The 72,089-nt window shown below is 36.6% G+C and overlaps 1 protein-coding gene across 1 annotated transcript; it reads right to left on the reverse strand.

The window, feature by feature from the left end:
- Positions 1 to 5,246: 5,246 nt before the first annotated feature.
- LOC145685348 (zinc finger protein 862-like) lies at positions 5,247 to 5,849 on the reverse strand. Its single transcript, XM_081757733.1, has one exon. It carries the CDS (start codon positions 5,847 to 5,849, stop codon positions 5,247 to 5,249), a length of 603 nt encoding a protein of 200 aa, XP_081613859.1.
- Between the last annotated feature and the right edge of the window lie 66,240 nt (positions 5,850 to 72,089).

The following is a 72,089-nucleotide window of genomic DNA, read 5'->3' on the forward strand; positions in this document are numbered from 1 at the left end:
TCTCTGTATTGGAAAGAGAATCAGGGGAGGAAGGGGGAATTTATACTTTATAAATGGATAACATTTGAAAGAAATATATGCAAAACATACCGCGCTTCCGACGCAGCACTGAAGCATTTATTTTAGCGGTCATACCCCCTCCCCTCTCAAGTTGTAAAGTGAGAAGGGACAGAAACATCCCAGACACTCAGGGTTCAGTTGACAATAATAAAACTATGGGTAAGTAAACATCTTGTACAGAGTCACGTTTTGGTTATTTTTGAACATTTCTGTGAATTCAACAATACAACAGCGGAAATACTAACTGGTTTTATTACTCCAACCATCGCTTCAACTAAGGGATAATTCCCAACGGTCAGTAGGCCATCTAAATTTTCGTTCTTTTTCTGTTCTCCAGAGGAAAGAATGAGATTTTGCCAAGATGCTTTACTTTTTAAAAAATTTTATTACTTCTAGTGAAATGAAATCTTTAGTTTTACGTTTCACGGTTATGCCGTTTAGGCTAAAGGAGATGGTGATGATGAGAAATGAATGAAATGGTGTAATCAAGAAAGTGGAAGGAAACGGGAGAACCCCGAGAAAACCCACGAGCATGGTGTTTGTCCACCACAAAGTCCACACGGCGCGATCTGGGATCGAACCAGGGACCTCAAGCACCGGAGGTGAACGCCCTACCACTGAGCCACCGCGCCCAAACAGTACTTCTTGTGTACCCCTATAAATGTAATAAAGAACTAATGGCCATTTTTTAAAATAAAAATATTCAATTAGAACTGGACAATTTACATAAAATTTGGAATCGACAAATGAAAACTGCACGTTTCTAGCACTTGTGGGTTCGAGATCTCATTGTTGAAAGGATTGGAGACAAACAAATAAACTTTTCTGTGAGGAGAAACATTTACGCGTAAATCTAGTATTTTAATATATAGATAATAATTGGAATAGTTTTATTTTCGAGGGCTATTGTTTAATATTCGCAATATTGAAATTTTTGAACTTACATTTTTCGCGTGTTTGAAAAAAAAAAGATATCATTACTAGTAAAATTAACCTAATACAAACATATTTATTTTTTTCAATTTTTCCGGTAAATCGAAAAAAAACGTTTTTTTTAAAAAAAAAAGAACAGGTTCAAAATTTCCGGAAATTTGACAACACTAGTTCAGACACGCTTGTACTTTGCCCAGCATTAAACTCTGATCTTAGTTCCGACGCAGTTCGACGCCTGTTCTGTTTTACCAGCTTGCCCAGCCTACGACATTCGACACCTGGAATGAGGTGGGGGCACCCAACCCCTCGACATTTGGACGTCTTTTTCCCTTGGTTTCGCCATTTGCTGAAGACAATCCCCACAGCACTCCTCGAACACCTGACAAGTCCTGCAGTTTCCGAAATTCTCGTGCCGAGAGTTTCTGAGTGAGCACTTTCTTCAAAATAATATTAAAAATTATAGAAAAATTTTCGAGACATTCGAGTCGAGTCGAGATTTTTACCAGCTGTCTCGACTCGACTCAAGTCTCGACTCGAAAATTCGAGTCGAGAAATACGTTTGTCTCGACTCGTCTCGAATTTTACAAAGTGTGTCTCGACTCGAATTCGAGTCGAGTCGAGTCGAGATTCGAGACATGTCTCGACTCGTGCGCATCCCTAGTCCAGAGGCCATGTAGAAGACATTACGTATGGTTTCAGACCGTCCTGCGTCCAGACATAGGAGGGGATGACGTCATAAGTCAAAAATTTCTTTTCTCATTTTCTAAGCCTATGTTCAATATTTTTTGGCGGGCTTATTTTTCCACGTAGAAGATTGAAATTTTGCACAAACATTCAGTCCACCGAGTAGTCCACCGAAATTTTGCACAAACATTCAGTATACCAGATTTTTTGTTCCGATGTCAGTGCTAAAACAGGGGGGGAACCAGAGGGGCAAAGGGGTAAAAAAGGGATTTTTTTACCCCCAAAATCCCGTTTTTCGTCATTTTCCCGCCTTACATACATGATAGGACCACGTGAGTCATACCGTCTGAAAGGCAGTTCCATTCTGAAGAGAACGACGGTCGAATTATTATTCTAGGGTAATTAGGGCCGTCTCAGTAAATTTTTATCCAAATATACTTCTGTATAGGGTAAAAGTGGGGCATGGTAGGGAAATTTTTTCTGGCGGGCCTATTTTTTCACGTAGAAGATTGAAATTTTGCACAAACATTCATTCCACCGAGTAGTATTTACCAGAAGTTTTTTTCCGATTTCTGCGTAAAAACAGGGGGAGTCCAGAGGGGCAAAAGTTGAAAAAAAGGAAATTTTGCCCGAAAAAATCCCTTTTTTCAGGAATTTCCCGCCTTAGATACATGAAGGAGACATGTGAATGGTACCGCCTGAAAGACAGTTCTATTCTGAAGAGAATGATTGGCGGATTATAGTCCTAGGGTAATTAGAGATGTCTCAGGAAATTTTTTCCCTGAGATCATATTGTTTTATGGTAATTTGGGGCATTGTGGGAATTTTTGATAAAAATTCTCCCGCCCTTACTATTCAAGATAGAAACTTAAAATTTGGCACACACATTCAGTATACCAAGTACTATTTATCAGATTTTTTAGATGACTACGATCACACAGGGGGGTCCAGGGGGGGGGGCAAAGTTCGAGAAAAAAATTTTTCCCTCCGAAATTTTCACTTTGACATTTTTTTCCCGCTTCTGGTATATGGTATGAGCATGCAAGTGGTACTATTTGAAAGCCAGCTCTATTCGGAAGAGAATGAGGTATGAACCATGATCCTAGGATAAATAGTGACGATACAGTAGCTGCTTTACTGAAAGTCTTAAAAATAGCCCAAAAAGCCAGGATCTTTTAAGGGTTAAGGTTTAAAGTCCAACGCAGCAGATGCGTCCTTTGGCGTTTAAAGGTTAACTTACGATAATTGTATTCCCAAACAAGAATTCAGAGTAGAAATAATCGAAAACTACACAGAAAATAATTAAAGGTCAGTAATGTGAAACATACTGTATAATGCATTATGTACTGTAGATCAGATGACCAGCTTGCTATTTAAAAATACCCCCATACTCCCATCTATTTTACATTTATAGATCCGTATTTCCAATGTGTGAATTAAAGAACATTTTACAAGGGGAATAAAGTGAACATTTGAAAATTATCAAGGGGAAATTCAAAATTTATATGAGACATTCAGCTTAACAGAGAGGAATTTCTCCATCATTCCCCTAGTAATTTGCACACTGCGTATTTCAGAATCTTTTCACTACATAATGAATGCATTTTTTTTCTAAGACAAATTTGGAGAAAAAATAACTCTAAGAGTTTGTATAAATTGAATTACATTGAAAACTGAATAAACAATTGAGCTCCTACGTGGCTAAGCGGTTAGCGTACGCGCCATTGGCGTGGGAGACCCGGGTTCGATTCCCGGCGGTAGCTCATGTGGTTCGGATTCCACGTTAATCAGTAGGTCCACGTCTCATATAGCCTCGCTGCTGAAAGGGACGCTAAACTAAAATCAACTCAACAACTGAATAAACAATTATATGTAAATGTTTGAAGTAAGATATAAAGCATTCATATGAAGGAATTAATACAGAAATAAAATAGATGAATAAGCTATACTATAGTTACAATTTGGACAATCTGTACTCCTCTGTAATTCTGTACTGTGTGTGTAAAAGTTTAAAATTTTAGTTAAATGTAAAAGCCAATAACAAATAATGAATGTATAGCTGATTCATCAATTTATTTTTCTTGTGAATAAAACAATAGGGAGGGAGACGACAGTGGCTCAGTGTTAGAGCGTTCACGCTGGTTCGATCCCAGCTCACGCCCAGGGGCGTTATTTGGGGAGGGAAGGGAGGGGCAATTGCCCTCCCCCTGAGTTTGAGATTTATATAGATTTTATCAATGGACTAGTAATAATCAGTGAAAAACGCGAAATTTTACATATAACAAGAGGTCTTGCCCCCCCCAAGCAAAATCTGAAATGATGGTACTGCTCACGCCAAGTGAAGTTTGTGGTGGACAAACACCATGTGCGTGGTTTCCTCGGGTTCTCCCGTTTCCTTCCACTTTCTTCATTCCACTAGCTCATTCATTTATTCTAATCATCACCGTCCTCTTTAGCCTATTCGGCATAACCGTGGCCCGTAAAACTCAAAGATTCTTTAAAAAAAAAAGAAAAGAAAATGCGTCTACTTACTTGACTTAAAAAAGCAGCAATCGCCTATTCTTCATTGCGTTGAATTTCTGCAGAACTTTCATGATGTCTATGTTTGCAGTTCTTTTCTTTTCAAACGCAAGAAACACCAGGTTGGCCAATCGTTTCTGACTCATGGAAAGTCTTTCAGGGGCTATTTATGTGGGTCAACACAGAAAACGAAGATTCACATAACGCGGTACTGCATGCAAATGTTCGGATAGAAGCAAATAGAGCATAAGTATCTTCATAAGCCATTTTAACCTTATAGATTTCACTGAAGGCGTCAGAAGAATTACATTTGCTAACATAAGACCATGCAACAGCAAGTTCTTCTTTAGACGGTATGGTAATTCCTAATGAAGATAAGTAGTCTGTTTTCGGAAGCTCGAGATTTTCTGCTGAAGCAACTGCGTCCAACAAAGCATTGTTACTGTGGAATCGTCTGTTAATTTCTATAAGAACTAAATCAGTCGACTCGTAGAACACCTGTCGCAAACACTCAACTTCTGTATTCCCTACACCAGTTGTTTCTGCTACAACAAAATCCTATAGTGACGTACTTATTTTTCTTTTCCTTGAAGGGCGTTGACAATCTTGGTATTCAATGTGGGTATCTTCTATCATGCGATTTGCTTCACCTACAATATCTCGAAACGTTTCATCATTTCGAATATTGTTCAATGTTTCCATAGCAGCATCAACCAGATTTCGTGCGGTACTTAAACTTGCTTCATGCGACTGGAGAATTTTATCAACAGGATGAAGAATTTCAAGTATTTTTTCATCAATAATAAACAAAATCGGAACTGCAATTTCCCAACAGTCAGAATAAGTCCAGTACTTTCTACTAATTCATCCCCATTAAAATTCCCGTTTTTAACCAACTTTAGCACCTCCAATATTTCCATATAATTCTCGCGAATTATTTGTATTACCCGTAAATGTCCTGACCAACGGTGTTCTAAAAGACGAGCAAGATTCCGACCTTCATACAAAGCAGCAATTTTACTTCTTTTAAGGAAAGTATAAAGCATGACTCACTGATCAAAATGTTGTTTGACAAGAGGAATATCGTTCACACATTTAATTACTACTAAATGCAATCTGTGATTGAAACAATGTATGTAAGGAACATCACGTCCTAGTCGTTGCTGTACTATTGTTTGCACTCCATCCTTCTTCCCGCTCATCACAGAAGCCCCATCGTAACACTGGCTCAACAGTCTTGTGCAATCTAAACCATAGTCCCGAAGAACATGAAGTGTGAGATCGGCTAAGGAATCGGCACCAAGAGATGGCAGAGTTTCTATGCTTAAAATAGACTCACGAACTTTTCCGTCCTTCACATATCGAATACCGATAGCCACATTTTCTCGATTGTTTTTGTCACGTGTTCCATCCTCCAATAGAGTGAACCATGGCACATCTGCACTGTTAATGTCCTCAACAATATTTTCTCGAACAGTATCTGTCATCACTTGAATTATATCATTCTGGATTTCCGGAGATAAATAGGAAGCATTTTGAGGAATTTGTTTGTAACAATCGGCCAGTTTCTCGTCCTTTCTTAGTGTATATTCAAACATATTTCGGAAGAGGCTCTGTTCCTCGTGTTCTTCAACATTATAAGTCCCTCTCATTGGTAATTCATTTACAGCTAGGAACTGAATAATTTCCGCGATGCTCTTTACATAATACTGATTTTTTTTTAAGTACACTTTGATTTACTAAAAGTGACACTGGTTTCCCTATAGCTGTGCGCTTTTGTTTCTCTGCCCACATATTCATCGCAACGATATGTGTGGTTGTTGCGGCATGTTTTATTAAAACTGCTTTTGATTTGTCAAGAGCGGCCTTCCAGTTACTAAAACCTTTAGATGTAAAGGCTACTTCTTTACATCCATAAGGTTTAAACTGTCTGCATGCGTAACAAAACGCAGCATCCCGGAATTGCGAATATTCCAACCACGTAAATCTCTGAAACCATTCCGTTTGAAAGCATCGTCCGTCTTTATTCCGAGGATAAGATTCCAGTTTTATTCGTTTAATATTTTCCCCCGGTTTTGAAATATCTTGTGGTATAGTACTGATATTCTTGTTTTTGTCATTCGCTGATGATGGAACGGAAACAACGGGGTCACTAGTGACTTCGTACGTATTATAAATTTATCCATTTTTACACTGAAATCTTAATTTTTAAAAAAAAAAACTCACTGTGCTTGCAGAAAGAACGCAAAACACATCACGATGCACACACAATCAGTTAAAACAGACGCGTAATTACTATAAAAGTCATTAGTCATTAATGCACTGAAAACTCAAACAGCTTCCACCAAGACACAAACTTATGCGTATCTCCGAGCAGCACTAAAGCATAAACACCCACCACTGCGGAACATTGACTTCTGTAACGCACGGACACGAACTACGCGTATGAACAAATGTTTTCTATTGATGTCGAAGAAAATCTGATGGCTACCGACTGGCACCAAGAGAGGCAGTAGAAGGGGCAATAAAACAGCCACTCCGCCTACTATACTGACCCTACATACGAAAGTACTTGTGGATCGTAGAAGAAGATTTACTGTACTGCCATGAAAAATCTATATTTTCAAACCTCTGTTGTACGCCGACGAAAATTGACGAGATGGGGAAAAAGACAAAACATTTCCTCTCATTCTCTTTTCGTTTGGTGCTTCTCCCCCCAACTCATTTTACAACAGCAACTCTCCATCCCTAACCTTCCTCCTTGAATTCGAAGATGACTTATTTATGGCACAAGCCACCAGGCCTGACAACGGCGTTCTTTGTATACCAACTGCAATCGGGTTGAAACAGGATAAGAAGACAAAACCATCTGGTTTATTCTGGTTTATTTTTATAAAAATACTGAAGGAGTGTAGTTGGCAAAATAAATGAAATGTTGCTTCCGACAAAGTATTTCTCATAACTTTAGTTTCTGGCCAAAGTCTGAATACGATAAAACAAAAACAATGTTTCCATGCATTGCTCGTTTCTTTATATAGAAGCATTTAAAACACTGGTGGAAGTTTCAGGGGGAGCTGAAGGTAGCCACAGGGGGGGCTCAGCCCCCCTAGCCCCCTCCTAGCTACGGGCCTGTTCATGTCATTACAGGACTTTTCTTATATTTGTAATTAATCTAGAAAATTGTGTGTAGATGTCTATTGTAACATACACTACACACAAACCTAAGTCATATGTTTGCACTGAGTGATGTATTTTTGTCATCTTTTTTCACATATCATATTAAAAAGCTTTCTTAGCTTATATTCAAACATCAACTGATTTTCAAACTAAGATAAGAAACAAAAAAGTTGATATTACGAAACTTCTGTAATAGGGTGGTTGTGCCAGTCTTCGACCACCCCCTAGCTGCCGACCACTTTTCACTTTAAAACCATGTATTAGGCTTATTTTCCAATAAAAAACATGCTTTTCCGTTATAATTGAATTGCTGCTTATTCTGAACCAATCACAAAGATACTGTCAAAATATAGTGCACATGCATTCGGTAATAGCCAATCAAATGTATGCCTACGGAAGACGCAGTGAGTTTTCGACAACTTTAATCTGTTGCAAATGGGAACGACAGCGCCCTGTTTTTCGTGCTTTTCCAAAGTTTTATCTCACCAGGTAAGAAATGCACATATTATTCTGTTACATGGAACTGTAGAGCACATTTTAGTAATTAAATTTTAGTAATAACTGTAAGGTATGAAGAATAAATCAATAAAATGTAGTGGTCGGACAATGACTTATGAAATATTCTTTGTTAACTGAAAAATTGTAGAAATATCAATAACGACTAACTTTCGATTCATCTGCATGAAAAGAGTACCTAGTTACCAATTCTGAAGTTATAATGGAATACGAAAACATTTACTAGTGTTCGACCACTACTTTTCGTAATACATTTGTACTGGTCGAAGATTAGCTGTTTCTTTCTGTGTCCGACCATGCTTTGCGTTTGTATTTTCTCGCAGAATTTCTTGATGCAAACACTAATTCAGTTATCAATTTACATTTGTATAATCATCTGCTGAGTCATACCGTTAATACATGAATATTCACCGAATGGCCGTGGCTCAGTGGTAATGGTGAAGAGGCAATCCACTGAGGGTTCGAATCCCTCTCAAGAGCAAGGGTATTTTTAATTGTCCTCGATATTTCTGTGTTCGTGTCCCTGTCAGGATTGGATTACCTCCAATCGGCTCGAGGAGCATTCAGGCTTAATGTCTTGGCTGAGACGAACTTTAAAAAATATAGTAAAGCGTTGGCTTAGCATTCGGAAGGTCCTCGGTTCGATCCTAGCGGTCGACCATCTTGACTGAGATCTTTCGAGTTTTTCCTCAGTCACACCAGGCAAATGCTGGGATGGTATCTTCAAAATAGGCCCTGGCCGTCTAACTTCCAACATCCTCTCCCCCACCCTATCCCGGTCGGGTGGGTGCCAGCTTATTCAAACGAGGATCTATAAAAAGCTCTAGAGGCTTGTCGCAAAAAAAAAGAAAAAAGCGCTCCATACGAAAGGCATCAGTAATCTATGGCGTTCCTCGGGTAACGCTGATGGATAAATTTCATGGTCACAGTCCCAAAAAGCGAAAAATAGATCCAGAACCCTACCTAACACAGAAAGAAGAGGGGTTAGAAAAGTGGCTCCTTAATGTGAGCAAAAGGGCTTTCTACAGAAGTAATACGCTCTTCTGAACAGTGTTAAAAAAATTGTCGATTCAGAAAAACGCAAAACGCCGCTCAAAGACAATCGAGCTGGTGAAACCTGGTACTATACTTACTTGGGGAGACACCCACAAATTGTGTCCTGAAACTTTGAACAAGGCGCGGTACGCTCTAACCGAGGAAAACTTTCGCTTGTGGTTTTAGGACCTTGAGAAATACTTGAAGCAAACGGGACAATCTGATACTCTAAATGATTCCGAGCGAATATTTAATGTTGATGAATCCAGCTTTCAACTGTGTTACAAATCAGGAAAGGCGTTGGGGTCCAAAGCGTGGAAAATATGTACGAGGTGAAGGACAACGAAAAAGAAACATTAACACTGCTTTGGACTTTTTCCGAAACAGAAGAAATTGTATCCCCGATGGTCGTATATCTGTATGTAAGACATCTTCCAAAGGACGTCATCAGTGCAGTTTCTTCTGAGATTTTCATAGGCAGGTCAGGTCAGATAGCGGCTGGTTGTGAAGTGAAACACTACGAATGGATAGCAAACGGCTTCCTAAAATGGGTGAATGATCCCTCTATTAAGAAACCAGTCCTTCTGCTAATCGACGGTCACAAGACTCACTTGGCAATGGAAGTCAGCGAATTTTGTTCCAGCCATGCTATAGTACTCTTCTGCCTTCCACCAAACAGCACACATATTCTTCAACCCTGCGACGTATCAGTGTTCAAATCGTTTTCGAGCGTTCTAAATGGAAACTGAGTAAAATGTTACACGTATCATTTCTGCACCACTAATTTAAAGAGTGATATACAAGGTAGCAACACAATTAGTAATTAAAAACGAATTTAGTAGAGGGGTTTATACCCCTTCAACCCAGAAAAGACGAAGCATGTTCAGGGCCGGATTTTCCAATAGGCCCGGTAGGTCCGGGCCTATGGGCGCAAGCTCCCAGGGGGCGCACGGCCGAGAGAAAAAAAATTTAAAAAATATCTAGAAATAAAAATAAATAGCCATAACTAAATATATTTTTTGAATTGATTTTTAAAAATCAGGCTAATAAAGCATTCTCATTTTGAAGTTCATTGAAACATATAATTTTTGGTAAAGTTAAACTATTTTTCAACATTAGGCATCAACTTCCTTACAACATTGATCTCAAACACGGGGAACTGGCTGTTTTTTTTTACTTATTTACTTATTTTTTACTACAGAGTTTTTTTTTATTTATTTGCCCAAATGGCTAAATTGAACAAAACCAAAGTTATTCACCAATCTTTTGTTAATACATTAACGGTATTTTGTTAAGCCCAGAACCAAGTAAATTCCTCAAAAAAAAAAAAAAAAAACTTGCAATGATAAAATTGCATCGTGGAGTGGTGTTTAAGCAATTAACATATAGGCCTGATATAATTTTTAATAAAGGCTTTTAGGAAAGTAACTTTAACCAGACTAGGGAGCGGAAAAAATTATTGGGCCTAGAGGCGCCAAAATACTAAATCCGGCCCTGAGCATGTTTGATGCTGCATTCCACTGAACCTTAAATGAATTTGGTGGTCCCTTTCTTGACAAAACTATCACAAAATTACTTAATCTCAGCGACTATTGTGCGAAACTGCGAAGTGATACCTGAAAAACTAATGATGTAACATCTGCAGATACTATTAGTTTGGTAAAGTTATGCTTAAGCCTTCATACTGTAATTAAAAGCACATTAACCGAGTAGTGGTCGATGACTAAACAGTAGGCGGTCGAACATTAACGAAAAATGGTCGGACACTAAAAGAAATCAGTTACTGGTGTTTCTCCGACTAATATTACATAAATGGTATAAGTTATCTCAGTTTTGGATAAAGTATAAATAAAGTATAGTTTTAGGAACACATGTGAGCTACTTGCATCCTCCTAAGTTGTTCCATTGAGTGAAAAACGATTAAGGACCATAAGAAAATGAGTTAGGTGGTTGAGGCCTGGCACATTTACCCTATTTGTAATAATTATAAAGATGTTGTATTCGAATATAGCATATATGCAAGATACTTTAGTTTCATTTTTCTAATTTAAGTACTTACAACTAACTTTTCGAGCCCTCTATATCTATAGCACTAAAAGGAACTGACTCAGCGGAGTGAGGTTCTGTGATACAACACTGTTGTATAACAACTTTCCCGTACAGAAAAAAAATGCCTCATTTCACAATACTGTTAAGAATACATATTTCAGCCAAACTTCAAGTCCGTATAGCACCCAAAGGAAATGACTCAGGAGAGTAATATTTCAGTGGCACAGTACTCTAATGGTAAGGCAACTTTTCCGCCCTATTAGAAAAATTAATACAGAAAAAAATAATTTTGTCCCTTTTACCAATGCGGTTAAAAATATTGGATTTCAGCCAAATTTCAAGCCCCATGTGGCACCCAAAGGAATTAATTAACGAGACTAATATTTTTGCGACACAGTACTCTAATGGTAAGGCAACTTTTCCGCCCTATTAGAAAAATTAATTCAAAAAAAAATTTTGACCACTATTTCACTCCACCCTATTGTGCATTGGTGCTTCAGCTCATACCGGGTGTGAATATTGATCTACAAGAACCTTACTGCATGGTGGTAATATCACGAGAACCATCTTGTATAGTCCAGAATGTTGGTAGCACACCTGCTTTTCTCAGCCCTGCAAGGTTACTTCGCAGTGGGAACCGGATTTATCAGAGGACTCAGCAAATGCCCATCAGTGAGGAGATACCAAATTTACCAGCAGTTCTATTATTTGGTCGGTCTGGTACAGCAACGCGAACGAGTGATTTCCTAGTGTGTGTTTAGTGCTTATTATTTTATTTTCTTAGAGTGCTTATTTATCTGTGAAGCTCTTGTCTGCAATGTGCTTATGATCGTGTGCATGTCCAAAGTGAGATTAAATCATGCCTTATCTATGTTTATATGCCAGGGTAAGTACCCATCTTCTGCCAAAAGCCTACCCTCGCAGTAGGCGTGTTTCTCCGCTTTGTACGGATGCTATAATTGATTCGCTGACAGGTTCAGTGTTTTGTGTATTAGGTATTGTCTGTATCCTATTTAGGTCCTTTATACAAGATACAAATGTATCTCTAGTGCAGATAATTATGGCCAATTAGCATTAAGCAGCAGCAAGCTTTAACGCTTCATGAATACATAGTACGTATGATAGTACAGTGGAATTTCTAGTTTCCTCCGATGTCTCTATTTTCAAGCAATAAGTATGTCTCAGTGATTTAAAGTTTGTGTCTCCCTCTAGCACAGGTTGGTGCCTCACTTGTCCTCTCGTATTGTTGTTAGCTGGTTCCGTGGTTAACTTAAGTTATTGTGAGAGCTCATATTAGTCTCTCTCAAGTTCTTCTTTCTTAATTTCTCAGCAGGGTATCCCAGCCACATTCTTGAATTGATAAAGAATTACCATTTATAATATAGATTACATGGGTTCTTATCTCATTTTAATTTGATAAGTTATTTCATTTGTCGTCCCTTTACTGCGTCTCCGAGTTCTAAATACTGATTTATATATGCACATTAATGTGAAGAGTTGTCAACGCATGATGTCTTTTTCAAGTCTACCAAGTTTAATTCACTCACCTTTATTAAGTAAAACATATATTACGAGTCAAAGGAGTAAATCGCTATATTTAAGTCTTGTTCACCCGACTAGTCGTGGTTCATAACGAAAGAGTACTCAAGCTAGCTTTCATAAATATACACAAGGAAAATGGTAATTTAATTAACATAATCAGTGTGTGTTATTGTCTCATTTGTGTTTCCCATATGTATTTATGTCATCGAGTCAGTATATCTTGTGTTCTTATTAATCACTATAATTGTTTCCGTTCATAAGCATATGAGATCAATAACAATATCATTTTTCTTTTAGTTTATGCAAGTGAATGGTGTAATAGTGCTCATACGCACACCTTTGTTTACAAGATGTTTCATGTGTTAAGCAATATAGTTAAATAAAACTTTAACTCCCAGTAATCCCATTCTTTACTATTTAGAAAAGCCAAACCCAGCAAAAGTGTTCTTGATTATTGGAGTTTCAGGTTATTTGCAAGTATGAATCTTACAACACAAGAAAAGGGCTGTTTTCTGGGTATTCGTAGAGTATTCAGGTAACAGTCTCGCTTATGTCAGATCCGTTTGTCGTTGTTTTTCATTTAAGTTTGTTTTCGATTCAATCAGTTTGCCTGATTTTCTTTCATGTTGATTTTTTTTTATTTATTCCTGTGTTCTCATTAGTTCACAGGTGGCGACCCCTTTTATTCAATCATTAACTCGGTGCTCGGGCACTGAGCGTTGAACTTAGCCGTTTCTTTCCAGGGATTAGGGTCCTCTGGGGCGGTACACCTTATATGAAATGAAAAGAGTTCTGATAAACATAGGTCGAAAAACGTCTCCTTTCAGAGTTATGAACCGCCGAAAATTCGAAAACTCATGTTTCGAAACGCCCTGCCTTAGAAACTATAGGACCTATCCCAAGCGGTTTAAGGAATTACACAGGAACTAGTATGCGATCAATCTAAATATCCATGTTTCAACATCCTCCGTTATTGGCGAAACGAACGCGCCATTAGTACTTAAAAGAGCATCCCTATACCTCAATTTCCTTTTTTACTGTTCGTTCCACCGATAACGGACCACGATAGAACACGGATATTTAGATAGAGCGTATACTAGTTCCTTTAGGTGGTAGGGTGGTAGGTAACTCCACCGACAAACTTTGGGAGGTGATTCCTTATATATATTTCGCATGACATTAAGTAAATTTTAGTGTAAGTTATGTTTCTTCATTACTGTAGTAATAAGAACTAGGATAAATAATTTAGCTAATTATGAATCATAGACGTAAGCAATTTATATAAATACATTGAAAGTACGTATATACATAATAATGTCCCCGATTTTTCAAACACCCGGAGTTAATTATTTCGTCTTTTTTCATGAGGTTCGTTCGTCAGTAGGGCCCCTCAAAGATTCCGAATTTGAATTTGAATTTTGAATTTTAGGCAACTTGAGTTAAAAGGGGGAAAGGAAAGGCGTGAAGTAGTGGAAATAAGTTGGATAGAACGTATTCATAAGGTGAAATTTCAATATTTGTAGACACGGCGCACAACAACTCTGCACTTGAGATAGGTAATGCTGTTCGCGATTTGGCTCCCATCTGACCGTGTTTTAGGAGGCAGAAAAGTGAAGTTATCAGCGTTGCCAACTGAAATAAATATTCGCCATGAATCTAGAAATGTGAGGTATTATTCATAACTTGTACGTTGTATGTTTTCATCTATGTATATCTAGATCATTACTATTAATAATAGACGTTGCATTCCACAAATAAAATGAAATGTCAAATATTTTTTTCATCTATGTGTATGCGTACATAAAGGAAACACTCACCTACATTTCTTCTATTCCGTATAAGTCACCGTCAGTATTCTCTTCTGAATCACTGTTGCTATCACTATGGACACCACCGAGACTGATAACGACCCTCTCAGTAATTTCATTCATTATTCCTTCTGCTTCCCAATACTGAGTTTCAATTTGCGTCACGTGATTACAAACTGACATCCATGCGTTCCTCCCGATTTGCCCGAATAGTCAGCCGGCCACTTTATCGGTACTTGTCAACCGATGGGATTTGCATGGCAACAGGCATCCACCGTAGAGTCATAGTAGATAGGCCCCTGTAACACGCCTTGCCGGATGCCAGGCTGAATTTTGGGAGGAAAGTACCCAAAATGGCGTAAACAAAATGACGGACTCCAAATTCTTATCCTACACAAAAACTTCTTTTTTTGCGGTGGATCTTCAATATTTTGACACCAAACCTAGGGTTTTCGGGGGCGAGCTATTCGCTCATACCGGTTTGGGTGCAAAATCTCGCGGACCAAAACCTCGCTCCTAAAACCTCGCCGCCCAAAACGTCGCGGGCCAAAATCTCGCGGGGCCAAAACCCCACCTGGCCAAAACCTTGCCACCCAAAACCTCGCGAGCCAAAATCTCACCGGGCCAAAACCTCGTCTTTCAAAACCTCGCGCCCCAAAATATCGCCATACCCAAAATCTTGCCTGACCAAAACCTCGTTGTAATGACCTCGCGACACATAATCTCGCCTGGTCTAAATTAAGCGAGACGTAGTGTCGCCGCCTGGGAAGAAATGTCAGGATAAAACCTCTTCACGACGATTTCTTCAATGTAGAATGTTCTATATATTACTATATGTATATATTTAGTAATAACACATAATTACATTAAAATAATGACAAGAAAAATTCCAATGCATGGTTTGGTAATCTATATATAGAAAAATTAAATGACTATGTTTGTTACATTATACCTCTTGAGCCATCCTACCGATCTCAATCAAATTTTCAACATAGATGAGGTTCAAGCCTGGCATGTCTTTTATAATTTCACTTTGTCGGCACAACAAAAGGGAGGAGGAAAGGGATATATATATATATATATATATATATATATATATATATATATATATATATATATAGAGAGAGAGAGAGAGAGAGAGAGAGAGAGAGAAGAGAGAGAGAGAGAGAGAGACGTAGCTAGAGATTTCGGCGCCCGGGGCAAAGTAGAATTCTGCGCCCCTACTCTCACCACACTAAAATCTTCCTTCCTTTTTTTTTTAATTTTTTTATACTACTTTGATATTGTTATACTTCACTAAATTTTTTTTAAGCTGCAATTGATATTTTGGCCGACGAAGTTTTGGCGGCGAGGTTTTGGCCTCGCGATGTTTTGGGTGACAAGGTTTTGGCCCGGCGAGATTTTGGGCGCCGATGTTTTGGGTGACGAGGTTTTGGCCCGGCGATGTTTTGGGTGACGAGCTTTTGGCCCGGCGAGATTTTGTCCCGCGAGGTTTTGGGCGGCGAGATTTTGTCCCGCGAGGTTTTCGGCGGCGAGGTTTTGGCCACGCGAGATTTTGGGCGGCGAGGTTTTGGCCGGCAGGATTTTGGGCGGCAATGTTTCGGCCGCGAGATTTTGTCTGTATCCCGCTCATATCACTGTTTCCTCTCTGTAGGTTTTCAAAATGGCGGAAAACAAGATGGTGGACGCTATACATGTAAAAAAAATCATTTCTCTTTAATTATTTTTAATATTGTCATGTGAAATATCACCTTTTATCCGCAGGAAGCTTGTTTCTACAAACTATTTAATTCTGAATATCTTTAAAATGGCGGAAAACAGGATGGTTGAATAGTAATGTGTATGCATAAAGACCCGTCTTAAGTTTTATAGTCTGACATGTTTTCAAAACTTCCGATTTTCTATATTGTACATTTCTCTTCATTTTTATTTTATCGTGTGATTCCAAAGAATTGAATTAGACGGAGGCATCCACTGAGGTCCCTGTAACATACCTTGCCGGATGCCAGGCTGAATTTTGACGGGAACACAAATCAAAACGGCTGACAAGACATTCGTAATCTGCAGGGAAATGCCCTACTTACCAGTGTATTTTTCAATATTTTGTATTGGAGTCAATTCTTAAGTTTAACTAATTTGTTACACTCTAAGAGTTTTCAAAAATGTTGAGGAATAGAATGGCGGGCATAAAATTCTACTGTTCGCTTTCCGATCAACTTTCTATAGTATTAAACGAGGTTTCGTGGTGATTCAAGAATCGAATTTAATTCCAAGTGTTTCAAAGTGGGGTGAGATATCTTCCATCCTTAAATCTTTCTCTCTCTCTTTCACGCAAAAACACTCATTATATTAAACCTTATATATATATATATATATATATATATATATATATATATATATATATATATATATATATATATATATATATATATATATATATATATATATATATATATATAGTGAAAACTTAAACCTTCGTCATCGATGACCATTTTCGGATGAACACTTGAAACGTCTTGCTTCTTCAATGAAAGAAAAAATCGTAAAATTATGGATTAAGAGGAGACACAGCGTTTTTACACACAAGGTTTTAAATCAATTTATGCACTTTTGTTTGAATTTGTCATAGCAGTAACATTCTCGGATGACTCTTATACAGTTTGGTAATATCAGAACAATATTGACTAAAGTACAGAAACAAGAACAATTTTTGTAGAAATTATATGTCCACTTACCGCTTCATGTGATCGCAACAGACAAGTTTTTTAGATGCAATACGATGTGAAGCAAATTTCCTTGTTATTATTAATCCTTGCCCGTTGGATTAAGACAACCAATACCATTGCACCCGCATGTAGGCAAGCATAGTTGTGGTGGAGTTGAACGCCTGGATTTGCAAGACGGCAGATGACACTTTTTCTTACATCCGCACGAAACCAGAACTACGCATACCTGTGGGACTGCTGATTTAGTTGTCCAAACAACCTTGAGATTAGAATAATCTTTTCTCCATCCTCCAGTTTCCTCGAGATTCTCAATATCCATGATGGCAGTATTTGCCTGCAACCTGATATTTTAGCCTGATAGTTTGACCGAATAAAATGAAGTTTAAGAGCATCTTTTGTAGGTGGAAGATGTTCCAACTGTTTCTTGCCTTCTAGAAAGCGTTCGTATCGAACACGGTCGATACCTCCAAATGGATCGGATGCAGAGTAAAGTCTACAGACGAATTCCTCCACGCCTTCTATTGATCCATAACGTCCGACACCTTCTAGGAGATGTGGGTACTGAATGAATATTTTCCAGGAGCTCTTTTTTCCATGGCCGGTAAAGGATGACGTCGTATCGCAGCCCGTTACTGAATGAAAACCCACCAGATTTTTCCTCACAGTCTTGTTCAGATTCGCAGAAATAGCATTGATATTGAAGAATTTCCGATTTCTGGATGTTCCTCCCGCCAACCAAACCTTCTTGGAGAATTCACCGAAGAAATGAATTAACTTAACTAATACATCAGTGTCCCTGCTCATCACTATCACCTGTTCAATTTCACTATCTCGAATAGCTTCTTGTGCATGCAGTATCATTAGTGTGTCTGCTTCCTTGTAATTATACACTAGATGCCTTAGTTCCCCTTTCAAATTTGAGATAACTTTATCAGGAGAAGCACAAGTTATCAATTCGCAGCTTTCTGGCAAGTGTTGACATGCTAGTTGAAGTAATTGGTTTGCAAGAAAGGATGCAAGGTCAGTCTTGCTGCTGTTGAGACCAACATACTCATCCCATGAAACTGGAAGTGGAGTGTTCCCATCGCCAATGATTTTTCTTATAGGTCTTTTTCTTTTATCATCTCTTTTCCTTCTAGTGTGATTCTTAATCGAGCATGGTCGGTAACTGTCAAACGTTATTACAATTCTTTTAGCCTCTGGAAATACGTACGAGAAAACTATAGCTGAATTTTTTTCCATAATCGTTGAATGTCTTGCAGTCTGAAGGTTTGCCAACACAATGCATCAAAGCATGACCATCTATGATTAAACAAGTAGAAATATCAAAAACTGGTGTTGTGGCTGAAATGTTTATTGTTATTATGTCTATCAAAGTCGACTTGGTGGCGAAGTTCATCGATCCATCGTTCTTTGCCAAGCAAAGTGGAACGGGTGATAGTTCATGTGAAAGGATATCCTCCAGTTGCACTTCCCGTCCTGCTTGTTGTGCACAGAATAAACGTTGTATCAGCTGTCTGTCAAACTTTATTGATTTCATTTTGTGGAGTGGTAACAACTACTTTGTACAGTGATGCAAATGTCAGAGAGTTCTGTCTCTTTATAGTCGTAAAGAATGGCACTGTTTGTTTTATTAGCCTCTCTATCAAGAATGTTTTCACCAGATTTTCCCCTCGCTGTTTTGCAGACAAGAGATGTTCCTGAACTTCAGGTGATGCTATGTCATTTGTCGATAAACTAACCAGCATTTGTGAGTCAATAACATTTCCTTCATCTGCACGCTCCGGAGGATGCGGAACTATCTTACACATAGAGAACATGTTAAATCTGTTAAACTGTTCAGCTAGACTTTGAACATCTTCCTCATCGCGGTGTAATCTTGAGACTTGAGAGTCTTTGCGCGTTGTGATAGAATCATCAACTTCATACCAAACATTTCCCTTGTTTCGTCCGAAATGCGAGATCTTTCAGTCCAGGTTATGCAAAACCTATCTCTTGCCGTGTCAGTTCGTGTGATACCAATGACACCGTTTGCTAATTTACATAATTTGTTAATCCTCTCGGTAGTTTGGTCAAACGGTACTTGATTGAAAGCATTTTTTGTCCGTTTGGCGACAAAATTGCCTTTGATGAATTCATGGTATACTTCCGGAAATGTTTGATCTAGTGTTTTCAACTGAGCCAAGTAAATTGGAGCCATCTGGTATAATGAGTATGGTCATATACACTTAGCCATGGCACAATTTCTTCTAGTGTCTCAACTTGTAGCTTCCAGTTACCCTCTCAATGAGCCCTAATGAAGTCAAGAAGAATCTCTACTAGTTGCATGTAGGTGTTCCAGAATTCGAAATTTGGATCCGACTTAGATATATCTTCAAATTCCTTCAGATAGCGAGGAATTTCCAACTCATTTAGCCTATGATTAAGATCTATAACCTTTTCGCGAATAATGTCACTCTCCATCTTAGTTTTCATGTGGAACAATTTCTGAACTGAAGTAGCTAGGTCTTTTGTGCTTTCATCATCTTCAACCAGGTTGTGCAAAAGTAACCACTCAACGAAGTAACCCCATTTGCCTCGAAAAAGAGCTTCGTATGTCAGCAGATGTGACCTCACAGCTCTGTAGTATTCTCTCCCTTCCATTACAGAAGGCATTGAATTCTGAGCCAGTAGGCTTCGAGCCAAATGTCATCCAATCCCGATATTCCACAGTGTTGGCCAATTGCTCGCAGAAAGTTGAACATTATATGCAGAGGCCCCATGAGCATTAACATATCTTTAAACTTGTCAGGCATCTTCCAAATAAGTTCCATGGCTCTGCTGTACAAGGGCAAGTCAGCTACTATAGCTGTGTACTTTTGACCAAGTTTCTGTGAAATAGCCTGAAAGCGATTATGAACTGTAAATACTGTGTCATTATCATCAGATGGAGCTTGAAGGATGGGCATCATACCAACAGACGTTATCTCGGAATCGCTTGAATCGCACGTTTCGTTAAACCCAGCCAACAGAAGTACATACTGGATATCAAGTTTATATAATCTTGAAATAAGCCAAGTTAAATCTATTGACCGTACCTAACTTCTACAAGTATGATCACCAAAGAAACTTTCAACGTCAGGCATAGCTGTGAGAAGAGGCTTTGGTCTACTTTTAATATCACTTGTCGTTTTATCAAGTTCGTGATTTTTTCGAAGTAGCCGGACCGAAGGTGTTTTGTCTGTGGTAATGTTTTTATCATATGTTGACTTTCTTAAAGTTATACCACGTTGCCAGAGGACTATTTGCGTGCAGTGAAACGTATTCTTACCATCAATCGTTTCCTCCAGTACATCTATGTTGTCGAAAGATCCAACAATAAGTCATCCTGGTGCATATTGCTTGATACCTTGTGGAATGTAGATGTTGCATTCCTTTCAAACTTTTCCAAAATTTCATTTGCAATGGAGCTATCAATTCGACGAATAGTATCAATGCCTACAACATGTCCTGCCGAGTGAAATAAGTCAACCAGCTTTTCGGACCGCGTTGCTTGGTGCAGAGTTAAGCCTAGTCTTATATGTTTCGGTGTTAGTTTCCTGCCGTTGGATGCAACAAAAACTATGTCCTGGCAGATGGATAAAACTTTTCTTTGCATGTTATCATTGCCTTCTTCATGTTCTTCCAACTCTAAAACACTTGTCCCACCGAAAACAACACTCAAAAACAAATGAAGACTCTTTGGAATAACTTTTGCTGCAGAATATATGTTTATTCGATTCCATCCTGCGTCATGGCCTGGCATTTTGTTCAACTCTGCTCGAATACCCAAAGCAACTTGCACTAACTCTTGTAACTCTGAAGGTTGGCTCATTGGAACGAAACACGCAGACTCTTCATAATTCTCATCTGACTGGGCAATAGCAACAGATTTTAATTTACTTTGGTAAAGAAGTGCATGTGAGTTTGGGTCAAGAGGTCTGACTATGCTTCCAGCCGAACGAATTCTTTTCTGTACATCTTCATAGAAAGTGTATCTGCGAGAACAATATTTAGGAGGTATTACAATCCTGGATGCCTGGCATAATGATGCACAGGTCTCTCATACGTCATTCAGACTATAAACCTTCCCTTCCGACAAACCCTTTATAAGAAAAGCACATATTTCGTCAAGATGTTTGTCCGTACAAACGTTTTCCTCCTGATTTGAGCTGGAAACTTGTCTTTGAAATTGTACCCAGCAAGAGATATGGTATTTTCCTTCTTTGGCGATTAAGTCAGATCCAAGAGATCTAACGCGAACTCTCATAACAGTGTCAGATTGTGATAGAGCAATGACATATTCTGACATTTCCAGTGTTGAAACATTCTAGAGTTTAGTACTACTTTTCTTCCGTTTCTCACTTCCTTTCTTGTCATACACTTCATTTTCGTCCTTTCTTAACTGACAAAACATACAGTTTCCAGTCTATGGCTGTAGTTGGTATACTACGAGTGACTCTTATTCCCGAAGACTCACTCCCGTAGGCCAATTGTCCTTCTCCACTACATGTTCGTCCCTTTCGCAACCGAGATATATGACTTTCGCTTGTGAACTGTGAGTAGCAATTTTTATGCCACTTCCAGTCAGTTTGTTCCCATTCTTCATCTGTGAATCCTACTATCTCACTGAGCACTTCGGGGTAAGATGTATCTCTTAATGCAGTTCGCTCACGAGCAACAAAACAAACTCTTTTCTTCCCCTGATCTGATGGGGCTCTCAGTCCGGCAGTACTCTTCTTACAAAAGAGGCATATATGCCCTGACGAGTTTGTCGTAAGCACAACTACAGGAGCTAATTCCATTTTCACTACCTAGAATATAATCTCAATGTGTACAATATACTATAATATGCAGTACAAATTACATGAAGAAGTTACCCAAATATATTCCAACAGTTACAAACGATATTCAGGAGTGCTCTTTCTTTTAACAAAACCATGTTTTTTGCTTTAACAAATAAAGCATATATGAATGAATTGTAAATGATCATATTTAGTCGAGAAAAATCGGATCCCTTTGATGATATATAAGCAAAATATATCAATTTATAGGCTATATTTTTTAGGTGAATATAGTGAAATCGGTTGAGCAAATAAAATAATAACTCTTGATCGTCGAAAAGTGGCATTTTAACAAGAATTGTATTTCTAAATTAATTAAGTTATATTAATTATATTAATTAATATATTTAATAATTACTTAGGTACTATTAATTACGAGAGGACACAAACTACAACTATGTTCAGGGTCGGATTAACGCCAGAGAACTTATAGAGTCCGTCTTCTTCTAGTATAGAGGTCCCATCCGAACTATGGGTATTACATTATTATTATTATTATTATTATTATTATTATTATTATTATTATTATTATTATTATTATTATTATTATTATTATTATTATTATTATTATTATTCAACCATTTTGTTTTCCGCCATTTTAAAGATATTCAGAATTAAATAGTTTGTAGAAACACGCTTCCTGCGTATAAAAGATGATATTTCACAGGACAATATTAAAAATACATTAAAGAGAAATGATTTTTTTTACGAGTATCGCGTCCACCATCTTGTTTTCCGCCATTTTGAAAACCTACAGAGAGGAAACAGTGGTATGAGCGAATAGCTCGCCCCCGAAAACCCTAGGTTTGGTGTCAAAATATTGAAGATCCACCGCAAAATAAGGAAGTTTTGTGTAGGATAAGAATTTGGAGTTCGCCATTTTGTTTCCGCCATTTTGGGTACTTTCCTCCCAAAATTCAGCCTGGCATCCGGCAAGGCGTGTTAAAGAGGCCTATGTACTTTGACTCTACGGTGCATGCCTGTTGCTAACACGCAAATGCCATCGGTTCATTTTCTATTGACATTTCCAGGGCTTGGCCGGCTAACTAGAACCTAATTTGAACATTAATTTTGAAAGCTGTGTTTCGTGACGCAACCCATCCTTTCACCAAAGACCAAATTTTTTCAATTGGATTCAGTTCCGGATGGTAGGGAGGTAGACGAAGCACAGAGTATCCATGGCGTTTGAAAATTTCGTCTATTGCAAACTTTTAAAATCTAGATTTATGTGATTGGATTAAACTATACAGTTCCGATTTCAACATATTACAATCAAAAGAAATGTTCTTCTCTGTCAGCCACTGCATCATTTGTTCCTTAGTCGAACCAGAGGTAGGTACTTTTTTCAAAATCAAGTTGTGATAGGATGCATTATCACAAACCACGACAGAATTGTGAGGGAGATTTGGTACTAATTTATCTGTAACCCACTTTTCATAATTCTCTTGGTTCATTTGGTTGTGGTAGTCACCTGTAGACTGACTTGCTTTCTACATTAATAATGCATTGGGTACAAACCCATTTCCCTCTCCTGCATGAATCATAATTAACCTCTGACTCCGAGAGACTGGTGGTAATAGACCGTGAGAGCTGTCGTCGGTCCAAGATTTGTTTGAAACGTGAGATGATAATATGTATGATTCGTCTACATAAACTATTTTTCGCGCTTGGTTTCGATATTCCTTTATACGTCTCAAGTAGGAAATTCTTTTTTCTCGAATTTCTTGAGATTCGAGAAGTACGGTTCTGTTAGTTTTAGTCTTTCTCCACCGAAACCCAAGATCTTTTAGAATTTTTCTAAGGCTTGTGCACCCACCCTGAAAACCTATTGATTCTAAAAGCTTTTCCCTCAGTGTCGAAACAGTACGAACTCTGTGTTCCGTTTTATAAAAGTCGTAAATTGTTCTCCGAATAGCATCATTGTCAAACTCATCTACCCCAACCACAGGTTTCTGACAACGCCGGATTTTATTCGGAATTTCAAAACAATTTTTCTTAGCTTCAACTGTCTGCCCTTCTTTTTTAATATTTTTGATTGTCCGTAACGATACCCCTACAGCCTTCGCTGTTCTTTTTAAATCGTGATGCTATGCAAAGGGTAAAAACATTGAGTAATAAACATTAAAAAAAATAAACGATTTAGGATCTACTACTGATAAGTTTGGATAATCGCGGTTGGCAACAGATCTTGCGCGTGCATAGTATCAACCATTTCTTCTCATTTTCATCTTACTCGCTCGGATTGGTTTCAAAGTGCAAAGTTAACTTGCGCCGTGTCTAATGCAGTACGCAGTTACAGGCTTGCAAATAAACTGACTTGAAATCGATGCGCTCCGAAGATAGAGGTGAGTCATGTCTCGTTAAAAAGTATTTGTGATGGTCTTTCTGTGGGCTGACACAACAAAATTTATCGAAGAGGTTTTTAGTAATAAAAATATGTTGGACTCTTCTTTGGCTTTACGTAGCACATAATTGCCTCATTATGCAATTGATGCGCTTTGAAGATAGAGGTGAATCATGTCTCATTAAAAAGGGTTTGTTATGGTCTTCGTGTGGGACTGACTCACAACAAAATTTATCAAAAAGATTTCTAGTAATAAAATAACGTTGAATTCTCCATTTAATTTACGTTGCACATAATTGCCTATTTTTGGAATCGATGCGCTTCGCAGATAGAGGTGAGTTATGTCTCGTTAAAAAGTGTTTGAGATAGCTTTTATTTGGGCTGACTCACAACAAAATTTATCGAAGAGATTTCTAATTAAAAAAATGTTGGACTCTTCGTTGGCTTTATGTAGCACATAATTGCCTCATTTTTGAATCGATGCGCTTCGAAGATAGAGGTGAGCCATGTCTCGTTAAAAAGTGTTTGTGATGGTCTTCCTGAGGGCTGACTCACAACAAAATTTATCGAAGAGATTTCTAATAATAACTTTGAATTCTCCATTTGATTTACGTAGCACATAATTGTCTCATTTTGGAATCAATGCGCTTCGAAGATAAAGGTGCATTACGACTCGCCGGAAAGGTTTTGCTATGCACTTTTTTTTGTCTTGACTTACAATGAAATCTACCAAAGTTATTTGTAGTAAGAAAGACTTGTTTAATATGCATAATTTAGCATTGATAACAGCATAATATTTAATTTTAGTATTTGTTTGCTTTGATATTGGAAGTGAGTTATGGCTCACTAGAAGGGGCTTGGGATGACCTTGCTCATTTGGTCTTTATTTTCTTTTTGTTGCATTTTACATTTTTGGTTATGGGTTATAAAAATTAAAACAAAAAATGGTTTTGGTTTTAACTTTTAAGACATGTAGAGGTTTCACTTCTGACGCCTGACTTCCTGCGTTCAAATCATGAGTGTCGATATAGGGTTTGTTGTAAATAAACACGGTAAATAGAGGGGTCCCCTGTTTCTTCCCTATTCGCATTCCTTTCGTTCTTACACCATTAACTCCGTAATTAATAGAGCCTATTTAATTTATGCGACGTTAAACAAATGATTGGATGCGAATTACAACTATTAAGCAATGAGCTTTCGTTCGTCAATAACCGTAAGGCGTCTTCGGGAATTTTGAAATTATGAATTTCAATCATTTCATTTGTAACGGAGCTTACACTTTTACTACTGCAAAGTGATATATTATGCAAATAAAATTGGTACTGTCCGTGTTGTTATAGACCAAACAATACATACCCATGCCGCCATTTATACTATAAAGATATATGTGTAAATATCAAATCGTTGTGGAGAAAAAACGTTATTTTTTGCGTAACGGAGGTTACATTTTTTGGGAACAGGTTTAACTCTTCGCACTTTCCCAATCATAACTCTGGTTCCTTGTAGCACTGAAACTATTGCTGTTCGATTTTTCTGTTTATTAAAAGATAAAACTATGAACTGAAAGAACAGTTGTCAGGAGAGAAAATAACGTTTGATTTATTTCTGATACGATTGTTGTGTAACGGAGGTTACACATGGTTGGTAACGGAGGTTATAAGTAATTTGAGATCAATGGCTAAACTACTCCTGACATATTATATCGTAATATCAATCGGTTTATAGTACTACAATAATTATATGTTTACAAATTACATCTAGTGAATTATGCATCGTTTGTGCCGGATTCTGTGTTTTACAATTTTGTTCGTGCTATTAAACAGAATAAGTATAAAAGATAAACCAAGTAAATTGGATTGTCAGTCAAATGAAATCACCACCATTTACAATATCACTTAAGCTGATAGCAAATTTAAGCTTAATTGATTTCTCAGTGCTTCCATTTCAAGTTTTCGTATGTACCACCAACAGATATAAATTCTACAATATTATTTAACTTTAATGAAAAATCATCAATAATCAGATATCGATAGATCTCACTAAGCTGAATGAAATGATAGGTGAGTGAATCCTCATGCGTAATTTTCGAGAAAATAACGATTTTTTTGTAAAACTCGAAATTGGCAATGCTGCAAGTGGTGTAGTGTGGTGAAAGTGAGCCCTCTCAAGATCAGGCTATTTCGTGTGGAATTAAAGACATATAAAGTTATAAAATGTGATTAAACACAACTGTAAGTACTAGAGATTAGATCGAGTTTATTCGTTTGTGGTGTCGTGATGCCCACGTAAGTGGAAATGTTAAAATAACTAAAGCAGCAAGATTCCTGAGTGTAAACAAAACGAAGACAGAATTGCAACCTCTGCAAGGGAAATTTTGTGACAAAAATTACCTTATTAAAACTTCATAGGGAATTTCTATAAAGTCACTTTATGATTCAATAAGAAATAAGATTCAGTTCAGTATTGTATGTTTTAGACAGTAAAGAACGAAAAGTAGCCCTAATACGAATAATTATATGGAGGGCTTGCTCATATACTGCTATGAACTTTTAGTCAGAAACAATGGGGCTTTGTAATATGTGCTCAAAAGCCGTAGCTAGGCAGGACAGTAAAAAAATTCAGTGTAAGGAATGTAGCAATTTATTCCATGGTACGTGTGTCGAATTAAAAAAGGAAAACATCAAATTCCTAAGCTCTGCTGAACAAGTGTGGCGTTGCGATAGTTGTGAGAAATCGCGTAGAAGAAGTATGAGTGGTGATACCACCATAGAAGTTACAAGTAAGTGTCCTACCCTTAGTGAAGTGTATCAATTATTGTTATCAACTAGGGAAGAGATTAACAATTTGAAAAAAAATCGAACAAGCAAACAGAAGATGATTTGGGAAAATCTCTGAATCTTGCACACGAGAAACTTGATAAAAACTCGAAACTATTTTTAAAAAATCAGGATGAAATACTGAAAAAGTGTTCTGAAAGCATTGACGATTTAAAAAATGAGAACATAAGGTTACAGAAAGAAATTGATAAGCTAAATTTGATAAGGTAGATCAGTATGGTAAAAGGAATACCGTAGAGTTGAATGGCAATCCTGAATACCTAATGAAAATGTTTCGGTTGTCAAAAATGTTGGTCGTGCGTTGGATATATCAATTAATGATGATATGATAGATGTATGTCATAAGTTAAAGAGGTCTCCAAATCAGGTGAATCCTGGTATAATTGTTAAATTTGTAAAAAGGTTTGATAAAGACAGGTTCTTTCAGAGAAGAAAAGTAAAACGAAATTTAAATTGTGGTGACAGGTTATACTAATGGGGGACCTATTTACATAAATCAGTCTATCTGCAAATAGATGGATTATTTTTAGAGAAGCTAGGAAAGTTAAAAGGGACAAAAATTTTGCTTTCGTGTGGGTAGATTGGTCAGGAAATATTAAGCTTAAGAAAAATGCTGAAGGTACAATTGTATATTCACTTAGAACACTGGAAGACGTTAGGAAACTAAACTAAACAATATGAGTGTTAAGAGTAAATGTATTTCATGTTACTACCAAAATACAAGAGGATTGAATACTAAATTAAGTGAATTGTACACAAGTGTTTTAGCTGCTAATTTTCATATAATTATTACTGAGACTTGGATAAAGCCAAGTGTATATGATAATGAAATTTTAGATAATAGGTATAGTATATTTAGACAAGATAGAAATAAGAAAAAGGAGATGGTGTTTCGATAGGCGTTTTAAACCATTTTCATACAAATAGGATTTATATCAACCTAGAAAATATAGAAATAGTCTGCCTTAAAATTATAATAGAAAGTCGCATGTATCTAATAATTGTTTATTTTCCGCCTAACTCTAAGCAAAAACATATTATAATTTATTGTCAAGGGTTGAGGAAATTATTAAATCACATCATTATAATACTATTCTTATTGGTGATTTTAATTTATCTTTGATAATAGGTTCAAATTATGACTTGTTACAGGGTGGTACGATGTATTCTTCTCTTGCTAATTTCATGTCATTGAACAACGTTGAATCTATAAACAATATTAAGAATCGATATGGTAAAACATTAGATTTAGTAATAACAAAACCTCAGTGAAAATATGAACGTGAATAAAATTTCAGATCCTTTTGTAATTGAAGATTTATATCACCTGGCTCTGTTAATTCAAGAATCAATAATTGTTAGACAATTTCGTGCTAGGTGTAACTCGTTTACAGTGTATAACTATTCTAAAGTAGATTTTTTGAGTTTTTAACGTGATCTGCGGGAATTTAGTTGGGATGACATACATAATTTTAAAGATCCAAATGAAGCATTGGATTATTTTTATAGAATGCTTAACGGCATTATTGAGAAAAATGTTCCTAAAAGATAGTTGCATAAGAAAAGATCATTTCCCACTTGGTTCTCCGCTCATATAATTAAAACTTAGAAACAGAAGGAATATTATACAAAGAGGAAAATGTATTCTGAGTAGGATAAAATTATGTTTATAGAATTGCGTTAGAAGTTAAAGAAAATGATTTTTAAAAAGGCATATAATTTATATATATACAGAATCTCGAAAATAATCTTAATAATAATCTTAATTATTTTTGGAATTACATTAAAAGTAAAAATCACGATATATATATATATATATATATATATATATATATATATATATATATATATATATATATATATATATATATATATATATAAAGGATATCGTGATTTAATATTGAAAGCCCTGTGCTATATATATAATTCTATCTTAAGAACTCAAATATTTCCTGACAAATGGAAATTGAGTAAAATTTGTCCTATTCATAAGTCAGGAAATCCTGATGTGATAGAGAATTACAGACCAATATCATTAATTTCAGTACCTTCTAAAATATTTGAACAGATTTTGTACAAAAGAGTATACAAGCATGTAAAATCATATATTTCTGAACTCCAGCATGGCTTTTGTCCTAAAGGATCGACAATATCAAACTTAGGAACGTTTACGCAGTTTGTATCTAATGCAATTAATAGTGGGAATTCGGTTGATGTAATTTATACAGATTTTGCTATAGCTTTTGACAAACTTGATTACTCTGTCTTGATCAAAAAATTAGCTATGTATGGTTTCTCTGATAGTTTGTTGAAATTAATCATATCCTATGTATCAGGTCGAAAGCAGAATGTTTCCTATTGTCAGACAGATTCAATATGGTATGAAGTTTTATCAGGTGTTCTACAAGGTTCCAACTTAGGACCATTGTTTTTCATGTTATTTATAAATGATTTACCGCAAAGAATTAAGTCATCTCATTGCTTGCTGTTTGCAGATGACCTTAAAATATATAGAGTAGTCAATAAAGTGAATGATGTCTTAGATTTACAGGCTGACTTAAGTTTAATGTTAAGGGATAAGTTTTGCCGATAGATGTTACTACATTCTTGGTATCTCTCCCATGTTTTTTTTTTTTTTTTTTTTTTTTTACCTTTCACGAAAATTTACAATTTATTTTACAAATTTCAACTTAGAGAGTTCAAATTTTTAGAGAAGGAACTTCATAACCTATCAAAGGGAACAATCCGTGCCGATTTTTATTCAGAATTTTCTTTATTGTTGAAACAGTTCCATTGTTAAAGATTTAGATAACTATTTCAACAATCAAGCAATTTCAACAATGAACAAAATTCTAAATAAAAATCGGCACGGATTATTGCCTTCGATAGATTATGAAATTCCTTTTCTAAAAATTGGAAGTCTCTAGGTTGAAATTTGTAAGAGGAATCGTTAATTTCGTGAAAGGTAAAAAATATATGGGAGAGATACGAAGACTGTAGTGCCATCTATCGGCTTTTTGGGCTATTTTTTAGACTTTCAGTCAAGCAGTTACTGCATCGTCACTATTTATCCTAGGATCATGGTTCATACCTCATTCCCTTCAGAATAAACCTGGCTTTCAAGTGGTATCACTTACATGCTCATACCATATACCAAAAGGCGGGAAAAATGATGTCAAAGTGAAAATTTCGGAGGGAAAAATTTTTTCTCGAACTCTGGCCCCCCCTGGACCCCCGTGTGTGAACGTAGCCATCTAAAAAAAATCTGATAAATAGTACATGGTATACTGAATGTGTGTGCCAAATTTCAAGTTTCTATCTTGAATAGTAAGGGCGGGAGAAATGTTATCAAGAATTCCCTCAATGCCCCAAATTACCATAAAACACTATGATCTCAGGGAAAAAATTTCCTGAGACATCCCTAATCACTCTAGGGTCATGTGTCGCCCATATTCTCTTCTGAATAGAACTGCCATTCAGGCGGTACCATTCACATGTCTCCATCATGTATCTAAGGCGGGAAATTCCCGAAAAAAGGGATTTTTTATTTAAATTTCTCTTTCTTCAACTTTTAGCCCCTCTAGACCCCCCTGTTTTAACGCAGAAATCTGAAAAAATCTGTTAAATACTACTCGGTGGACTGAATGTTGGGCACAATTTCAATCTTCTAGGTGCAAAAATAAGCGCGCCAAAAAATAAAATTCAGAAAATGCCCCATGTTACCCTATACAGAAGTATATTTTGAAAAAAATTCACTGAGACATCCCTAATTACCCTAGAATAATGATTCGACCGTCATTCTCTTCAGAATGGAACTGCCTTTCAGACGGTATGACTCACGTGTCTCCATCTTGTATGTGAGGCGGAAAAATCGTGAAAAACGGGATTTTTTGTCTAAAAACCCCTTTTTTAAATTTTCTTCCCTCTGGACCCCCTGTTTTAATGCAGAGATCTGAAAAAATCTGATAAATACTACTAGGTGGGCTGAATGTTTGTGCACAATTTCATTCTTCTAGGTGCAAAAGTAAGCCCGCCAAAAAAAAAAAAAATATACCGACCATGTCCCATTTTTCCCTATATAGAAGTATATTTTTCAAAAAATCCCTGAGACGTCCCTAATTACCCTAGGGTAATGATTCGACCGTCATTCTCTTCAGAATGGAACTGCCTTTCAGACGGCATGACTCACGTGTCCCTATCATGTATGTGATGCGGGAAAATCCGGAAAAACGGGATTTTGGGGGTAAAAATATCCCTTTTTTCAACCCTTTGCTCCTCTGGTTCCCCCCCCTGTTTCAACTCACAAATCTGAAAAAAATCTGGTAAATACTACTCGGTGGACTGAATGTTTGTGCAAAATTTCAATCTTCTACGTGGAAAAATAAGCCCGCCAAAAAATATTGAACATAGGCTTAGTAAATGAAAAAATAAATTTTAGACTTATGACGTCATCACCTCCTATGTCTGGACGCAGGAAGGTCTAAAACCATACGTAATGTCTTCTACAATGCCTCTGGACTTGAAAAACAAAAATAAACCGGACGGAAAAGCTCAAATAGAAGAGAAATAACGCAATGCACCATGAAAAATGCGTATGGTACAAATTGTACCATAGGATCCCCAAATTGTACCATAGGATCCCCATAGGATCAACCTTAAAGAACTGTTACATGTGTAGCATAGAAAACATAGAAAACAGACTGTTTCTCAATGTAAGGAAATGTCATGTTATTTCATTTTCTAGAAAGTTAGTTACATATAAGTACGAATACAAAATGAATGACGAAATACTACGACGAGAGGAGAAAGTAAAAGATTTAGGTGTGACAGTAAGTTGCCGTCTTACGTATGAATATCATATTGAATCTGTTATTAACGATGCATTCAGAACATTGGGATTTGTAAGCAGAAATACGGTTGATTTCAGTAATATAAATGCAGTATGTACTCTGTATAATAGCCTTGTAAGAAGTAAGTTAGAATATGGATGTATAGTGTGAGCACCTTGTTATCAATATTATATAAAAAGGATTGAACGGGTAGAAAATAATTTATAAGATCTCTCTTTTATAAAAAAAAATATAGAAGATCATCATATCGAGAGAGAATATCTTATAAAATCCTATTAACTGAATTTAATTATAATAGCTTGTGTGATAGGAGAGAATTAATTGATCACATGTTCTTATACAAAATATTTATGGTTTGGTTGATGGCCAGGAACTCTTTACATTCATTAAATTTAATATTAGGAAGCATAGTCTACCCGTACGTTTACCTTTCCATTGTTCTAAGTCTAACACTCTTGTATCCTCGTCGCCAAAAGTGCCTTTACATCGCCGTGACGGGTATGTGACCACACAGTACTCTAAGGAAGGGATGGTTGCATAATAAATTGTGATTAATTTTGAAGAGTTTTTATTTTGACTAGGGAAATAACGTAGCTATAGGGAGTAAGGACATAGATTTAAAGTATCAGTCCACTGTCATCTCTGAAAAGATTTGTATTCTCAGATTTTCAAATTATTGTCTTCTATGTTAAGTTAAAAACTGCTAACAACTGCTACTAGCGCTTTTCACTCTTCAGGAATTTACTACGAAATGTTCGGGCTTGAATTATTTCATTATGGAGGGAGCTCAGATTATAACACCAATTTCTAAAATAACGTACAATCGGTGGCGCAACCAGCTATGAACTCGGGGGCCCATGACCTCTCCGAAGCAAACCTGGTCTATCTGGTAATTATTTTAAAATGGAAACTGATTACGCTGAACATGAATATGTTTGATTGTCGTAAAGCAAGGGCCGTAATAAATGTAGATAAGGTTCTTATTATTATATAAAACACATAAGTATTTATTCCGTGTATAGAATAATATAATACAGTAACTAAGCAACATCATAATCACTAACGCCCGCAGGATTTTTTCTAACGGGGGGGGGGAGACCGATATAGAAATTTTCGTTTTATTCCCTATATATATATTAAGTTAACAGTCATAACATTAATAGCGTACATCGTCTTTCGCCGCTGTAGCCTATTAGTCAGAACATTGATATCCAGATATGATGTCGAAAGAAAAAATAAATTGATATGAACAGTGATGTGATTAATTTTACTGCGACCTGGATCCATCTATCTTCGATTTATTCATACTCCTCCAGGACCCCTGCCCCAGGTATTTCAGCTGCTGCGTTATATATACGGTTCCATGTCAAAAGGGCCCGACAAAAGGGAAAAGACCGAAAGGCCAGAGTCAATATGGCCCGCGACAAAAGGACCCGAGTCAAAACGACCCTGCTTCAAACGGACCCGGGTTGAAAGGGGCCCCGCTACAAAGGGGCCCGAGTCAAAATGGCCCGTGTGAAAAGGACTTGGGTCGAAACGTCTCCGCAACAAAAGGGCCCGAGTCAAAAGAGACCACGCTACAAAAGAGCCAGACCACAATGGCTCCGCAACAAAAGTGCTCGAGTCAAAAGGTTTCCGCAACGAAAGGGCAGGAGTCAAAAGGGCCCGAATCAAAACGACCCTCATCAAAAGGGCCATGACAAAAGGGCCCGAGTAAAAAGGGACTTGCCTCAAACGAGCCCGGCTGAAAAAGAGCCCTGCTACAAAAGAACCCGAGTCAAACGACCCGGGCTAAAAGGCCTCCGCAACAAAAGGGCCCGAGTCAAAAGGGTCGGAATCAAAACGACCCTCATAAAAAGAGCCCGGGTCAAAAGAGACCCACGACAAAATAACCTGAGTCAAAAGGGCTCCGGGTCAAAAAGGGGCATCACTGCAAAATGGCCCGAGTCAAACGGCCCGGCGTCAAAAGGTCTCCGCAAAAATGGGCACGAGTCAAAACACCTTTCATCAAAAGGACCCGAGTCAAAAGGATCCCACGACAAAAGGACTCGAGTCCCAAGGGACCTGCGTCAAACGGGACCGGTTCAAAAGGTCTCCGCAACAAAAGGGCTCGAGTCAAAATGGGCCGAAACGAAACGCCCCTCATGAAAATGGCCAGGATCAAAAGAGTCCCGCTACAAAAGAGCCCGAGTCAAAACTTTCCCACGTCAAACGGGCCCAGATCAAAAGGTCTCCACAACAAAAGGGCAGAAGTCAAAAGTGGCCCCTCTACAAATGGCACGAGTCAAAACGGACCCGCAAAAAAAGGGCTTGGGTCAAACTTCTCCGCAAGAAAAGGGCAGGAGTCAAAACGGCAAGAATCAAAAGGGCCGCGTCAAAAGGGTCCCACGACAAAAGCGCCCGAGTCAAAAGAGACCTGCCTGAAACGAACCCGGGTCAAAAGATGCCCCGCTACAAGAGGACCCGAGTCAAAATGGCCCTCATCAAAATTGCCCGGGTCAAAACCTCTCCGCAACAAAAGGGTTTGAGTCAAAAAGACCCGAAAAAGACAAAGGGGCTCGAGTCGCAAGGGCTCTGCGTCGACCGGGCCCGAGTGAAAAGGAGCTCCGCTACAAAAGGATCGGAGTCAAATGGCCCCCTGTCAAAAGAGCCTGGATCAAAAAGTCTACGCAACAAAAGGACCCGAGTCAAAAGGGGCCGAATTAAAACGCTCCTTATGAAAAGGGCCTGGGTCAAAAGAGTACCACGACAAAAGAGTCCGAGTCAAAAGGGCCTTGCGTCAAACGGACCCGAGTCAAAAGGGGACCCGCTACAAAATGCTCGAGTCAAAACAGCCCCGCGTCGAAAGGGCCTAGGTGAAAAGGCCTCCGCGACAAAATGGCCCTGCGTTAAAAGGGCTCGGGTCAAAAGGGATCCGCGAGAAAAGGAGCCGAGTCATAAGGACGCTGCGTCAAAAGGGCCCGGGTCCAAAGGGTTCTGCAACAAAAGGGCCAGAGTCAACAAGAAACTTCGTCAAACGGGCCCTGATCAAAAGGGACACCACTACAATAGGGCACGGGTCAAAACGGCCAGGCGTCAACTGGGTGCGCGTCAAAAGGGCCCTGCGTCAAAAAGGCACAAGTCAGAAAGACCCCGCGTCCAAAGGGTCCAGTAAATACGGTTCCACGGGTAAAAAGCTTGAGATCAAAGCAAGAGTGGAGATCAGGCATGCACAAGAGGATTGTGTCCCCTTAGTAAGTTGAAGTTTTTGTGCAAATGAAGGAAATATATCTGTGGTTATTAATAACAAATAGGAAATTTGAATGATAACATTACTTTTGTTTGCTTGTTGATCGTTTTGGAACAATCGCTATCGCTTAAGTCGTTCTCCATGAAAGTTTGCTTGCACTCCCGTCATAGGCGGACTGGGAGTATTAGGGCCTAGGCCGCGGTTACTATGGAGGGAGCTCAGATTATAACACCAATTTCTAAAATAACGTACAATCGGTGGCGCAACCAGCTATGAACTCGGGGGCCCATGACCTCTCCGAAGCAAACCCGGTCTATCTTATACAGCAGCGCTGCAGACAAATTTTGGTGAAATTTCAAAATAGATCAAAGCATAAATGAATATTGAATTAAGTCAAAGCACTGTACGAAAGGAGAAATACCCAGTGAGAACCCCTACATTAATTTCTTAGAGTAATAAACGTTAGTAAAGAGAGCGTCATTTTATGCAAAAATAAAGATGTTCAAAATATTTATTATAGCGCAAATTTTAAAACTTGTAACCGTTAATAATAGGGAATTTGTGAATTGGAATTTTCATTTTAAGGTTTTTTTTTAGCATGTTAATAATAAGGATAACTAAATTGCTTGTAATGAGGAGAATTCAAAATTTCAATTTTGTCTACATCAAATGGTGCAGCACGTCGTTTGCAGATTACTGTACTGGATATTCTTGGCCCCTCCCGAAATAAAATCCTGGTTGCGCCACTGCGTACAATGAACATCTGCGATGAGCCATCGCGTTATGCAGTTGTAAATTTGTTGTTACTTGATAGTTTTTGCAAGCTATAATTTATCATTGGTCGTTGAAAATTTAATGTGACAGCAAGCACAGGATTTCCAGAAACATAAACTTTCAAGAGAATATTTTATAATTATTATTGTATTGCTACACGGGGTGTCTAAAAAGTCCCCTGACATGGATAACTCTGTTATTATCAGAGTTACAACAAAATGTAAGAGGAGAAACCGCCTACAAATATAATGTTTTTAATTCGTTTATGTTGTGGGTCCGGGTAAATGGTAACGTTGCATTTTCATGTAACATTGGGCGCATATAGAGTGTACAGCCCAAACGGCTTGTCCGATTTGAAAAATTCTTTCGCTTTAGATTGAAAACATCATATTTGGAGACCGTTTCCCCGCCTATATTTTGTTGTAACTCTGATAATAAGAGAGTTACCGTATGTCATGGGACTTTGGAGACACTCTGTATAGTAGCTGAAATACTAAAAAAAATAGCGAATAACTTTTACTATGGAATGAACAGGACAGCTTACTAAACAACTAATAATTTTTGACTGTGGAATGAACACGACAGTTTTACTAAAAATGATAAACACTGCTGAATCACTAAACAACTAATAATTTTAAAAAGTTAAGATTCTTTGCAGTTCAGCTTATGAATCACGGAATTCCTGAATAACTTCGTTCACAGACACTAAATTTAACATGTCTCTTTCCATATTCATTAGCAAAAATGTGTCCAAATGTCTTCTCACAAACTAGCTCTGAGATTTGTTTACTCTAACTTTAACTTTGAGAAGCACCTTCCACATGTCACTTGTGTGCATGGTAGAGACAACGCATGTTTGTATACAATGTATAAATTATTAAAGCAACTAGACTGATAGAAATTGGTACAAAATTTTCCCTGCACATGAGAAACAATTTTTATACAAGGTGTTTGCAGCATCATTATCACTCTTACCGTGAATCCCGTCCAAAGATGTTCCATCTCCCATAGCATGCTCAGATGCATAATCATCATCATCTTCTACGGATTCAGGGGCATAATTCTCTTCAGGATCATCAAAAACCAGAACGTTTTGTGACAGTGAAATACACGACAGAGAACTGCTGGAGCTCTTTGTATATTTTCTCCTGTTTTATATTTAGTTCTTTTTTCGGAAGAACTCTGAAAGCTCTTGCAGATACACCATTCTTCTTGATTTCTGAAAAGTGCTTAGGTTCCAGTATTTGGAGTTCTTTCGGCTGCTAAAATCTATCACTGACACATGTAACAGCTGTATTCAGAATTTTCGTTGAAGTTTTTTTATTCTGAATAAATCATTTTAACTTATATTTAAGTTCTTTTCCAGTTCATCTGCTCTCCTGGCATTTTCCTCTTTTTTAAGATCTTCTGTGCAGAAAGTCTTTTTCCATTGCTATCTCTACACCAGATTCCGCAAGCTGTTGATTTATTTTCACACAAAATATTTTTGTATTTTCGTAAAACATTAAGCAGACATCTTTTGCTTCTATTTTCTTCTGAAGCTGCTGCTGCAAATTGTCTAGAAGTCTCCAGGTTGTAAGATAGTCCAATCCGTGAGACTGCAGGTATTTTGAAACAGGCTCCGTTTCCGTAAGTAAGTCCTGAAACACAGAAGTCCTCATTACAGTGTTAAATTCTCTCAATTTATTCAGCAAAATTTAGCTTAAAATTTTCATTTCGCATTAAAACCCCTGTTCTCTACATCATCACTAAGGAACAATAAAAATTAAAGAAATCTTGATGATAGACAGTCGTTCTCGTCTTGGCTTCATGTTTCGTAGCGAAACTCATTAGTGTCCATTACTGCATTCAGTGCCTTGAGTAGTAGTCCCCCCGTTATATTGAGCCGAGTCAGCAAAAATTTTTGTGACGTCATAGGTCAAAGGTCAATGACCTTGGCCCGGGGTCAATGACCTAGGGGTACCTAGGACCACCCCCTCTAAATTTTGGCAGGGGTACCTTGGCCCACCCCCTAAATTTTGGCAGGGGTACATAGGACCACCCCGCTTAAATTTTGGAAATTGTCAAATCTAAAAATTTGGTATGGTAGCCTAGGACCATAGTATGTACCTCTATTAGTATTGGGTGTCTATGTCGTTCCCTTTCATGGGTAAAAAATTGCCAAAAATTCAAATTTCGGGGGTTTTTGACCTAATTTATCCCCTTGGATGAGGTATTATTACCCTATATAGTTATATGGGCGTATACAGGGGTCCATTACCTTTCATAAGACATGGGTATATTAATGCACCCCTTGAAAAATTTGGGAGGGGTACCTTGGCCCACCCCTTCATTTTTAGAAATTGCCCAATTTAAACATTGGGTATTATAGTATAGGACCCTAATATGTATTATGATAAATTTGGGTGGTCCACCTCGTTCCCTTTTAGGGGTACAAAATTGCCAAAATATAAACGTAAGCAATACGTTGTACCACGTGTTTGGTTTTCGACCTAATTTATCTCCTTGGATGATGTCCTATTACCTTATATGATTATATGGTCATGTATAGGGGTCCATTCCTTTCATAAGACATAGGTACATTAATGCACCCCTTGAAAATTTTGGCAGGGGTACATAGGACCACCCCCCCCTTAAATTTTGGAAATTGCCAAATCTAAAAATTTGGTATGGTAACCTAGGACCTTAGTATGTACCTCTATCAGTATTGGGTGTCTATGTCGTTCCCTTTCATGGGTAAAAAATTGCCAAAAATTCAAATTTCGGGGTTTTTTGACCTAATTTATCCCCTTGGATGAGGTGTTATTACCTTATATAGTTATATGGGCGTATACAGGGGTCCATTACCTTTCATAAGATATGGGTATATTTGTGCACTCCTTTAAAAATTTGGGAGGGGTACCTTAGCCCACCCCTTAAATTTTGGAAATTGACCAATTTAAACATTGGGTATTATAGCACAGGACCCTAATATGTATCGTGATAAATTTGGGCGGTCCACCTCATTCCCTTCTAGGGGTACAAAATTGCCAAAATATAAACGTAAGCAATACGTTATACCACGTGTTTGGTTTTTGGTCGATTTTATCCCCTTTGATGAGGTGTTATTATCCTATATAGTTATATGGTCATGTATAGGGGTCCATTACCTTTCATAAGATATGGGTATATTTGTGCACTCCTTTAAAAATTTGGGAGGGGTACTTTGGCCCACCCCTTAAATTTTGGAAATTGACCAATTTAAACATTGGGTATTATAGCACAGGACCCTAATATGTATCTTGATAAATTTGGGCGGTCCACCTCATTCCCTTCTAGGGGTACAAAATTGCCAAAATATAAACGTAAGCAATACGTTATACCACGTGTTTGGTTTTTGGTCGATTTTATTCCCTTTGATGATGTGTTATTATCCTATATAGTTATATGGTCATGTATAGGGGTCCATTACCTTTCATAAGATATGGGTACATTTGTGCACTCTTTTAAAAATTTGGGAGGGGTATCTTGGCTCATCCACTCGGTTTTAGAAATTGTTTTAATATAAGCATTTGGTATCATAGTACAGGACTTCAATATGTACCACTATAAATTTGGATGGTCCACCTCGTTCCCTTTTAGGGGTACAAATTGCCAAAATATAAACATAAGCAATATGTTGTACCATGCGTTTGGTTTTTGGCCCAATTTCTTCCCTTTGATGGGGTTCTATTACCTTATATGGTTATATGGTCATGTATATGGGTTCATTTCCTATCATAAGACATGGGTACATTGACGCACCCCTTGAAAAATTTGGGAGGGGTATCTTGGCTCATCCACTCGGTTTTAGAAATTGTTTTAATATAAGCATTTGGTATCATAGTACAGGACTTCAATATGTACCACTATAAATTTGGATGGTCCACATCGTTCCCTTTCATGGGTAAAGAACTACCAAAAATCGAATTTCGGAGGTTATTGACACCTATTTAGCACGTTATATGGTTTATTACCTTTATATGTTTATGTTCCCTTTTAAATTTGGGAATTATCAAATAACAAAATTCGGTAAACGTTTTCTAGGACCCATTGGTGTTCCTCTTATGGCCAAATATTCAAAATTTAAATGTTATTGACCGGCTTTATTATTGAATAAGTACAGGATTTATTACTTTTTCATAAGACACAGGTGTATTTGTGTACCAATCTTTAATTTTGGGAGGGGTACATTTCTTATTGTCATATCAATAATTGGTAATTGTTCTTTGGGTAAATCATTGTGATCACGTGATCAGTTATTGACCTATGATGGGATTAGGAGTCCAGGACATTGGTACATTGAAACTTTGTAGGATAATTTGAGAATGCGTCATTGGTATTGATTATTACAGCCAAATATAAACGTAAGCAATACGATGTACCACGTGATTGACCTTGATGAGGTAGTGTACAGGGATACATAGCTAACCTTATTGAATCTTATGACTCATAGTCTTAAGGGAATACATGCTACAACACTGGCAAAGTTATTGTTGATGCAATTTGATTGGTTGATCACTATCTTTCGTGCAATCTGATTGGCTGATCACTATCTTTCGTGCAATCTGATTGGTTGCTGATTTTCAAATCTTTGCTGCATTCAGTTTTTAAGTTTTGTTTAACATTTAAAAATCTTGGTTTCGTTCAACATTTTGGACTCACTGATAAATATGATCAAAACCGTTTATTTGTTAATCGAATAGTTAAAAACCGGATAAAGTTTGACGGTTAACCGTGAAACGTAAAATTTTTTAGTTTGAAATTTTTTGTTTTAATTTTTTTGTTTCAGAATTTTGTTTGAAATTTGTTTCAAAATTTTTTGTTTGAAAATTTTTTTGTTTGAAATTTTTTGTTGCAAAATTTTGTTTGAAATTTTTTTGTTTAAAATTTTTTGTTCGAAATTTTTGTTTTGAAATTTTTCGTTTCAGAATTTTGTTTGAAATTTTTTTTTGTAAATTTTTTGTTTAAAATTTTTTTGTTTGAAATTTTTTTCGTTTCAAATTTTTGTTTAAAATTTTTGTTTGAAATTTTTCGTTTCCAAATTTTGTTTGAAATTTTTTGTTTCAAAATTTTGTTTGAAATTTTTTTTGTTTCAAAATTTTGTTTGAATTTCTTTCGTTTGAAATTTTTTTGTTTGAATGTTTTTCGTTTCAAAATTTTGTTTCAAAGATTTTTGTTTGAAAGTTTGGTTTGACATTTTTAAAGTTTGTGATCTCATTAGTAAAGAACCGGAACTGTTTAGAACTAAAACCTCTGGCAACATTGTGGTGCAATAGTACACGTTAGAACATTATGCAATAGTACACGTCAGAATATGGGGTTGTACTTGAAATGAAAAAACACAATTCATTGAAATGGATCATTTTATTACACTCCACATACATCCATACCAGATAGTGGTTCTGGATATTGTCGATACAATGTATTTTGAACTTCTTGCACTAGTTTGTCTTTAGCGTATAATTTTAATTCCAATTGAAGTCTTTTAAGGTCTATTGCGATATCAATTGGTGGAAACTCAATGTTCATTTGATCACAAATAAACTGTTTATCAATACAGGTATGCACCCACGAACGATGTTGACAACCATCACCATATCTAGATACATGTTGTACAATATGCATGACACATTTTTCAAAATAGTACTTTTTCAGGAATATACTTGTTTTGTTGCACACTTCCACTGCATGTTTCGCACACTGAAATACGCTGATGAATTTGTTCCATTCTGTTTGTGTTAGATACACCATGTTGCGAGGGACATGAAATGTACTCTTTTTACGTAACAGCACCATCTTCTCTTCGAGGAGCACTTCATGATTTGAGCCTAATGATTTGACTATGGTCACATTTAGCTCATCGTTCATTTGGTCGATTCGTGCCATTCTTCACAGGTCAGTTGTACACCAAATTGTTCTGCTTTGCCCAATCGAATCACTGGTTCAAATGTTCTAGCACTGATACCAATCATCACATGTTTTGTTTATTGGATAATAGCTTGCGAAGATGAACTCTTTATCGTTAGAAGTACACATCTTTCCTCCTGAAAAGCACTTGCTCAAATGATTTCACGGTATTGGTTGATTTATAGAACTACGGCTGACGTCATGTGCTGACGTTTGAATTCATGGTTTCATCACAGTTCCTGACGTCATGCTGACCAACCACATTCATACAACTATGTCTGACGTGCTGATTCATGATTTCATCACAATGGCTGACGAATCCGGCTGTGTACTAAATTCAAACTGATGACTTCGACCCAAGAATCCTTTGTAACATAAAGATACAGATCCAGTATTTAAGAAACGCAGCAGTTCTTCTTGTTTTGATGCCTCCATGGGTAAATATCTTGCTGGTAAAATTATATTCTTATCATTTTCAAGCTTCACTACAATTCTTAATCCAAACTTTGTAGGGATCATTTGGCTAGCTAAGATTCTATAAGGTACATTCTGTTGTAAATCAGTAATCTTGGTAAATGATTTCATCACATCACGTGTGTTTAGAAACTGCAGACAAGTAGCCATGATGATGTTATCATGAATACTAACTAACTCGAACGATGATGCAAAACTGATGACGTTGCATTATCGTGTTCTGACGTGTACTATTGTCAACATCGTTCGTGGGTGCATACCTGTATTGATAAACAGTTTATTTGTGATCAAATGAACATTGAGTTTCCACCAATTGATATCGCAATAGACCTTAAAAGACTTCAATTGGAATTAAAATTATACGCTAAAGACAAACTAGTGCAAGAAGTTCAAAATACATTGTATCGACAATATCCAGAACCACTATCTGGTATGGATGTATGTGGAGTGTAATAAAATGATCCATTTCAATGAATTGTGTTTTTTCATTTCAAGTACAACCCCATATTCTGACGTGTACTATTGCATAATGTTCTAACGTGTACTATTGCACCACAATGTTGCCAGAGGTTTTAGTTCTAAACAGTTCCGGTTCTTTACTAATGAGATCACAAACTTTAAAAATGTCAAACCAAACTTTCAAACAAAAATCTTTGAAACAAAATTTTGAAACGAAAAACATTCAAACAAAAAAATTTCAAACGAAAGAAATTCAAACAAAATTTTGAAACAAAAAAAATTTCAAACAAAATTTTGAAACAAAAAATTTCAAACAAAATTTGGAAACGAAAAATTTCAAACAAAAATTTTAAATAAAAATTTGAAACGAAAAAAATTTCAAACAAAAAAATTTTAAACAAAAAATTTACAAAAAAAAATTTCAAACAAAATTCTGAAACGAAAAATTTCAAAACAAAAATTTCGAACAAAAAATTTTAAACAAAAAAATTTCAAACAAAATTTTGCAACAAAAAATTTCAAACAAAAAAATTTTCAAACAAAAAATTTTGAAACAAATTTCAAACAAAATTCTGAAACAAAAAAATTAAAACAAAAAATTTCAAACTAAAAAAATTTTACGTTTCACGGTTAACCGTCAAACTTTATCCGGTTTTTAACTATTCGATTAACAAATAAACGGTTTTGATCATATTTATCAGTGAGTCCAAAATGTTGAACGAAACCAAGATTTTTAAATGTTAAACAAAACTTAAAAACTGAATGCAGCAAAGATTTGAAAATCAGCAACCAATCAGATTGCACGAAAGATAGTGATCAGCCAATCAGATTGCACGAAAGATAGTGATCAACCAATCAAATTGCATCAACAATAACTTTGCCAGTGTTGTAGCATGTATTCCCTTAAGACTATGAGTCATAAGATTCAATAAGGTTAGCTATGTATCCCTGTACACTACCTCATCAAGGTCAATCACGTGGTACATCGTATTGCTTACGTTTATATTTGGCTGTAATAATCAATACCAATGACGCATTCTCAAATTATCCTACAAAGTTTCAATGTACCAATGTCCTGGACTCCTAATCCCATCATAGGTCAATAACTGATCACGTGATCACAATGATTTACCCAAAGAACAATTACCAATTATTGATATGACAATAAGAAATGTACCCCTCCCAAAATTAAAGATTGGTACACAAATACACCTGTGTCTTATGAAAAAGTAATAAATCCTGTACTTATTCAATAATAAAGCCGGTCAATAACATTTAAATTTTGAATATTTGGCCATAAGAGGAACACCAATGGGTCCTAGAAAACGTTTACCGAATTTTGTTATTTGATAATTCCCAAATTTAAAAGGGAACATAAACATATAAAGGTAATAAACCATATAACGTGCTAAATAGGTGTCAATAACCTCCGAAATTCGATTTTTGGTAGTTCTTTACCCATGAAAGGGAACGATGTGGACCATCCAAATTTATAGTGGTACATATTGAAGTCCTGTACTATGATACCAAATGCTTATATTAAAACAATTTCTAAAACCGAGTGGATGAGCCAAGATACCCCTCCCAAATTTTTCAAGGGGTGCGTCAATGTACCCATGTCTTATGATAGGAAATGAACCCATATACATGACCATATAACCATATAAGGTAATAGAACCCCATCAAAGGGAAGAAATTGGGCCAAAAACCAAACGCATGGTACAACATATTGCTTATGTTTATATTTTGGCAATTTGTACCCCTAAAAGGGAACGAGGTGGACCATCCAAATTTATAGTGGTACATATTGAAGTCCTGTACTATGATACCAAATGCTTATATTAAAACAATTTCTAAAACCGAGTGGATGAGCCAAGATACCCCTCCCAAATTTTTAAAGGAGTGCACAAATGTACCCATATCTTATGAAAGGTAATGGACCCCTATACATGACCATATAACTATATAGGATAATAACACATCATCAAAGGGAATAAAATCGACCAAAAACCAAACACGTGGTATAACGTATTGCTTACGTTTATATTTTGGCAATTTTGTACCCCTAGAAGGGAATGAGGTGGACCGCCCAAATTTATCAAGATACATATTAGGGTCCTGTGCTATAATACCCAATGTTTAAATTGGTCAATTTCCAAAATTTAAGGGGTGGGCCAAAGTACCCCTCCCAAATTTTTAAAGGAGTGCACAAATATACCCATATCTTATGAAAGGTAATGGACCCCTATACATGACCATATAACTATATAGGATAATAACACCTCATCAAAGGGGATAAAATCGACCAAAAACCAAACACGTGGTATAACGTATTGCTTACGTTTATATTTTGGCAATTTTGTACCCCTAGAAGGGAATGAGGTGGACCGCCCAAATTTATCACGATACATATTAGGGTCCTGTGCTATAATACCCAATGTTTAAATTGGTCAATTTCCAAAATTTAAGGGGTGGGCTAAGGTACCCCTCCCAAATTTTTAAAGGAGTGCACAAATATACCCATATCTTATGAAAGGTAATGGACCCCTGTATACGCCCATATAACTATATAAGGTAATAACACCTCATCCAAGGGGATAAATTAGGTCAAAAAACCCCGAAATTTGAATTTTTGGCAATTTTTTACCCATGAAAGGGAACGACATAGACACCCAATACTGATAGAGGTACATACTAAGGTCCTAGGCTACCATACCAAATTTTTAGATTTGGCAATTTCCAAAATTTAAGGGGGGGGTGGTCCTATGTACCCCTGCCAAAATTTTCAAGGGGTGCATTAATGTACCTATGTCTTATGAAAGGAATGGACCCCTATACATGACCATATAATCATATAAGGTAATAGGACCTCATCCAAGGAGATAAATTAGGTCGAAAACCAAACACGTGGTACAACGTATTGCTTACGTTTATATTTTGGCAATTTTGTACCCCTAAAAGGGAACGAGGTGGACCACCCAAATTTATAGTGATCCATATTAGCGTCCTATACTATAATACCAAATGTTTAAATTGGGCAATTTCTAAAAATGAAGGGGTGGGCCAAGGTACCCCTCCCAAATTTTTAAAGGGGTGCATTAATATACCCATGTCTTATGAAAGGTAATGGACCCCTGTATACGCCCATATAACTATATAAGGTAATAACACCTCATCCAAGGGGATAAATTAGGTCAAAAAACCCCGAAATTTGAATTTTTGGCAATTTTTTACCCATGAAAGGGAACGACATAGACACCCAATACTGATAGAGGTACATACTAAGGTCCTAGGTTACCATACCAAATTTTTAGATTTGGCAATTTCCAAAATTTAAGGGGGGTGGAGGGGTGGTCCTATGTACCCCTGCCAAAATTTTCAAGGGGTGCATTAATGTACCTATGTCCTATGAAAGGAATGGACCCCTATACATGACCATATAATCATATAAGGTAATAGGACATCATCCAAGGAGATAAATTAGGTCGAAAACCAAACACGTGGTACAACGTATTGCTTACGTTTATATTTTGGCAATTTTGTACCCCTAAAAGGGAACGAGGTGGACCACCCAAATTTATCATAATACATATTAGGGTCCTATACTATAATACCCAATGTTTAAATTGGGCAATTTCTAAAAATGAAGGGGTGGGCCAAGGTACCCCTCCCAAATTTTTCAAGGGGTGCATTAATATACCCATGTCTTATGAAAGGTAATGGACCCCTGTATACGCCCATATAACTATATAGGGTAATAATACCTCATCCAAGGGGATAAATTAGGTCAAAAACCCCCGAAATTTGAATTTTTGGCAATTTTTTACCCATGAAAGGGAACGACATAGACACCCAATACTAATAGAGGTACATACTATGGTCCTAGGCTACCATACCAAATTTTTAGATTTGACAATTTCCAAAATTTAAGCGGGGTGGTCCTATGTACCCCTGCCAAAATTTAGGGGGTGGGCCAAGGTACCCCTGCCAAAATTTAGAGGGGGTGGTCCTAGGTACCCCTAGGTCATTGACCCCGGGCCAAGGTCATTGACCTTTGACCTATGACGTCACAAAAATTTTTGCTGACTCGGCTCAATATAACGGGGGGACTACTACTCCTTGTTTCTGCTCCATCATCGTGTTGTACCAACTTGTTGAACTTTTCGTAGTCTGTCATGTCCCTCGTGGCTTGCATCAATCATTTTCTTACAAACATCCTTTCTTTTGTAATATTCAGACAGAACACGGCACTGGTTTCAAATAAATTTGCAGCCTCAGGGATCTACTCAGTCGAATTTGTCATAACGAAATTAAGAGCATAAGCCATGCATCGGGTGTAAATGATTTCAGGATTATCCTTCTCCAGTAATGCTTTAACTCCTTAATAGCATCCACTGAAGTTAGCAGCTTCATCAAAAAAGCAACTTACAATATCATCACAAGCATCAAAACATTTTTGTCACAAAGTACTCTTTTGATTTCATTATAAGTTACTTGTCTTGTAGTGTCACTGTTTACCACTGGCGTTTCCGGCATATACAATTTGGGGAGGACATCAAAGAAAGTTAGTAGCTATTCTTTCTCTTTCTTTCTTTATTCTTTCATCATTGTTTTCTTAGAGGGCCTAGGCCGCGATTGCGACCTAAGGGCCCTGGCCAGTCCTAACTACCGTCTTTCTGAGTTTGTATTCTCGTGACATAGCCCAATCAAACTTTATCTATTGCTGACTTTTCCCTTACTTCTAAATAGAGATGCAAGGGCTCGAAAAAAAACCGGCTTTTTTGGAAAAAAAAAACTCGGTTTTTTCTGCTTCGCTTTTTTGCTTGGGAAATTTTGGGCTTTTTTGAAAATTCTGCCTTAAATTGACAAATCAGATTTTGTTATAACATAAAAAGTCATTTAATTAGTGGTTGATGCCGATAATAATATAAAACCTCTAAAATAAACCATGGCTTTCTAAAAGGTATTTCAAACAGTTTTACTTCTCAACATATTTACATGATGAATTCCAAAAGATTAACTAATTTATGTAATAAGATTTTTTTAACGTCCTACATACAAAAGTAAGCAGGGTTGAGAAAGAATCATGGTTGTTTTTGAAAATGCCAAAAACCCGTTTTTTGGGGGGAGATAAACTAGTTTTTTTGTTTAAACCAGGTTTTTTTGGGTTTAGATATTTTGATTTATGTATTTATATTACATATTGACAGAAATAAGTTTGTTTCGCCTTGGTGTTATATTGCAACAACGGGGTTATGCTGGAAGAGGTCACATAAGCTTAAAGAAGTTCGGTCAGTAAATTTCTTAAATTGAGAAACTCCTGCCCTAGCCATCGGGAAAATCTCGTCATTACTCTAAATGTAAAACAATAACGGAAAAATCCTGTTATTGCTTTGCATGTAAAATTTAAGGTCAACGTATCATTATCTGTACGCTAAAACTGAGGTATTAAATTACAAATTTAGTACGTACATATCATTGAAAGTACAATCCAAGCTAATGTTGGAAGCTACGTAGGCAATCGATAAATTTTGCCAATTTATATCAATACATTTAAGCAACCTTGGCTTCTTTATAAATCAACAGGCATTCAGGCATGCGGAAATATACAATTTAGTTTCGTTTCGTATATTCAGGCTTAACATCCTTACGTAATACCGAGGTTATCAAGGAGAAGACTTTCGCTTAAAGTTACATCCGAACCAGTACTTTGTTTACGCATGAAAGAAGAGTTGTGGTTCGACCGAGAATTGAACATGGGACACCTTGATTAAAAGGTGAAAAGGAAATAAAACTAATGCAGATGGTTTGATGTGTGAAAACGTCACCATGAAGTTCACACGATTCGCATTTTTCGTTCTTTTTATTTTATTTTATTTTATTTTTGGTTTAAACCAGTTGTTTATTTAAAACAGAAAAAAAACAGCTGGTGTAAACCAGCCAACCCTAAAAGTAAATACTTCTTTAAAAAAATACTCAAATAAGTATTTATAGCAAAATCCTATGTAGTATTTTTACTTCAAAATATCCCATACCCTCTTTTTGGAACAAAATAAAATTAAAATAAAACATAAGAAAAATACTTAAGATTTATATGATACACTTAAAGGCTGCACATCTAGAGCTTTTGGTTTTTATATTCTTGAAATTCTACAGTTTTATATAAGTACATCACGGTTTACTCAGTCCTCAAGTTTTCTGTATTTTTAACAAGACGGATTCAACATATGAAGGGTGTGAGGTAAGAACATGGTAACCCACAATTTTACTATTTTAAGAAATTAGAAATTTTCTGCTGCACAATCCATTTTGAAAGTCAGAAAGCTGATTTTTTACATAAGACTATACATGAAGGATTAAACGTAGCGGTATGCGTTGCTGTCTATCTGATGCTGCATAACTCAGCAATTGAAAATTTGTTAGTTACCATGTTCTTGGTTCACACCCTTCATATCATTATGGAACTCTCCCCACCCCACCACCACCAAAAATAAAGGACTACGGAATATATTTAAGTTAAGATAAATACAACTGCACAACAAACATTACTGAGTGGAGCTTTTGCGCTTCTATCGGGAAGTCCGGGATTCAACTCAGCATTCGACCATTCTGACAAAACTTTTCTTCATTCCATCTATGAAGTAGAAATAGTGCGTGTACTGTGAGTTGGCCGACTTCATTTCTTATTGTTTTTAAATCATTATTATTACTAATTACCAGCAGTGACGGTTTTAAGAAGGTTAGGGGGACGGTCTTTCGGACTGAAGCCTGTTCCCCAAAATTACGGAATGTCTAAAACAAACGAAATATCTATTAGTTATGTCTTTACTCATAAACTTTAAGCTCTCGTCAAATAAAAATTACGAATGTTTAGAAAAACTAAACATTAGTAAGAAAAAACCCTCCCAACATACTTTTCTAAATCCGCCACTGATTCTCAGTATAAAATGATCTTCAAGGTTGTATCCGGAAGATTATCTCTAAATATATAAACGAAACGAAATACAGTATTAGTTATGCCTGTACTCATAAACTTCAAGCTCCTCCCAAATAAAATTAGGACATTTTAGAAAACGAAACAATCAGAGAAACCCGCCCCAAAGTACGTTTCTAAATCCGATACTGATTATTTGTATAAATTAGTATTCAAGGTTGTATCCGGAAAATTATTGCTAAATCGTTGCACAGCTACAGTATAACAGAAATGTGGAAGTACGGTTAGACGGATATATTGAAAAACGTACGCTTTGACGGATATATAGAAAAACGTAAGTTTAACTTTTGCGCTAGAAGGTTGAGTACTAAGCACTTAGAAATGAAACACAGATGACAAACTGAAATGATCCCGAGAAGAAAAAAATGTAGATAACTCAAAAGTTAAATAGCCTCTAAAATTCCCCTCAAATACTACATTCTTCATGTTAGCTTTAATTCGTAAAACATGTGCTCCATCCATCTTCATGGTGAATTTTAGAGCGAAATATGGCATTTAGGTCATGGAATTCTTATCTAACTATAAAATATACTATAAGAAAGCTATTTAGATAGAAAAATAATGAAAATGAAAAAAGCCAAAATTTCCAAAATTCTCGTTTTTTTCCCAAAAAAAGCCGGCTTTTTATGTGAAAAAAACCATCGATTCAAAAAAGCCGGCTTTTTTGCATCTCTACTTCTAAAATTCCATTTCTACTCCTGGATCAAAGTATAAAACTACATATTAGTATGAAAAATATTCTGTGGAAAACATTAGTTTAATTTTGCTGTGAGAAGACATGTGGATCTGTATACAGGGTTACTGAAAAGTATTGGGAGAGAACAATAATAACGACATGTCAATTGCATTGATTTGGAGTGTGGTCAGCATGGAAGGCATCTGGAATTCCGCCATATTGCATATCACACAATATTGTTTTAAATGTAAAAGGTTATGATTTTACACTTCAAGTTAGACTTGAATATTCCCACAAATGAGAATGTGAATTCATTTTTGACACTTCATCTGTTTGAGACAGGGTGTGCTATGTTTTACATATGTATCAAATAGGGAAAGTATTATGACAGGGCTGTAACAAAGAGACGCATAGACGGAGGAAAAGCAAATGTTACAATTTGGCCCTTTGTGTATAAACTGCGTTAAATGATTTAGTGCACATCATGGCAGCCATCTTGAATTCCGAATATTGTATACCACACAATATTTTTAAATAGAAAGAGGTATGTGTATAATTTTGATTTAGAGTTTAACGTCCCGTTCAGCAGCGATGTTTTATGAAACGAGGTATGTGTGTCACATAAATTGATGCTAGAATCTTCGTACAAACTACATTCATCGTCCGTTTCAAAAGCGTCGGAGTCTACATTATTTATTATTTCCATAATTTCTCCGGACGAAAATACGCCACTATCATAAGAATCACGACTTGTCGCGGTGATATTCATTAGGGATGGCCTTTTTAAAAAATCTGTTTTTCGATTTTCGGAAATTTCATTTCTCGTTTTTTCATTCGTTTTTCGAAATTTTTTTCGTTTTTCGGAAACTTTTTCGTCATTCATTTTTCGAAAAAAAATTTGTTTTCCATTTTTTCTCCAAAGGTTTTTTGTTTTTCGAAAAAAAAAATAGTTTTTTTCATTTTTTTCGAAAAAATCGTTTTTCGAAAAAATTCGTTTTCCCTTTTTCGATGATTTTTCGTTTCTCGAAAAGTTTTCGGAATTCGTGGAATGATAATGTGGGAGGAAATGGGAGTACCCCGGGAAAATACACGGACACGATGTTGTCTGCCACGAACTTACTTGGCCTGGGATCAAATGCACAAGAGGTAAGCGTTCTAACACTGAGCTACAGTGCTCCTTGGAATTGGATCTAATTAAAGGATAGTGTGTAGTGCCTACTATTGACGAAACTCATCCAATCACGACCAAAATTAGTATGGTTATGGACTGCAATGTATTTAGTACACACGTTAAATATTATGGTTTTTGGGACTTTGGTTCCAGAGTTATTGCTAATCAAATTTGTGTTTATACATATCAGAGTTAGTCAGAGTTGTATCAGAGTTAGTGATATCAAGAAATTTCACTAAGACGCATTTGATTAAACTCAAATGATCTTGACGAAAGTTCGTAGGATCGTAAATATTGACAAGCTTGGTATGCATAGAAGCTCATATAAAATATTATGACGTACGGACTTTTTGTTCCAGAGTTATTAGCTATCAATGTTAGGTTTGGAATCAATGAAATCAAGAAATTTCATTAAAGCGCGAAAGATGGAACTCATCCAATTTTTACCAAACTTGGTAAGGTGGTAGATCTTGACGAGCTTAGTAACTATAAAGGTAACCAAGAAAGATCTGTCGCTTGTCACCCAACACCTTCAAACATCGATATTTAACCTAAGACATACCTGGAAGATCAAAAATAGTCTCTTTCTGCCAACGTTTTGGAAGGCCATATATTCCATCGCGGTAGAACTTGGTGGGCCGTGAATCGAAGAAGGTATCAAGTGCATTTTGCACCTCTACTAGGGATTTGAACTGGCGTCCTCTAAGCTGGTTGCCCAAGGAATGGAACAGGTGGTAATCGGACGGTGCAATGTCCAGGGAGTATGGCGGATGCAATAGTGTTTCCCATCCAAAGTGTAGAATGGTGTCCCGGGTCATCCTAGCCACGTGGGGCTTAGCGTTGTCCTGTAACAGGAGGACCCCTTTGCGTGAGTTTTTTCTTGAACCGGCTCAACTGCTGACAGTACACAGTTGCATTGATGCTCTGACTAGCCTGTAGCAGTATTTTTTTCTCAAAATACTGTTCAGAAAATTTGGACTTGAACTTAGTTAAATGAATAAATTTGATTAAAACGCGTTAATCTCATCCGATATTGGCCAAAGTTGATATGGTCAAGTCTGGTACGCGTGCGAGCTCAGCATGAAATATTGTGATCCACAGACCCTTGGTTCTCGATTCTTGAGGGATATAAATTAGAAATACTAATTCACAAAGGTAAACAGTGTAAAATTTATGTTCTACAGAATATTAAAAAATAATTATTTACTAGTGATTATTAATATGTTATCGACAATATGGCATTACTGCTGAATCGCCGGACCAATTTGAAAATTGAAAAAATGGAGCAAAATATACTGCATTCGGTTATATTTGGTTGGATTACATTAAGTTACGTTAGATTATGTTATTAGGTGCGCAGTTTTACTATACGGGTCCATAGTATAAGTAAGAGTAGGAGTAGCAGTAGTAGTAGTAGTAGTAATAGTAGGAGATGGGGTAGTGATAGTAGTAGGAACGGATTAGAAGCCCCACAGGGGTTTGTTGGTTTCTGTTCTCGACATGAAATGGGCAAATTAAAGATTTGCTCAAATTTATCTATACATTTTACAATCTATGGATCCGTATAGTAAAACAAGTGTACCTCTCCGCGAAATAGTCCATCCGCCTCCACATACAGTGCCGCTTACAACATCAAAAACAACCAGCAAATACAATCACTATCTGAGCTTTTACTATTCCCCTTACCTGACTTTCAATCACTCTTCCTCATAAACTTAAATAAATTCTACAATTGACCCGGTTAATTTCCTAAAATTAGTCCGGCGATACAGCAATTAGCCCGACAATATATTTTATAATGTAAAAAAAGACTAACAAATTACCAAATAGAAGGATCCTGTATAAACTGATCGTAATAGTATTAGGCAACTCTGTAATAAATTGACTTTTAACATTTGATTTTAACAAAATATGAAACATGAAGTGATTATATGTACTGATACTAAAGACTTCTCACTAAGATCCCCCATTCATTTCTCTTATTTTCTATAACTAATTAAGTCAGTATCAAAAACAATTTGATTGCTTTCAAAAATAGGCAATTTAATACTAACAAAATACTATTGAATGGTTTATTTGTTCTAAAGATGTTTTATATACGGTAGGACAAATAACTAAGTATCTGACTATAATAATCTCATCAAACGAGAATTCAAATTTTAAATAGGTGGGTCTTCGTTTTCCTATTAGTTTTTACTGCTACTAACTTCAGTAGAAGAATACTACTAAGATGAAATATTTTTTTTATTTGGTTGTTTGTTGAAGTTCAGCGTCCCTTTTCAGTATCGAGCAAGACTATACAAGACGTGGACCTACATTTTAAAGTGGAATCCGAACCACCATAACACGTTCAATGTTTTCCCACTCGGCACCCTGTGCATCAAAGGAATACGCGCTAGCCACTAGACCAGTTGCAGGGCTTGAAATCTTTTCTTGGAATTATGAAATTATATATTTAAAAGAAACGTTTGTCGCTTCCTAGTACTTCTCTCGTTCTATGAGAAAAAAAGATTGTAACCAGATATATAGTAAGTATTTATCACTTTCGGTTGCATTAAACTCAGAGATGGAAACTACCATTGTGGCACAGAATCCATATCAAAAACTGCTTCCGGCTATCGCCTTTTCTTTACTATGAAATCGGAAATGGTAGTTTCTCACTGTTTCCGGTTTACATAGAGGGATAGCGATCGATATGACAATCTTCGAATCCTGGATTCATATATATAAACATATCTCATTTTCTTTTATTAGTTTTGCTCTATGGTGATCACTATTGAAATTAGAAGTGGTAGTAAATTTCTACCACAGGATAAAACTTGGAGATAGTCTATTGCGAAGATACTGAATTCATGCTTCTCGCTATTACCATGCTTGCTCTATGGTGATCAATACTGAAACCGGGAGTTGTGATCAGGGGTGGATCCAGGACGGACTTCTGGGCTGGGTGGGTGTAATACTGCTACTTAGAGCTATTTTTACGAGCTCCAACTCTGCGATGGGTTTTATTTATATATAAAATAAGAGTGTTCTCTTCTGGGGGGCGATCGACCCCTGGATCCCCCCTGATTGTGATACATTTTTCCTACTTCCTGTTTTTGTAGAGAAACAAATGAGTTTCGTTTCACAGTGTAAAACTGCGGCAGACTTGCAATCCATGCGAATTGAATATTCAAAACTTCAGTACAACAAGTAGCACAACTAAAACTCTTGGTTGGAATAGATTAATAAGATCAAAGATAGAATCTGTTCCTCGGATGCTGAATCCATATCAAAAAGCCATTATTAGCTATCACTTATCGTTTTTGTTCTATGGCGATAAAGATTGAAAGCAGGAATGGCTAATTTGAACCACTTCCGGCTTGAATAGAGGGTTAAGGGAGGAGACGGAATCTATTTTTAGGATGCTGAATCGATTTCAGAAAACTTCTCGATATCTTTTATAGTTTTTGTTTTATGAATATAAGTATTGGAACCGAAAGTAGTAGTAAATATCAAGCATTTCCGGTTACAACAGAGTGAAGCAGGTTATGACGATATGTTCTCTTAAAACCCTGAATTGATTCCAGAAAATTGCTTATCGCTATCTATTACAATTGTTGTTTTATCGCGACAAGTATTAACACCGGAAATGGTTAATTTGGACACTTTCGGTTCAAATAAATTGTTAACGAAGAAGGTGGAATCTATTCTTGGGATGCTGGATTATTTTTTTTTAAAATGCATCTCGATATCTCTGACAGATTTTGCTCTATGGAAATTAGTATTACCTATAAAATCAAAAATAGTAATAAACTTCAACAATTTTTGCCCTTGTGGAGTGTTGTGGATTGTAATTGTATTTTCTCTTGAGAACCTGAATCGATTGTAGGTGAACCACTTGTCGCTAGCTATTACCAATTTTGTTCTGTGGCGATTAATGTTGAAACTTGTAATCGTTAATTTGAACCACTTCTGGTGTGAATAGAGATCGAGGGAGAAGGTAGAGCCTATTCTTAGGACGCTTAGTCGATCGCGAAAAACCGCATCACTATTTCTTTAAGCTTTTGCTTTATAAAAATCCGTATTGAATCCCTATTGAATATACTAGTAAATTCAGCCACTTTCAATTTCGATAGTATTGTGCGTTGAGATGATATATAATTTATATATCTACTCTTGAGACGCTGTATCGATTCGTTTTTTTTTAAAAAAAAAGCACACTTGTGGCTATCTATTACTATTTTTGTTCTATATCGATCAATGTTAAACCGAAAATGATTATTTTAAACAACTTCCGATCTGAATAGAGGATTAATGGAAAAGATACAGCTATTTCTAGGTAGTTGAATCGATTGCAAAAATCTACATCTCGATATCTCGTAATTCAGTATTGAAACCGGAAATAATAGTAAATATAAACAATTTCTGGTTTTGATTGAGTGTTGTGGATAGTTATATGTTGTCTTCAGACGCTAAATTGTTTGCAATAAATCGCTTCTCGCTATCTATTACTCTTTTCGTTCTATAGAGATAAAAATTGAAACCAAAAAAGAGTATTTGAACCACTTACGGTTTGAATGAAGGGTTAATGGAGGAGATCGAACCTATTTTAGGGGCTCTAAATCGACCGCAAGAAACGACTTCTCAACATATGTTACTGTTTTTGCTCTGACACCTGTCGACAGACAGACAGACAAAGGCATTCTAAAGGCTTCCGACACTTATGTATAGCTTAAGCTGCAAGTGTAATAAGGGTGAACATTGAATATAATCTTGGGACACTGGAAAACCGCGTCTTTCTATATGTTACCGTTTGTGTTCTGTGTTGATTAACAATGTAGCAGAAAGCGATAGATCTCTACCACTTCTGGATTAAATAAAAGTCAAATGCATTAGATGAATCTATTCGTGTTGCAAATCTACATGTATGCTTCTCGCTATTTCTTGCCGCTCTTGCTCTGATACCAGCTGACAGACGAACGGATGGATAGGTAGACAGATGAACATAGCCGTTCTATAAGACTTCCTATACATATGCATAGTATACTATAGTTTCGAAGTACTAACAAATGAAATAAATTCAGTTTGTTTTACAAAAATTATCCGTTTTCCGTTTCTCGGTAGTTTTCGTTTTCCGGTTTTCGAAAAAATTTCGTTTTTCGTTTTTTTCGAAAAAATTCGTTTTTCGTTTCTCGAAAATATATTCGTATTTTCGAAAAAATTTCGTTTTCGAAAAATTCATTTTTCGAAAAAGTATTTTTCGAAAAAATGTGTCCATCCCTAGTATTCATAGCCGAAAGCTCAACTAAAAAGAGGAAGTGAATGCTAAGCAAGCTACAAGAAGGATGTTGAAACAACGCTTCCACTGGCTAATAGAAAAAGGAAAACAAAAGTAGTTACAGGTTTTTGCCTTTTGAGTACTCATATCTTTTTTGGAATATATACTTGACACAGCATGCCTTTTAAATATACGCCAGACGTGACCTGTACGCATGAAGGTGAAAAATATTCGTGAAAAGTAAACAGAAGAGACTAGTTATTTGCATCTGTTTTCTAACAGTCAACTTCGTGTTCAACTGCAGGAACTGACCTTGATACCTACTACTTGACTGAACGCCTTGTAACAAGAAGGCAACTATAATTACCCATAGGTCTCTTGTAGCTACACAGCGAGCTGTGTGTGTTATGTGTCACTCCCTTATTGCCTCTGGCTGTTCGCGAAAATATTGTTTGCTTTTCATGCTTTGGGGAAGGGGTAAGACACTTGCACACCTTCGAACATAAAATGATCGAAAGACGACCGATGTTAATGTAGAGTTCATAGTTTCAAATAGTGGCGTATACTGGTTTGAAGGCATGGGCTACCACTGACCTTGCATATTATTATTAATAACAATGGTAATAATAATAAAAGTAATATAATAATAATAATAATAATAATATGCATAACAATGAACAAAAAGTGGTTGATGTGTTTTGTTTAGTGATGAGCAAATGCAAGACCAAGACCGGTGTGGTCTTGGTCTTGGTCTTGGTCTTGCACATCGAGTCTTGGTCTTGGTCTTGGTCTTGCAATCGAGTCTTGGTCTTGGTCTTGCACTGGAACCCTTGGTCTTGGTCTTGGTCTTGCATGCAAGAGTCTTGCAAGTCTTGCATTTAAGAAATCTCAAGCTTTTCATAGGTAAATTTTACTATGGATATAAGGGATAATAAACTCTACAAAGCACCAGTAGTAACGGAAATACAATGTATGTTTTTAAATGTAATATAATTTAACGTCGTGTAAGTATGATAGCGTACAACATAGGTCATGACCTTTATTTTTTTAATGGGTGCCCATGCTTCACTACTTATAAGATATGCCTAAATCACGTTTCGTAATCTGTTTATATTTTTTTAACAGATCCAACACCACTGGTTCCAAACTGAGGAGGCTACCTCTGAGGCGCATGAAAGAAAATCAGACGGCACAGATTATTGAAATACCATGAATTGCAAAATTATTTTTACAATCTAAAGGCGTCAGATTTTTCTTTCTAAGCACAATTAGCTAATTCTTGTATTAAACAAACTTCCAATTAAATACTGATTTTTTGTTTTACTGATTCCAATATGTACTCTATGGGGCAGAGACATTCACATTACGCAAAAGCGATGAAAAAATTGCAGACTTTCGAAACATGGGCATGGAGAAAAAAGAAGAGAATTAGCCGTGTTGAACGAAAACGAATGAGGTGTTAGAAATATTAGCAGTACGAGCAAAAAAGAAGAATTTTAGATATTGTTAAGAGGGGGGAAAGGGAATTGTTTAGGATATTGGCTGACGAGGAACTGTATTATGAGGGAGTGCTAGAGAGTATTGTGGAAGGAAAAAGAGGGAGGGAGCGAAGCTGACTAGTTGAAGGAAGGTATTGAAACAGAAAATTGCCACGTCAAGACGAAGAGACTAGCTGAGGACCACCGAACGTCGAACCTTGTCTGTTGAAGCAAATAACCTGCCAATAATAGCAGAATAGCTATTATGATGATGATATGTTTAGCAATATTGATCAAAAAAAAGAGGGAAATAAAATTAAAATAATAATTATTATAATCAAACCTCTTAATATTTTAGAGTAATTTGAGTGAAAACTGAAAACGACTCAACTGTCTGTGTCTTTTGTGTAGACTCAATTTATATAAATACTGTTGACCTGTATTAGAAATACAAAATAACGGCATCAAACTCCAAGTTATTTGAAGTCTCACTTTTGAATATGGATTACTAGCATCAAGTATCTACTTTGTTGGGTTAAACTAAAATAATAATAATAATAATAATAATATATTACGTTAGTCAATCACTTTTTTACTATTAGTAAAGCGCTCTCTAATATCGGTCATTTTCGATTATTTTTATGTTTCCCTCTCTTCCTCCTCCCCAACTTGCGGGGCTGAATTTGGATTTAAACGGCATCACAAGTGTCACTGTTCGTGTCAGAGACAACGAAAACTATGGATTCGGCACTAATAGTTGGCCATTTTTAATCATTATTATGCATCTCCCTCTTCCCGAAATTACGAGGCTGAATTTGGTCGTAAACGGTATAGAAAGTCTCAGTATTCAACTCAGCGACCTCGAAAACTATGGATTCGACACTAATATTCGCCATTTTCGATCATTTTTATATATGTATATATCTCCCCTCCCCTCCGCCAAGCTATGGGGCTGAATTTTGATTTAAACAGCACCGGAAGTATCATTGTTTAAATTAGCGGTCCCCAAAACTATAGATTCCATTTTAATGTCGGTCATTTTCCGTCATTTTTAAACATCTTTTCTCTCCCCTAAACTTCAAGATCAAAGTGATATGACAGAAACCATCTCAGGCCCGATCCTTATCTATGTTGAAAATAAGATCGAGTTCGGTCAGGTGGTTCAAGAGTTATTAAGTTTTATTATATATATATATATATATATATATATATATATATATATATATATATATATATCCCCTTTCGCTCTTCTCCCCCTAGGTTCTACCATCAAAGTGAACTGACATATAACATTCCAGGCTTGAACCTCATCTATGTTAAAAATTTGATCGAGATTACTCGTTTGGTTGAAGTTATTAAGTTTTATTTATTATTCTATAACTCTCCCTTCTCCCCTTTCCTAAGCTTACCGTCAAAGTGAAATGATGAAAAAAAACTCCCAGGCTCAAACTCCATCTACAAACTCCATCTATGTTGAAAATTTGATCGGTTTGTTGGTTCGGTTTGATCGAGATCGGTTGGGTGGTTCAAGAGATTAGGAGTCACAAAAATAGTCACTTTCAATTTTAAAACATAGATTTATTGTTGTAGGATAATGTTATATCGCTCAATCCTCGATGTGTCGTATACCTAAGGATGCTAAAAGTTATATTGATAAACAATTATTCAACGTATAAGCATCCGCCCATGAAATCAAACTTGCGGTCACATGTATTAAGTTTTTTCAATGTTATGAAAAATGTTATTTCGATATTAATTTTATGAGCACACATTAAAAATTCCCAACGGATGTTTGAGTCTGGGAGCCAAGGCCAAACCCATGTAGTTGACATCTATGGTGTACGGTATTACCAATGTTGAATACTACATTTCTCTTTAGTTTTGGAAGAAAAACACTACTAATATGTTTTGAAACGAAACGAAATATCTAGTTTAACGTCCCACGATTATGCATCGGGGCTAAGAGAGACGGTATTCATGAGAAATGAATGAAATAGTGGATTGAAGAAAGTAGGAGGGAACATCAAAACACCGAGAAATTCACGCACACGGTGTTTGCCCACCAAAAAGTTTCCATGGCACATGCTAGAATCCAACCAGGGACCCGTATAACCACATGTGACTGCTGTACCACCGAACCGGTACTTGTGCAAGAATCTTGATCTTGGTCTTGGTCTTGCAGATGTGGTCTTGGTCTTGCAGCCCTTGGTCTTGGTCTTGCATGCAAGACTGTTGCAAAAACTGCAAGACCAAGACTCTTGCGCTCATCACTAGTTTTGTTTGATCTTCTGTTTTGATACCGTTAATGTTTTCCACCGTAAATGAAATTCCATCATACATTTGTGCAGTTAACTTCTTGTGGATTGCATTCGTAAAATGTTAATTTTTACCAATGTCACTTCTCTCAAGAGTCGCCTCTGTTACTGACGTTGGTTGTCATTCCGTACCAGTCTACACAAAAATTCTGCAGACATCATTATAATTGTTATGTTTATTAACGCTATCTAAATCTCAAATTTTTGCGTTGTATTAACAAACGATTCTCGGGCCCTTTTGTTGCGGAGTCCTTCCAACCCGTGCCCTTTTTATGAGGGGCGTTTTGATTCGGCCCCTTTTGACTCCAGCCCTTTAAACCAGCGCCCTTTTGACGCACGGCCCTTTGACTCGGACACTTTAGTAGGGGGGCCCCTTTGGACTCGGCCCCTTTTTATGAGGGGCGTTATGATTCGGGCCCTTTTGTTATGGAGACCTTTTGAACCGATCCCTTTTGATATGGACCGATTTCAGTCAGGCCCTTTTGTAGCGTGGCCCATTTCGACCCAGGCCCGTTTAATGCAGGGCCTTTTGACGGGTCCATTTGTCGTGAGACTCTTTTGACTATGGCTCTTTTGATGAGGGGCGTTTTGATTCGGGCCTTCTGGCTCAGGCCCTTTTGTTGAGGAGAACTTTCGACCCTGGCCCTTTAGACGCGGGGCCGTTTGACTCCTGCTTTATTTGACCCGGGTCCGTTTGACGCAGGGTCTTTTGACTCAGGTAACTTTGTCGTGGAACCCTTTTGACCCGGGCTCTTTTTTATGAGGTGCGTTTTGATTTGGCCCTTTTTGACTAGGGCCTTTTTAATCCTCGACCTTTTGACTTACGGCCGTTTGACTCGGACCCTTTTGTAGCGGGGCCCCTTTTGACTCTGCTCCTTTTTATGAAGGGCGTTTTGATTCGGGCCCTTTTGACTCGGGACTTATGTTGTGGAGACCTTTTGATCCGGGACCTTTTGATGTGGGGTCTTTTTCACTCGGACCTTTTTGTAGCAGAGCCCCTTTTGACCCGGGCTCATTTGACGCAGGGCCCTTTGACTCAGATCCTTTTCTCGTGGGCTTCTTTTGACTATGGCTCTTTTTATGAGGGGCGTTTTGATTCGGCCATTTTTGACTCGGTCCCTTTTGACGCAGGGTCGTTTGACTCTGGCTCTTTTGTAGCGGAGTCCCTTTTGACTCGGGCTTTTTTATGAGGGTCGTTTTGATTCGGGGCATTTTGACTCGGGCCCTTTTGTTGCGGAGACCTTTCGACTCGGGTCCTTTTTATGAGGGGCGTTTTGATTCGGGCCCTTTTGACCCGAGCCCGTTTGACGAAGGGCCTTTTGACTCATGCCCTTTTGTAGCAGAGATCTTTTGACTCGGGCCCTTTTGACGTAGGCCGGTTTGACTCGCGTCGTTTTGTAGCGTGGCCCCTCTCGACCCGGGCCCATTTGACGTAGGGCCTTTTGACTCGGGTCTTTCTGTCTTTGCCCTTCTGTCTGGCCCTTCTTACATGGAACCATATATATAACGCAGCAGCTGAAATACCTGTTGCAGGGGGCCTGGGGAAGTATGAGTAAATCGATGATCGATCTATCCAGAGCGCAGTAAAATTAGTTACACCACAGTTCATATCTATTTCTTTCTATTCTCTCGACATCATGTCTGGAGATGAATGTTCTGACTAATAGGCTACAGTGGCGAAAGACGATATACGCTATCAATAATAAATGTTATGACTGTTAATATATATTGGGAATAAAACGAAAAATTCTATATCGGACTTCCCCTCCACCCGTTGGAAAAAATCCTGCGGGCGTTAGTGATTATGATGTTGCTTAGTTACTGTATTATATTGTTCTATACACGGAATAAATACTTATGTGTTTTATATAATTAGCAAGCATATAATTCTGTTAGCAAGATTGACCCCATACGCAGATGAAATTATTGGAGATTATCAGTGCGGATTTAGACGAAATCGATCAACTATCGACCAAATATTTACCATTCGCCAAATACTCGAAAAGAACTGGGAATACAATACCCCGGTACATCAACTATTTATTGATTTTAGAAAGGCTTACGACTCGGTTAGGAGAGAAACATTATACAACGTTCTTACAGAACTTGGAATACCGAGCAAGCTAATTAGATTAATTAAGATATGTTTAAGTGAATCCCAAAGTAAAGTCCGGGTAGGAAAATTTTTGTCCACGAGCTTCCACGTCGAAAATGGCCTGAAACAAGGAGATGCGTTGTCGCCATTATTATTTAACTTTGTGCTGGAATACGCCATAAGGAAAATCAAAGATAGCAACCAGGGCCTAGAGTTGAACGGCATTCACCAGGTTATGGCATATGCTGATGATGTAAATGTAATAGGGGGTGATAGGAGAACAGTGGAAATAAATGCAGAGATCTTATTAAACGCTTGCAGGGACATGGGTTTAGAAGTAAATGCAGAGAAAACTAAATACATGGAAGTGCGTCGGGACCGTAATACGGCAAATTGTGGAGGCGTTAAAATATTAAATAATACTTTTGATAAAGTGGATAAAAGCAGGGAATTCGTGTTACTATTCGGTTCAAAATCTCTTGTCGTCGCGAATTCTGTCGAGGAATTTGAAGCTTAAAATATATAAAACGATAATCATGCCTGTTGTTCTGTATGGTTGTGAAACATGGTCGCTTACTCTGAGGGAAGAACATAGACTGAAAGTATTTGAGAACAGGATCCTGAGAAGAATATTCGGACCCAAGAGGAACGAGAATGGGGAATGGCGGAAGCTTCATAACGAGGAACTACATAGTTTATACGGTTTACCCAACATTGTTAGGGTCGTCAAGTCTAGGAGGCTTAGGTGGGCAGGTCATGTAGCTAGAATGGAAGAAAGTAGAAATGCTTTCAAAGTCTTGGCTGGTAGACCCATAGGAAAACGACCATTAGGAAGACCTAGGCGCAGATGGGAGGACAGTATTAAGATGGATCTCACAGAGATAGGAATACAAAGTAGAAACTGGATGCAATTAGCTAAGGATAGAAGTCAGTGGAGAGCTTTTGTGAACGCGGCACTGAACCTCCGGGTTCCATAGGCCATAGAGTTAGTTAGTTAGTTAGTTTTATATAATAATGAGAACCTTATTTACATTTATTACGGCCCTTGCTTTACGAGAAATATATTCACGTTCAGCGTAATCAGTTTCCATTCTAAAATAATTAAAGTGAGGCGAATGAAACAATTCACGCACAGATTTAGGACTTAGAATAGTGTCTTGCGAACATGTCGTAGTAAATCCCTGAAGAGTAAAAAGCGCTAGTAGCAGTAATTAGCTCAGTCGTTTCCTATAGTCCCTTAGTGAATTACATAAATCTTACAGATGTTGTATCTCTTTCTTTCTCCTCTCTATACATCATGTCTGGAGATTAATGTATGGACAAATAGGCTACAAAGGCAATTTTAAAAAGTAAGATGATCTACGCTATCAGTAACAGATGTTGTGGTGTTTAACTTAACATATAAGGCAATAATACGAATCTTTTCAGAGATGACAGTGCACTGATGCTTCAAATCTGTGCCTTTACTCCCTATACCTACATTATTTTCCTAGTCAAAATAAAAACTCTTCAAAATTAATCACAAATTCTTATGCAACCATCCCTTCCTTAGAGTACTGCGCTGTCACATACCCGTCACGGCGATGTAAAGGCACTTTTGGCGACGAGGATACATCAGAACTCATCAATAATAAGGATAAGTAGAGAACAAACCTGTTAGTGAGAAACTGTTGTGAGGTTGACTTTATGATGAATGTAGGACATTATATAACTATAATAAAAGACTACATTAACAAGTAAGACAGTAGTTCCGTAACCGATGATGAGTTTTTAATTTGCAATGCGATTTGTACCATGCAAATTTATAATTTACAAATGCTAAGAAATGTGAAGTGTTATATAACAATAACTACGGGTTGCACTTTTCTCTTGTATTTATTCTATTTATTTTTTGTTTCGTTGTTCTGTATAAGTTTGTTCTTTTCTTCTCTCTGTTTTTTCTTTTGTAATGTATGTTTTTTGTATTACTGTGTACCGTTATAAGAATAATGTAAGCTTTACCTGTAATACCACTTGTAAAGGAAGCAATAGCTCTGTAATAGGTAATAATGTCCTAAATAGCTCTGTAATAAATAAGTATAAATAAATATAAATTCATGCTGTTCGATAACCGCATCACTTCTGATGTATACACTAATGATCAACCAAGCTTTTCATTATGGCACTAGCAAGATTACAGTGTATAGTATAGTCGATAAGATATAACCCAAAATTATGATTAACTATTAAACTTTGAGTTTTGTTTAACTGTAATCTATATGTATTAAAATAAAAGTCACTATGTTTGTGAATAATAACTCGAACCACTCTACCGATCTCGATCAAATTTTCAACATAGATGAGGTTCGGGTCTAGAAAGGGGTTCATTTTTCACTTTGACGGTGCAACTTAGGGGAGAAGGAGGTGGGAAATATATATAAAAATACATAAAAATGAAAGTGTTTATGTTTGTGACTTAATAACTCTTGAACTACCCGACTGATCTCCATCAAAATTGCAACATAGATGAGGTTTGGACCTTGGAAACTGGTGGCGATTGGACCAGTGGGGGGGGGGGACAAGATATGATCCAAATATTTGTATATCAATGTTAGTTTTCCTGGTTGTTTCTAACACTTTGTTTGCCGAAAGGGTGATAACTAATAGGATACTATCTTTTTCAGTTAAAATACCATATATCGTATTTCATATTTTATTAAGTAAATTGACAAGAGCAACGCAAGTACGTACTAGCCCTTGCTTAGGAACTTCTTAAAATTCTGTCTGGAAAATTCTGATCAGATTGTTTAATAACAAATTTGCGAAACCAATAAATAGAAAGGATAATGTTAATTATAGTAATGAATAGTGAAGCTTGCTTTGCAGAAGTTATATTGGAACTGGGGACTAATGAACAACTTACATTTTTTATTCCACACATGCCATTAAATGTATCTTATTAGTCTTAGAAAATGAAAGACAGTAAATACTACAAGCATATGCTACAACATTTAAAGGAATACATAATTGCAATATTAATTGCTTTGAATTGGGATTAAAACTAAATTCCTGTAGCTTTCTTAACTCGACGGGAAGACAAACAACCAATACGCACTCACGCAACGACAAATATTATGTGGCACCATTTTTTCTATGAACCAGTAATACATACAAAAATTTTATATTTCCAAATTAAACTATACACATTATGGGGCCAGTTCAAAAACGTGGGGGGCAACTGCGCCCTCTTTCCCCTGATCACCGCCCCTGCTGGGAAGTGTTTCATTATTTCACTTTCACTGTGTAATTAGGGGAGGGAGAGGTGAGAGATACATAAAAATGAAAGTCACTATGTTTGTGAATAATAACTCTTGAACCATCCGACCGATCTCGATCAAATTTTCAACATAGATGAGGTTCGGGTCTGGAAAGGGTTTCATTATTTCACTTTGACGGTGCAACTTAGAGGAGGGAGAGGTGGGATATATATATAAAAGTACATGAAAATGAAAGTGACTGTTTGTTACTTAATAACTCTTCAATTACCCGACTGATCTCTATCAAAATTGCAAAATAGATGAGGTTCGGGCCTAGAAAAGGTTTCATTATTTGACTTTGACGGTGAAATTAGGAGAGGGAGAGGTGGGAGATATATAAAAGTACATGAAAGATTTAAATCTCTTGAACCATCCGACCGGTCTCGATCAAATTTTCAACATAGATGAGGTCAGGAGAGGGTTTCATGATTTCGCTTTGACAGGGCAACTTAGGGGAGAGGGAGACGGAGATATTTAAAAATGACCGATATTATTGTCAAATCCATAGTTTCGGGGTTGCTGAGATGAACAGTGAACTTCTGATTAGGTTAAATTGTTTCTGATGATGCTCTGGAATAATATAAATTTTCTTTTACAACAGGGGAAAATTCTGTTATTAGGTGTTACATTTGCTCTGTTATTTTTTAATCTCATTCCCTAAAGCATGAATAGCATTAATCACTGGTTGCTCTTGATTTTTAAATCCGTCGTAGATTCCTTGTTTTCCTTTCTTCCAGTTTTTAAAATCTTTTATAATGAATTCTTTCAATTTAATATTCCTCTTAATTTCTTTCTCAGTCACTTATTATATAGAAAATTTTAAATGCTTGAACACTGTCGTTGAACGTTGATGTTTAGACGTTGATCTTGAGATTGAATGTTGATGTTAGTATCATCAACATTAACATTCATGGTAAATGATGATGTTTGTATGAGGAATATTGATATTGACGTTCCATGTTCATGTTTGTATGTGACATATTGATGTTGAAGTTCCATGTTGATGTTGAAGTTCCATGTTGATGTTTATACGTTGAACGTTGACGTTTTGATGTTGGTATTGACATAAAACGTTGATGATAGTATCTGAAACGTCAACGTTAATGTTGACGTTGAGCGTTGATATTGACGATGGACATTAACATTTGGATGTTTAGACATTTGAACATTGATCAAAAATTTTATGTAAATTGTCATAAAAATTTAAATTATATGTTAAATGTTCATGAAACTTAATTTTGATTTTATACCTTCCATTGTTCAGTTTTTCTTATCATATCAATTGCTAATCATAACCATATTCATTTTTCATTCTCCTCTTTAAATTTATCGCAAAATATGTCCCCCCAACAAATTGATTATATACATGTTTAATATTAGTATAATCTTGACAAAATATACGTAATTTCGATAGTATCATCTTAACAAAATGCTAGTTGATTTGGCAATTTCGAATTTATCTGTGCTAAATAAAACAACCTAAATGTTTACGATCTTCTCTTGTAAAATAATCTGTAATATTGTTTTTATTTTTAATATAAAATCATCAAACACATCAACCGAAGAATCTTTATATTCATCAATTGGAATACAAAAGAAGTAGAATCATTACTGGATAAAAAAATTATTACTTAATCTTTAAATTTCAATACTTGTTCCTTAATCATTGTTGTAATTGTTGATATTTTGATTGACTCGAGATTTTGGAATATATATATATACGTCTGATGAGAATCTTGGCTAGAAGATCAAAACGCCACGTGTAAATGTGTTTTATTAAATAAGTGCAGTCTTGTTCAGCAGTGTGTTTATTTTTCTGATTTTACGTTAATTATAAGTTACTTTTAGTGGCATAGAGGCAAGCAAATGAACGATGAATCGTATCGTACTGAGCTTTTCTTACAGACCAAAGATCAGTAGGTCCTTCATTCTAAGGAGTATTTGAACATGAATTATTTAAAAAAAAAAACTAAATTTAAAAAATCAAGGGAATTCATATACACAATGATATCCACTAGGTGCTCAACATGTATCAGTAGATGATTCATAATGAATAGCTATTTACAAATAAATTTCTTAAAGTTTAATTCTAAAATTTAAGGAAAATCATATTCAAAAACATATACTGTGGTACTTAATTATAATTTTAAGCCACATAAGACAAATAATAAACGCTGTAGTTTATCGTATTGAACTCACCATACGGAATGAGATTCAGTAGGTGCTTCGTAGTAAGGACTGTTTAAGACGTGGACTTTTGAAAACTGAATACTAAAAGTGAAATGAATTCATATACAAAGTAGTATTTAGTAGAATTTCAAAATAATTATAAGCTATCCTTTAAACGTAAAGAATCGAAAAAGAAATGTTGCAGCGTATCGTAATGAGCTCCTTCTAAGAATTATAGCTCGGCGAGTGCTCATGGTTTTTATTGATTTTTTTTTTTTTTTTTTTTTGTTTAAACTAGCTTTTTGCTTAAATAATTTGCTCTATGTATTTATATCACACACGGACAGAAATAAGTTTGTTCCGCCTTGGTTTATTACGCAACAACCGGGTTATGCTGGAAGGGGTCACATAAACTTAAGGCGGAATCCAAACCTCTTCTCGGCTTACATTCGAGAGAAATTGTCTTCCACTTGAACTGGAAACCGGGACTAATTGGCCACAAATGCGATATGTCTGCCGATTCACTCACGAAGGACTCTTGATAAAAATACTTTGTACTGATCTTTACATACTTGTTAACCCTTATCCGGGCAAGACATTTTTGTAACGTAAACGGGCAACCGGGGCCTGTGAGGCCCAGTATATATTTTAAGTGCAGAATACACAAAATCAATGCCTATTGTCACTTACTGTTTAGACTAGTCTAGAATGTAGTCTAGAATGTACCGGTATATATTTGTGTCAAGTAGCGAAACTTCGTGTCACGCTTTTGTAAGCCAAGCAGAATAGCAAATCCGGTCCAGATATTTTTGTAACGTAAACGGGCAACCGTTATATATTTTAAGTGCAGAACACTCAAAATTCGATGTCTGTTGCCGCATACTGTTCCGACTAAAGGTTACAATAGTCACGTGTTCAATATATAATTATGTGACAATTTGATCTAATATTTGACAGGAATTTCACTAAAGTTATACGGGGCCTCCTAGGCCCCAGTTGCCCGGTTACGTCAGGAAAAGATTTTCAAATAAATAAATAAATAAATAAATAAATAAAAACATTAGCTTTACCAACTCGATATGTTCATGATTTTAACTTCGACGAAAGATAGAAGAATTCAGTATTTTATGTCTTCGAAATATGTATGGTTATTGAGAAATTTTAGAAAAATGAAGCTACTGGGCCTGGGAGGCCCCGGTTGCCCGGATAAGGGTTAATATAAATGTCAAGAATCATTTCAGGACAAAAAGATAAACAGTTGCACAAGTGAAACCATTATATAGAATTACATGGACAATCTCAAAATACTGCAGACTACAGAAGAACTAATTAGTCCAAGTTAGTTCACTACCACTTTTATTAGTATTTCAACGTTAAAGAAATACAACGACTTAATTTGCATATCAGTAAGAATAAAGATAAGAATTATTTGAGTCAACTTTGGCTGTGACTTATTTATATATAAATAGATACCGAAGATACTTCTGATTTCAATAAATGCCTCTCATGGAGTTTGTATGACCCCCCAAAAATACGGCATTTCGATGTATTTTATCAATAACACTAGTTAACAAATTTAAACTTTTTGTTTGTTACATGAGAAAAATCACCTGATCTTAAAGGAACTTTTTGCACTGAATTCGAATATGCACTCGGTTTCTCTCCATCACGTACAGTTTTCCCGTAACAGAGGGATTTTCGGGAAAATCCCTCAAAAATTTCCCTTTTTCAGATATTTTATTCCCCTAGCTCCTGTCCCCTTACATATAGTAACATAGAAATTATACCTAAGTATACCTTGATTTATATTTAGTAAACCCTAAAGGTTTCGTAAAAATCGCTTTGTTCTTTCTAGAGAAATAAATATATTTGTATGTATACTGTGTGCACTGTTTATTGCACCTGATAGTAATGCTTTCAGATCTCCTGAGTTGGGGTAAAAACGATTTGCTTTATTACTACAAACACAGACATAAAAATGAATATTTACGATAGTCAACAACACACTTGTATTGCTCTCTGTAAATTAGAAACGTGTATAAAAATAGAATGTACTTCCAACGTATATTTTTTTTAAACGTACAGTATATGTATATCTTAATACATATATATACAATTCTCCAAGTTTTTCGTTTTGTTCATGAAATGGTTATCAATATTTGTTATCAAATGTAACAGAATGCAAAAGAAAGAAAGAATGGAATACAGACTCATACAGGCCACATTTCATCCGGCAATGTGAACTTATTGACCTAGTCCGTGATTTGCACCTGACAAAACAAGAGGCGGAACTGGGATCAAGGCTCCAGCAGTGGAACTTATTGGATGCAGAAACGAACATATCAGTGTACAGGAAAAGGTATGTTTAATTTTCAAGCTATTTCTCAATGCAAGATAATGTGTGCGTATGTACGGATATAAATGGGTTGATGGCGGAGCTAGGAATTCCTTACGTTCCAGAAGAATGGAGGTTATTTATCGACGCGTCAAAGGTCAGCCTTAAAGCTGTCCTTTTACATAATGGAAATAAAAAACCGTCTATACCACTTGCGCACTCAGTGAAGATTAAGGAATCCTATGACACCATGTCAACTTTGCTAAATCTTATAAATTACAAGGACCATTGTTGGCAAATATGTTGTGATCTCAAGGTAGTTGGTATTTTATTAGGACTGCAGTGCGGTTACACGAAGTACCAATGTTTTTTATGTTTATGGGATAGCCGAGCTGATGACAAACATTATGAAGTGAAGGAATGGGAACCTAGAGTGAATTACGTACCTGGAGAATGCAACGACAAATACGCTCCTTTGGTAGATCCTAATAAGATATTACTACCGCCACTTCATATCAAGTTAGGACTTATGAAAAACTTTGTCAAAGCCATGGACACATCTGGTGAAGGTTTCAAGTATTTGCGAGATAAGTTCCCTAACCTGAGTGATGCTAAGATTTCAGCGGGAGTGTTTATTGGTCCCCAAATTAGGAAATTAATGCTTGATGATAGCTTTGACAGCAAGTTAAACAGTGCTGAGCTAGCTGCCTGGACAGCATTTAAGTGTGTTGTGCGCAACTTTCTGGGCAATAACAAAGCTGAGAGTTACACAGAAATCGTACAGGACATGATACAGAAATACAAAGAGTTGGGTTGTAGGATGTCTTTAAAAATCCACTTTTTGCACTCCCACCTAGAGATGCAAGGGCTCGGAAAAAACCGGCTTTTTTGGAAAAAAACTCGGTTTTTTCTGCTTTGCTTTTTTGGTTGGGAAAATTTGGGCTTTTTTCAAAATTCTGCTTTAAATCGATACAGCAGACTTTGTTTCGCTTCTCTATAACACAGAAAGTCATTTAATTAGTGGTTGATGCCGATAATAATATAAAACCTCGAAAGTAAACCATGAATTTCGAAAAGATATTTTAAACAATTTTACTTCAACATTTTTACATTATGAATTCCAAAGGATTAACCAATGTATATAATAAATACATTTTAACCTCCTATATACAAAAGTAAGCAGAGTTGGCAAGAACCATGGTTGTTTCTGAAAATGCCAAAAACCCGTTTTGGGGAGGCAGTTTAAACCAGGCTTTTTTGGGGGTTTAAACCAGGTTTTTTGATTTAGATATTTTGCTTTATGTATTTGTATTACATATTCACAGAAATAAGTTTGTTTCGCCTTGGTGTTATTATTCAACAACGGGGTTATGCTGGAAGAGGTCCCATAAGCTTAAAGAAGTCCGGTCAGTAAATTTCTTAAATTGAGAAACTCCCGCCCTAACCATCGGGAAAATCCCATCATTATTTTAAATGTAAAATAATAACGGGAA

This window comes from Thermobia domestica, chromosome 5 (assembly GCF_964235325.1).
Source record: "Thermobia domestica chromosome 5, izTheDome1.hap1.1, whole genome shotgun sequence".
NCBI lineage: Eukaryota > Metazoa > Arthropoda > Insecta > Zygentoma > Lepismatidae > Thermobia > Thermobia domestica.

Coding starts and splice junctions, on each gene's coding strand:
- LOC145685348 (XM_081757733.1), bottom strand. CDS start 5,849: ATGAGAGGGACTTATAATGTTGAAGAACACGAGGAACAGAGCCTCTTC.